The 72,089-nt window shown below is 40.1% G+C and overlaps 1 protein-coding gene across 1 annotated transcript; it reads right to left on the minus strand.

Annotated features, from left to right (window-relative positions):
* Positions 1-22,134: 22,134 nt before the first annotated feature.
* SLC30A8 (solute carrier family 30 member 8) lies at positions 22,135-53,433 on the minus strand. The gene is made up of 8 exons (XM_010988446.3): positions 53,363-53,433; positions 44,260-44,459; positions 35,894-36,040; positions 32,720-32,873; positions 28,762-28,912; positions 27,018-27,123; positions 24,014-24,148; positions 22,135-22,695 (listed from the first exon to the last, which is right to left on the minus strand). The coding sequence occupies exons 1-8, from the start codon at positions 53,431-53,433 to the stop codon at positions 22,550-22,552; spliced, it is 1,110 nt and encodes a 369-aa protein (XP_010986748.3). The 3' UTR covers positions 22,135-22,549.
* Between the last annotated feature and the right edge of the window lie 18,656 nt (positions 53,434-72,089).

Below are 72,089 nucleotides of genomic sequence, written 5' to 3' on the forward strand. Positions count from 1 at the left end.
ACGCCACGTTCAGAGCACTCAAGTAGCCTGTTCTAATGTGGAGAAGGCAGCCATTTTGAATTGCTGAGGGGACGGGTTAGGCAGCCAGTCCATTTCTAACGTCTGAGTCATTTTTAAGGATTAAAGACCCTGGTCAAGAGTTTCTTATAAAAATCGTATCAAGAGAGGGTCTCCTTAAACAAGATTTATATACAGATCAGGTTTTGACTGCAACTTAGAAAGCATGCTTAGAAACCACTAACCTGAATCCAGAGAGGGTCCTCTCTCTGAGGAGAATGACTCTCTTATCTCTGAGGCGAAAATGCTTAGTCAGTATTTTAAGAACTGGAATTTCCCATTTATACCAGGTCAGCAGAATGAAGTTAATTTGGCATAAATGAAGATGAACTCACTCAAGGGGAACTACAAACATTCTGGTTTCTGGCCTTTTTGAGAGGATTAAATGGAAAAGCTGGCCTTTGTGGGTATTGGGGTGCTAATGTCAGTCACCCCCAGCTGCTGTGTGGCAGTGACAAACAAATCAATTAGCTTGGTGCAGAGCACGACCTCCATGCCCTGAAATAGAGAGAGTCTTCTAAGAATGGCCAGCTGAGCCTCCTATGAGAAGCAGTGTTCCTGGAAAGAGAAACGGTGTTACAGCCAGGCAGACATGGGTTTGAATTGTGACTCTGACACATTCAGTCATGCTGTGACTGCAGGAAATGGCTGTTCTCTAGAGCTGCTGGGAATATCAAACAAAGTGAAATACTCAATTTAGACAACTTCTGTTTATTTGGTGCCTGCTACGCACCTGTTATGTTATATATTTTGTGCTGGGGACCCAGTGATGAACAACAGAAAAATTTTAAAACACCCTTGTGAAGGTTTCATTTCAATTTCAATCCGATATCATGCAAGAAAGCAAATAATTATGATGGTAGCTAGAGCCATGAATAAGATTTCCTATTGGTAGAAGTGTAAATTGGTACAGCCACTTTGGAAAAGAGTATAGAGGGCCTCAAAAAATCCAGCAATGCTACTCCTGGATATATATCCAAAAGGGCTGAAAGCAGGATATTGAAGAGATATCTGCACTCCCATGTTCATTGCAGCATTAGTCACAATAGCCAAGACGTGAAAGCAACCTAAGTGTTCATCAACAGATGAATGGATAAAGAAAATGTGGTGTGTACATACAAGGGATTTTATTTAAACTTAAAAAAGAAGCAAATACCATCATTTGTGACAACATGGATGACCCTGGAAGACATTATGCTAAGCAAAACAAGCCAGACACCGAAAGATGACTACTGCATGATCCCACTTGTACAAGGACTCTAAAATAGTCAGACCCATAGAAGCAGAGAATAGGATGAGGGCGGGAGGAGGTTAGAAATGGGGAGTTGTTTACAGTTATACAAGATAGAAAATTCTAGAAATCTGCTATACAATAACATAGTGCCCATGGTAACAGCATTGTGCACTTAAAAACTTGCTGAAGGTAAATTTCACGTTAAGAGCTCTTGTCACACACACACAAACACAAAAATGAAAAAGTGAAAGATCAAAAGGAGTTTTTTGGACATGATGGATATTTTATTGCCTTGATTTTAGTAATGTTATCATGGGTGTATGCTTATTTCCAAACACATCCAAACGTATATATTAAATATATGCAATTTTTGATATATTAAGCATATGCCAATAAAGCTGAAAAAAAAAATGAAATTAAAAATTCAAAATAAATAAAACAACCAATTACATTTAATAGCTCATTTTAGGTTTCTGATAAAAGATGAATGCTACTATTAAGTTGGTAGTGTATGTATATTTTATACCAGTTTAGAAAAAAATAAAGCAAAAAGCAAAAATAAAAATCTTAGATCAGCTTTTCATGCTACAACAAATACTTTTTTTTCCCCTCCAAACTGTTCTGCATTCTCCTTTCCAAAGCAAAAATCTCGGAAAATTACCCATAATGTACGCTGGGTCGACACTGGTGTATCATGCTACATTAGGTGCCAGTGTGTAAACTGACACCATCTGGACTGAAACACATTGTCTTCGCCTGACGTCAAAAGAGCAAAGACAGCAGAAGTCATTTTCAGTGCGCTGGAAACTTCTAAGTGTCAATCCACAGAAGGCTTCTGAGGTGGAAAAAGCAGAATCCTAATAGTCATAAGTAGCTGAGAATCCTGGAATCGACCATAGCCTTGCTGAAAGATGTGGAGAGAGAACACAGCTTGCGGTCTTAGGCCACATCACTTGCCTACCCTGCAGGTGAGAAGTGGGAAAGCTGCATGTGTCCTCCCCCCATGACACAGATGGCCTCCGTATGCGGTTGGTGAGACGTGGGGCTGAGTGGAGACCTGAATCTCCATGGTTACGATGTGAGGTCTCTGGAACCCGCTTTGGGATGACTGTCAGGCCCAACAGCTCCAGGCTCCCGTGGCCTTTGTTCAGTGTGTTGCAGCTTCTGTTTCCCCATCTTGGGTTGTTGAAATGGTTTTAATGTTTTATTGAATTTGCAATAAGTAAATAACTTCCTCTGGTGTTTATTTTATAAGTGCAGAGTGTTCCACTATATAAGAAATCTCTGACTTGCATGGAAGTAACTTAAGTCAGCAGAATCATGTATCACTCTGAGCAGTTTGTCAAACATGCATTGACTTCCCCATGAGACTAATGTCCCATGCTCTTGCCTGAACACTTCTGACGGTGTCTGAGTTTTGTACAGCGGGTGGGTACGTACACCAAAATGTAGACAGTTCTCAGAATATCAGGATGGAGCACACATAAGACACTGCTTCTCCAAGTAGCCCATTTTTATCTTATTTATTTCGGCAGCTAGTAAAAATTTACTAATTACATTATATATTTTTATATCATTAGGAGCACAATATATGTGCAGTTTCATGTCATTATTTCCATTTTTCTTAGTATTATAACATATTTTCCTATGTAATTTTTTAAACCGAAGTATAGTTGATTTACAATATTATGTTAGTTTCAGGTGTACAACAGAGTTATTCAATATTTTTTAGATTACACTTCATTTTAAGTTACCAAAAAAAATTTGGCTATATTCCCTGTGTTGTACAGTCTGTCCTCGAGGCTTATTTATTTACTTATTTATTTTTAGTGAAGTATAGTTGATGCACAATGTTATATAAGTTACAGGTATACAATATAGTAATTCACAATTTTTAAAGGTTATACTCCATTTATAGTTATTTTAAAATATTGGCTATATTCCCTGTGTTGTACAATATCTCCTTGTAGCTTATTTTATACCTAATAGTTTGTACCTCAGTCCCCTACCCCTATATTGCCCCTTTCCCCTTGTCTCTCCCCACTGGTAACCACTAGTTTGTTCTCTATTATCTGTGAGTCTGCTTCATTTTTATTATGTGCACTAGTTTGTTGTTATTTGTAGCTTATTTACTTTACGCATGGTAGTTTGCACCTCTTAATCTCATACCCCTATCATGCCCCTCCCCACTGATATCCACTAGTTTATTCTCTGTATCTGTGAATCTGTTTCTGTTTTATTCATTCGTTTCATTTTTAGATTCCACATATAAGTGATGACATGAAGTATTTGTCTTTCTCTGTCTGACTTATTTCACTAAGCATAACACACTCCAGGTCCATCTGTGTTGTTGCAAATGGAAAAATTTCATTCTTTTCATGACTGAATAGTATTCCATTATATACATATACCACAGCTTCTTTGTCTGGTCATCTGTTGATGGACGTTTAGGTTGCGTCCATGTCTTGGTGATTATAAACAGTGCTTTTATGAACATTGGGCTGCATGTATCTTTTAGAATTAGTGTTTTCATTTTCTTTGGATATATACCCAGGAATGGAATTGCTAGATCATATTCTAAGTAGCCCGTTTTTGAAAGTGGTAGGACTGAAAAGTAATTTTAGCTATTGGTACCCACATTACTCTCTTGTTTTACATTCAACACAGTAGAAAACTCCAGTTTTGATGATTAGCTACCCCACTGACAATTATATGTTCTATCTTGTTTATAGCTTCTTCTCCAAATTTCAGTACACTTGTATATATCAACATTGCCACAACAATGCCATGTGAAAACCATTCCAAAACCTAGTGCCTCAAAGCAAGCACTACTATCCCTCACAAGCATGTGGATCATCTGGGATTGTTGTCTCTGGGCTTGGCTGATGGTGGTTGGCCTCACCCCTGAGTCTGCAGTTAGCTGGGGACCTCTGATCTCGAATGGCCTCTCCAGCATGACCAGTGCTTCACTGAGGTCACTAGATTGGCTCTTCTGCTCCATGTGTCTCATTCTCTAGAAGACTAGCCTGGGAAAAGGAAGAAGAAAGGGAGCAGAAATCCACAAGACCTTTTAAGGCCTAAACTTGGAACTAGCATTTCTTTATTCTACTACATTCTGTTGACTAAAACAAGTCACGGCGTCAGTCCAATTTCAAGGATTGGGGAAAAGACTCCACCTCTTCATAGAGGATGTGGAACAGATTCATTGCAAAGGGCATGGTTGCCATAAACCACTGACTTGTGCTACAGTTGGTAAAGCCAACTGTATACTGGAAACCTTTACACCCTTTGTATACTGGAAACCTTTACAGTTGTCTTTTATTTAGAGATTGAAAACATTTCTCATTACCTAACTTCTGGCTTATTTTGACTTTCAGGGTGACTTTCAAGAATAAGACATACAAATCCCTGAGGCTCACACTTTGTTAGACCCCAGAGTTGAGCATCCTGACCACGCTAAGCAAAAATCATATTAAGCACAATGAATCAGACTTCCAGGGCCCTTAGGAGAGAGAACTTCTAAACCAAACCAATGGCTTCTAGCTTCCAACTCCTGATGTGTTTGAGCAAGAGTACTCTTAATGATTTAAAGAAATAGTATAACCTGACTTAAAAGTTCTCTGTGAGATTAAGTAAAAATCAGCAAGGCAGTGGGTCTCTTGTCCAGAGAAAGTAAGCAGGGAAGTCCTACAGGTAGATGAGGCCAATCTGACCCTAACCTGAGTCTATTCAAGACTTGGGCCAATCACTTGATCATTATGCTCATACCAGTTGAGTGGTTTGAAACTTCAAACAAGCTGTCTGAGATGAAGAATTCTGTATGTGCCCCTCTATCTTGAAATTCTACAAGAAACACCCTTATTATTGACTTATCTGCCTATAAGAGCCTGAAGTACTGCTTGGACCTGCCTCATTACCAGCAGGAAGGGTCTCCATTTGAAAGCTCCAAGTCCAGAGCTTCCAGGAGGGCAGGGATGACAGCCATCTCTAAAGCCTACCACGCTCCTATCCCTGTTCTGTGCTGGCCCCAGTAGCCCTGGACAAAGCTGTCTAGTGCTAACAAATGATAATTTTAAAAATCAAAACCCCCACACAGGAGCCTATATATTTGTACAGAAGGAGAAATCGTATCTGTGTTTATATACTTTATGAGATGGATTATTATGAAAATGCAGTATACATAATAAAATCCCCCAATTCTTGCTTCCTGCTGACTTGCTAGTTGGCAAAGCTAGCTTTTCAGAAACTTAAAAAGCAAACTAATTTGCAGAATAGATAGGAAGGGCTCTGTGTGATTCTCAAGTATAACTTGCAATTCACAAGTCTTTCATCTGTCCTCACTTTTTATCTGCCCTTCTTCCCTTGAATATTATTTGAACCGCAGCATTTCCATCAGCATGAAGATTGTGAAGAATTGCCTGAAGGCTTCCCTAAGGAGTACAGAACCATCTATACAGATATTCTAAGGTCCTTTTAATTATAGGACAGTGTCTCTGGACATTTGCCATATGTCATATCGCTTGGTGAAATCCAGTCAGCTCAGGATTAACCTGAATAATAATCATCATAGTACGTTACACAGTAGTAGTAGTGGTGGTGGTGGTAGTGGTGGTGGTGGGAATAGTAGCAGTGGTGATAACCGTAGGAATAGTAGTAATACTAACCACCATCTTGATCACTTTATACACGTTGTCTCACTAATTACCCTGGACAAGCTGTAAGATAGCTCTTTTAAAAGCTGAGGAAACTGGCTCCAATTTCTCGAAACTATACAGCTAACCCAGGTTCATCTCATGCTCTTAGCTGCTTTTCTGTGTTGTTCCTAGAAAGACTAAGATCTTGCTAATTTGCCTGTTGCACAAGTCCTAGGCCAAAGCCAGTGGACCAAGATTACTGGCGGCTTTACGTAGAGATGCTCCAGCCGCAGCTGGCAGGGAACTGACATACCCAGGGCAGACTGAAACACGTTTGAGGGACAACCATGCACCCGACGTGAAGCAGCATAATGGAGCTTAGATCCCACCTGGGCAGAAAGACGCATCAGAGTGTGTGGGGTCTTGAGATAGGCTGACTCCAAGCAGCAAGCATTTGACAGCTACTAGGACAAAGGAGCAGAACAAAGTGACAGGTGCCATGCAGCAGGAGGCCCAGCTGCTTACTGAGCACGTGGCGCAGGGAGGTCAGGCGCCAGTCTCACAGCCTTGGGCACTATCAGCACTCAGGTAATTATAAGTACTGGCGCCCTAAAGCGTCAGCTCCTAATTGAGTTCATACATGTCATCCACGCGTTCGTAGCAGGGATTGTTGTTCACTAGACCAGGTGGCTGTGTAAAACACAGAATAACCAATGTTTTTATTATTTTTAATTAAGTAATTTCTGTATACTTTAGGTTAGATTCAATATATTTCAGCCGCTGGCTTCTGTCTTTAAAGACTGTAGAATCTAGTGGGGAGTTAGGGAACAAACAGCTCCTGGGATTTATTTTAAAAATCAGAAGTATTGTAGTTGATTTTTTTAAAAGAAACACTTCCTTGAGTTATGACTGACATACAGACAGCTGGACATTTGTAATGGGTGCAACCTGACAGAATACGTGTACACCTGTGAAACTATCACCACAATTTATGCAATAAACCTATCTGTCGTCTCAAAAAGGTTCTCTGAAGATTTGTAATAACAGGCCCATACTGATAAACTGAGAACTTTGTTTATTATTGTGTAACACAAGGGACCAACCCTAGCCAAAGCTTGCATTTATTCATTCATTTATTCAGCCAGTACGCATTTCTTGAGCCTCCATTACATGTCAGATACTGTGTTCATCACTGGCAGGTACTTACAGTCAACATAGGGTGGCAGGGAAAAGTCATTTGAAAAGTCTGTGTTTAATTATAGAAGTGATTAGTGCTACAGAGAAGTTCAGGATGCTATGGGGGTGAAATACAGGGTATCTACCCCTGGCCTAATTTTGTGTCATTTAAATCAAGACTTGAATGAGAATGTAGCCTATACTCCGTTAGAGAAGGTCAGAATCTTCCAGGCAGAGGAACAGAATATGCAAGGTTCCTGAAGGAGATAGTTGGGATTTCTGATGAATGGAAATATGGCTGGAAGAGGAACAGAGGGAGGGAAAGAAAAGAAGTACCAGAAGAGGCTAGAGAGATGAACCATGGAGGACATTGTCAACCATAGATTATTCTGTAGTTGACACAGGACTTGATTCTGATGGCACTGAGAAGTCACATGAGGGATTTTAAGCTGGGCTGTGACAAGCCAGGAATTCTTGTAAGCACTTATATGTATGTTAACTCTTCAACTCTTCAACCCTACCCTTATATGTATGTTAACTCTTCAACCCTACCCTAGAAATTTGATCATCCCTCTTTCACAGATGGGGAAGCCTAGACTTAGAAAATTTCAGTAACTGATGTCAGGCAACCAGCAAAAAGCTAAACTTGGATTCACAGCTAGGTGGTCGGGCTCCAGAGCCCAGCTCAACTGCCTCTGATACTGAAGGCAGATTCCTATGCCCAACACACCATGTGGCCAAACCAACTGAAACATCGAAGTTTGGAGCAGAGAAAGGTTTATAGCAGGGCCAAGCAAGGAAGATGGGGTGGAGCATGCCCAAGAAAACCTCGAAGTCCACAAAAGGTTTCAGCAAAGCATATTTAAAGGCCAAGTAAGGGAGGGGGTCACAGTTATGTGATCAGCTCGTGCACAGTTCTCTGCTTCATTGATGCGGAGGGAACAGGGCGTCAACATGATCAACCCCTAGGTGCCAGAAGGTCTGGGGGCCATGTGCTCACAATCATCAAGTAGTTCATCTCTTCCCTTAGGTGGTGGTTTTTAGCATCTGAAAAACTCAGGAAATACATATGAGATACTATTATCTGGGTACTTCAGAGAGGAGCTACAGCAGAGGATGGGGAGAGGAGTCTGTACCGGGAAGATCCCATAGGGTCCTGCTCAGTTACACCTCTAATGATGAGCTTTGTGCTTCAGAGGAGAGTGAGTTGTTGAGTTTGTTACATATATGTCATATCAGTGGGTTATGTGAGTGAACAAGAATAGACTAAGATCTCAAGAAGAAATCACTGGTCTGCCTTGGGTACATACGGCTGGCGGGGGCCTTTTGACAAACATGACCATCACTGGCAGAAGTACCTTCTGTGCTCATAAGACATTCTGCACTTAAGAGGTTCTGCAAAGATGGGAGGTAGTCTGTATTTCAGCAGCTTCCATTAAGCTGTCATATACCTTCCCTGCATTTCCTGCCTTATAGCAAACCTTGGATTAATAAGACCTTCTTTACTTGGTGGGAGTTTTTCCCTCTCACCTGCCCAACCATCCTGTGTTCTGCTCCTGCTGTCACAGTCTAATAATTGTAATGTGAGCTGCACAAGGTCAAACCCAGATCTTGGGCCCTTGAGTGATTGGGAATCATGTAGCTATTACAGCCAACTTTTAATGATGACTAGAAAGTATTGAAAGTTTTGAGCCTTTCTTTTCCCCAAATGACCTGTGCAATAGAGCAGTGATAATCACTCTCATAGGTAAATGTGCCTTTTCTGAAATTCTAGGTAAAACTCCACCCCCTGCAATCCGAGTATGAAAAATAAGATGGCTGTAGTAGAAAAGGCTTATCATTTAACTTTGTTTTGTGTATTTTTATATATGAAAAATTGAGAGATCTTCTCTATAGATGTAAGTATATATATTTTTTAATTGAAGTACAGTCAGTTACAATGTATCAGTTTCTGGTGTACAGCATAATGTCCCAGTCATGCATATATGTACATATATTCATTTTCATCTTCTTTTGCATTAAAGGTTATTACAAAATATTGAATATAGTTCCCTGTGCTATACGGAAGAAATTTTTTTATCTATTTTTATATATAGTGGTTATCATGTGCAAATCTTAAACTCCCAAATGTATACTTCCTGCCCCTTTTCCCCCAGTAACCATGAGATTGTTTATCATGTCTGTGAGTCTGTTTCTGTTTTAATTAAGGACTTCAGGTTATTGAGATTGACTGGTTTTCAAAATTTATTTTTTAAATAAGTAATACATTCACACAAACACAATTTTCCACCCATATCACTGCAACATTATATACATATCTATATAGAAATATATATATGTATATAGATATGTACATAGACAAACTTCTAGTCCCTCATTCTTTAAGTAGAAAAATTGAGGCATAATCAAGACCAGCAAGTTTCTTAGGACAGTCAGTGTCTTCAGGACCTGGCACGTGTGGGTGGCATTCCTGATTCTATAGCTAATGAACCTTGATGATGCTTTGAGTTTTATTCAGCAGCTGAAAAAAATTTTCTCTGAAGCTATGTGCTCATCATCATCACCATTATGATTCATATAACTGCCTTTCTCAAATGAGGCAAAGTTCACTACCCCTCAGGGTAGTGGGTCCAGGAGACAGAATGCTAAAAAAAAAAAAAAAAAAAAGGCGTTGCTTTACTTTCTTCGCTTCTAGGCTGCTCACTCCAGCCCCCATCTCGTCACCTCACTGAGAAATTTTGCTCCTTAGTACCAAGTGAGGGGCTTAAAGGCCCCTTCTTGACCCTCAAGTCATTTTCCATGTTATCCATGTCTCCTTAATGAGCAGAAAGCATGTGCTTTGGGCTGTCACAAACCTGGGTTTGAATCTTAGTTCCATGACATGTTAGCTTCGGGAAGGTGACTTATCCTCTCTGAGCTGTGTTCCATCTGTAACGTGGGGATTACCATACCTACATCAGGAAGTTCAGTTGAGAGTCAAATAAGAAAATGCATTTAATTTCTCAACCCAGTACTTGACACCTTGCCAGGCACTGTTAATGTTATTATAATGTTACGTCAACAATATTTCACTCTTATGAGTATCCTTTATAATTCGGAAAAGGCTAGACCCTATTTTCTCACTCCAGCATTCACTCCTGTCCCTTGTCCAAGACTTCAGATGGGATATGCCGAGTTCAGGCCATTACTGCTATTTTGATTATTTAACATTCACTGAACACTGAGATGGCGCGGCATTTGCGGGGCACGGAAGGAGGTGGGGCAGCCTCTCCCGCTCTGAGTTGGGCTGGGAGCGCGAAGCTGGCTGGGTGTGTGGCTGAAGTAGCACAGCCAAGAAAGACCATCTGGACCAGTGCAGTCAGGGATCCCAGGAGCCCTGTGGGGCCTCGGACTAAACCAAGTTATTTGGCTTCTAATCAACTTAATATTAAAATTCTCCAAGCCCTCCTGTCTAAGATGCTAATTTCTTCTAAAGAGGTGTGTGATGTCGAGAATCCCACATCAGTCAGGCTGCTGATTTTTTTTCTGCCTCACCCCCCTCCTGTCAGCTGGATTGATCCACTGGAAAACAGAGACTTTTCCTTTATAGTAAAGCAAAGCCCTAATTTAAATAATCATCACTGCCAGACCCTTACCTTGAGAGGCCTGAACACATTTGGGGGTTTACGGCTCTGTCACTCCACTAATACTTCTGGGACAGGTGCCAGCTTCCCTGTCTTGTGAGGAAAGTGGGCAGGCTTTTTTGAACCCACCTCACCTCCTAGAACCACCTAGCCCTTGACTTTCAACCCTTCTAAAAATCGTCTGAAGGCCAAGGGTGTCCTGAATTCCAACACAGCATTAGTACACAAGCTGTCTCTTCCAACATATCAGTTAGTGATAGGATTCTTTTCTAAGTCATAAAATGCATCCTGTGATCACTTTCCTTATTTCATTACCTGCTTCAGCCAGGTCAGTGGCATTCGGAGAAGTCTGTATCAACATTCCCATGACAGGTTAAGTAAGATTTTCCTATTAAATCCCTGTGTTATGAAGCTAGCCTATGGTGCTAGTGGTGGGGGAGGGTGGGGGTTGTGATCAGACGCTCTGCCTCATTTTCCATTGAATTACCTTGAGTTCCCCAGAAACACAGTGCTGCTCAGTCAGTGTTTGCTGAAATGAGAACAACAGTTATTACCAGAAGAATTATTCCTCAGCCTCCATGGATTTATCTCTGCAGCCTCACGGTCAAGTAGTCTTACAGGAAGACCTCAATAAGCAATTCTCGATAATTCAGACAAGCAAATAGTCAGTGTGTACGTGCGTGTGTGTGTTTTAGGTATGTTGAAGGTTGGAGAGGGGAAGCAGCTATACACCTGCAGAAAGAGGTAAATCTGTTGTACGACTTCTGCAGTATGAGGCGTGCAGTAACCACTGCAGTTAGTAGTGCTAATAATGACGATGATGATACCTGCTGATTATGTGATGGTGTACAGCTCACGGAGTGCTTTCATCTGTGACATCCCATTTGGTCTCCGTAACAGTTGAAGGGAGTAGGAAGGGTCAGGATACTTATTCCCATTTTACTTGTGGGGAGACAGCTCCAGAGTCAGCCGTGAACAGTTTACAGTGACAGAACTGGCCCTGGTGACACCAGTCCTGTCACACTTCCTACCTCCATTCCATCTGCTCCCTATGCTCCACTCCCTTAAGGCCTGATCAGAGATCATGAGCATTCCTATGTTTTAGAAGTTGATACATTTTGCAATTTTTCATTAGACAAGTTATCCCACGATTGCCTAGATGCAAGGCACAAGGATGGTTTCTGGGGGAAGACAAAAAGCTAAATAAGACAAAGAGCATGGCTTTTGACTCAGAATCTATTCATGAAAGTCAAAACTGTAAATACTTTTTTGTGAAATGTGGTAAGTGCCTACAAAGTGTCGAATAAGCAAGGGAGATGGAGGAACTGACTCTTGAGGGAGGAAGGCAGAGAAACTTCAGAGGTGATCTCTGGCAAGACTTTAGAGGATGACTAGGAGTTTTGTTTTGGTTTGCTTCCAGTTTTATTGAAATATAATTGACATGTTGTTTTATAAGGTGTATAACATAATGGTTTGATTTATGTATTTGCTGCACAGTAAGTGTAGTTAACATCAATCACCTTACAAAGTCACATTTTTTTTCTTGTAATGAGAATTTTTAAGATTTACTCTCTTAGCAGCTTTCAAATATACAATACAGTGTTGTTAACCAGTCACCCTGCTGTACGTTACATCCTCAGAACTTATTTGTCTTGTAACTGGAAATCTGTAGAATGTGAGTTATTTTTAAAGAGGAGAAGGGAAGTGAGGGCATCCCAGGTAGGGGCAGTGAGCCAAAGCACGGAGCCATGGACCGTGACGGCCTGCTTGTGAGCAGGTGAGCAGCTCAGCGTGTTACAAGTATAGGATAACGTGTGAAAAGTGGTTATAGATGAAACTGGAAGATGAAATCAGGCCAGATGACGCCAACTGAGAAGTCTCGTTTTTAACCCTGTGTATGATGTATATGTTCAGAATGTAGCTGTTAAAAAGGCAACACAGTTTGTAAGTAATACAACTTTAAAATTCCTTCTCTGGAGAAAGGCCAGGATTGGCCCAGATCAGGTGTGGGAGGGATACAGGCCTGGAAGTCAGCGGTGGGGATTGTCTGGGTACCATGACTTTTCCTTGGTGGCTGCATGAAGGAAAGGGACAGCTTTCACAGACCCAGAGGAGGAAATTAGGCCTTAAAAGCAAAAAAAAAAAAAAAAAAAAAAAGAGAGAGAGAGTGAGAGAGAACCAAGTCTGGGTTTATTTTATTATAATCTTGTTTAAATGTTGGTGATGGCAGGCAGGAGAAAAGCTCCAAAGGAAAGCTGCTTCTTGGGAGCGTGGAGACTGACTCCCATCTAGTCATCCAGCCTCCCGCCTCTAACAGCTGATTCTCCTAACACTGATCATGGGGTCTGTTTCCCTGAGTGCAGTGTTTTGCTTCCTCCCTCTCCCTCCCTCCCTCTCCCCCCCCACCCCCCCTCTGTGTTTAAAAATAAAGCATTTCCTTACAGGAGAGTTTTGAGTACTTGGTAGATCTTTGATGAATTTGAGAATGTATTTTGCAAAAACAACAGAGAGCTACGGAATTGCTGCAGGCCAAGTTTCTGCTGTAGCGCCCCCTTCCATCCAGTGGAGAGCTTTGCATTTGCTAAAATTCCAGCTTTTCCCCATGGCCTGCAGGGCTTCCACCCAGTCCAGCTTATGTCCCTCCTCCCCTGGCCTTGCTCAGATGCTCAGGCACATAGACTTCTTTTCTTTTCCTCAGATACCAAGTTCCTCCCGCCTGGGCCTTCACACACACTGCCCTCCCTCTTCTGTCACCACTTTTCATGGCTGGTTCCTTCTTAATATTCGGGCTCAGCCCAAATGTCATCTTCTCATAAAGGACCTATGTCATCACCCTGTACAGATAACTGCTGGATCCCCATGTCTTCCACAGAACCTGGCACATATTAACCACGAAAATCTTATTAAATAAACAAGTGGATGAAACAAGCAAGGCAGTTTAGGGTGACTTAAACTCTGCCCTCCAATGGCATGTGTATTTAAAGAGCCCCAATTTCTGTTTGACTTTGCTAAGTGTGGAGGGAGACGGCTGTCTGTTATTACACTTGCATCACATTATCTCCATGTCCTCCATCCAGGATACACATGGCTTATGAGTCAGTTTTACTCTGTTATCCCCTACGTCTTACCTTCTCTCTCCTGCATGCCATTCTCCACCCGTCTCCACGTTCCCAGTTTATTGTATTTCTGTGCACAATAAGAAAGGAATTTACACTTATTATCTGGGATAATGTCCTAGCATACCAGACACTGTGCTAAGCATTTTATATGCATTATCTCAATGCAACTGGCTATAAATACTTTCCAAATATTGTCCGGTCCTACAAATTTACATTATAACTGCCTTTGGGGTTATATCCAAAAAAATTATTACCAAACCAATGTCAACCTTTTTTCCTATTTTTTTTTCTTCAAATAGTTTTACAGTTTCTGGTCTTATCTCAAACTCTTTAATCCATTTTGAGTTGGTTTTTGTATATATTGTGAGATAAAGGTCCAATTTCTTTTTTCTGCATGTGGATCTCCAGTTTTCTCAACACCATCGTTTGAAGAGACTGTCCTCTCCCAATTGTGTGTTCTTGGCACCTTACCAAAGCTCAGTTGACCATCAATGCATATATTTATTTGGGGGATTTCTATTCTGTTGTGGTGGGCTGTATGTATGTTTTTATGCCAATACCATACTATTGATTACTGGACCTTTGTGACACATTTTGAAATCAGAAAGTGTGATGCCTACAGCTTTGTTCTTGCTCAAGATTAGTTTGACTTTTCAGGGTCTTTTGTGGCTCATGAATTTTAGCATTGTTTTTTTTTTTTTTTTTCTATTCCTGTGATAAATGTCAATGGAAATTTGATGGAAATTTGATAGAAATTACACTGAATCTGTAGATAACTTAGGATAATATAGGGATTTTAACAGTATTGAGTCTTCCAATCTATGAACACATGATATCTTTCCATTTATTAGTGGCTTCTTCAGTTTCTTTCATCAGTGTCTTATGGTTTTCAAGGTAGAGGTTTTTTTACCTCCTTGGTTAAATTTATTCCTAAGTGTTTCATTCTTTTATATTCCAGCACTCACATTCCAAGCTCATCTGACCCTCAAGTCATTGTCCAGTAATTGCTATTGTACAGTGAGAAGCACTGATATCTCAGTAACTGGAGAAAAAAGTGAAGTGAAATACTTCACCAAGTTCTAGAACCATCAGTAAAATTTCATTAGGAAATGTGACTAATCTCATGATTTGACTGCACCTGAGCAATACCATCATAAAATACATTTTTAAAGGGAGAGCAATGCAGGTGTGTTTACTTCTCAGAGTTGATACCTAGCATGTGAGTATTAGGATTTTTTCAGGACCTCCAGGGTTTAGATATTCGGTCATTTCTTAATCCATAATATAAATAAAAGTCTTCTTGACTAATATAAATGTATCTACATCAGTATCACACTCCCTTACATGTGTCTGATGTGTGCCTTACTTGATCAATAAGTATTAGTAAAATCAGTTGGAAAAAATGAATTACACTAGTTAATGAATTAATGAAAGTTTCAAGATGGGGAATTAGAAGTTTTCTTTAAAATCTCTATATTGAAGTATATATTATGCAAATGTTTATAGCCAGATAGAACACTCTCCATAGTTGAGGTATAAGTGGTAGAGTCTAGGGTGTTTAAAAGCTATCAAAATAATATAAATTATGACAATAATAAGAAGAAAACTAATGTCCTCATGAGCTGTGCTTGATCACAGTGCTTCCCTCAGAATTTTCTCTTTGGTCAACATTAAAGATAGTCTCATCTAAGATCCTGAAAAATCTTCTCCATGGTTTATAAAGGATTGGAGATTGAATGGAAAGAGAATTTGCTTCTTGTTTATGAATCCAGGACTTACTGAGCCAGAGAAAGCTGAACTGTCCTTCCCCCATCCAAATTCATACAAGGTGCCGAACTCTACGAGAAAGTAGAAACCAGAAAAGGAGGCTTCATCTTTCTGGGCTATTAATTATTCATAGAATGTATTGCTTTAATGAAATGTCCACACAGGGTACTCATTTTTCTGGACTTCTGCCATGTCAGAGACAAATTTGGAGGGGAGAACGGGACAGTAACAGAAATTTTTGTTAATAAATCCCATGCACCTGTCAAGTAAAATCCCCTATTCATCTCTGTAAAAAATAGGAGAGGAGATGGAAAAGAAACAGGGCATTAGTTTATTAAGTTCCCACTGAATCCCATTTGAAGAATGCAGTTCAACTTCAAACAAGACCCCAAAGTCACATCTGATGCTGATCCTATTGTGTAGGCTAACTCACTATAGTTTACGATATCTCAGCACAGCTGGCACCCCTTCCTCCTCTGTAGTACCCCAAACACTCCTCAACTCTACAGATCTAGGGAAATAGCATTTGACGGTACCATTGGACTGTGTACAACAACCACATGGTTTTAATGGCTGCAAATAGGACAATTATGCTTTCAGCAAACTGGTACCTCTTTGAAGAAAGGAAATACAGGGCAATTATATTGATACATTGTCTCCTGGGGCTTGCTTGACACACCTGGAAGGAGTGCAATTCAGCCTGACATCTCTGGTCACTTCCTGGCCTTTATGGTTAAAGAAGCACAAGTGTGTTTGATTTTTTTACGACTGTCGAGGGCGACCACTGCCTCTGACCACCATCCTCTTCCCCTGCTGGGGTTTCACTGCAATGACTGGGATGATGTCAAAAGGGTCTCTGATGCTTAGATCACCTTTGATCTCTCTTAGACCGATCTGCTCCCCAAATGGGTTCTTCCCTCCAATAAAAGACTGTGAGTGGACGTGTGTATCCTCATCTCAGTCCTGACTGGCGTCGTGAGAAACATTTTCTCTCCTGATTTTGGTGATCAAAAGACAATGCCTTAACCCAAGCTCCTTTTCCTGATTTTGTTTTCAACATACATTAACATTTCAAAATAGAATTTAAACAGGTGCCCAGTAACAGAATGACAAATGTTAAGTGTGAAATCTGAAAGTGAGGGAACTGAATCACATATGGTCACCTTTTTTTTTTTCCTTCTTAACATCCACCTGCGCTGGACTATTAAGTGCTTTCCTCACTGTCACGCGGCGCAGGACTTGTAAAACTGGGGATGTGGGTATTCAAAGACATTTGCTTGGTGCCTTTAATGATTTTTGTAAATAGTCATTTAAGCAGACTGCCCTGCTATCCAAACGAGGAGATGAGCTGAGAAAATCATTTCCTGAAGGTACTTGAAAGCTAACTGCAGAAAGTGAGGTTTGTCTCCTTGCGGGGTTTTCTGGCTCCTGTTTCACTAGGTGGGGATGGAGCTGGAGAGCAGCATTCTCCAAGAATCTATAAAATGTGTATGCCCAGGGGCACTTTTTTTTTTGGATACCAGAGTGCTCAAGGCCTTTGTTGGCTTACAAAATTTAACAGATAAGTGAATTATCCGAATATGCCAATGACAATTTAGAGACCAGCAGGAAAAAAAAAAAAAAAAGGACCTGGTTAGAGCAAGTTGCAGCTACATGAGAGAAAGAGAAGCCAGGAAACCAAGGAAGCAATATTTCACAGGAACAGGGTCAGAGGTCTGGGAGGTCTGTGACTCTGCCTTCATTGAAATGGACAGTTAGACTTTGCAAATAAAGGCACCGTGAGTGACTCATTCAGCTTTTACTTCAAAGGTAAAAATAGAAGTTTTGAGAGCATGTCAGAAAGGGACTTATTTTAATGAATCCGGGATTCACTTACTAGGTAAAGCTCTCTCTGATAAATATCTTTATCTCAGCAAGTCCCAGTTGTCCCATGTGAGAGGAAGGGCCCTTTAATTCTCACCAATAATTTTGCCACTCTCTTGGGGGAGTGTGTGGATGACTCTAAACCTTTTCAAAGTTGGCAAGATACAAATCTCCGTGCACACACATGTACATGCTCACTTTGTGCATAACAAGAAATTGCCGTTAATATTTACTGAGTGCTAACTTCATGCTCTGCACAGGTACAACCTCTTTAAATTTCTTCATGTATTAAATTCTCTGACATCTGAGTAGGGAGGTTTTACTCATCAGGAAACAGGGACACAGCATTTAAGTAACTAGCTCGAGGTCACAGAGCTAATAAAGGGGAGAACTAAGGCTCATACTCAGGCAGTCAGCAGAACTGATGTTCAGAGTGTAAGCATTCCTCCTGCCCTGCCCTTCAACATTCCCATTTCCCATCTGTAACCAAACATACGGAGCACATAAATTTCTTCTATGGGCCCTAACATCACCATAGAGCCCTAGATAAATCTTGACCGCGTGCTGGATGACAGAGAAGCATGTTAAGGATGAAGCACGATAGCAGAGTTGGCCTGATTTTAGTATTCTGAAGAATAAAGCGTGTGGCTTTGAAAGGGATGAAACAGCATTAATGTTTCAATAGCCAGAGAAGTAATGTTTCAAATGCCACAAAGTGAAGAATTCTACTACACTATTCCAGTAACTTCAGTGGCCTGGAGTTCTTTCTGACCGTGCCAAGGAGGGGGCAGAAGAGAAGCAGGCCTTCCACACTGATGCCTGGTGCGTGAAGCCTCGTGGCGGCAGCTGCTCTTTGATCTCGGATCCTGAAAACCCCCTTTCAGATTGTATTGACTTTTACACAAAAACACCTACCATCCCGACTTTTCCACCTAGTTGACTAAAGAAGCAGAATTTCAGTGAAACATCAGAAAGGACCGGGAGCCCTGCGGCAGTCCCTTTGGTTGACATACAAATCCCTCTGCCTAACGATGACCCAGCCTTCAATGTGTTTCTGACATAAAATCAAAGATTAATGTGATTTCAAAAACAAAACAGAGCAGACAGTGACGCTGGAACTTGTGTTTGCCAGGTCATCTGGTCTGAAGAGCTCTGTCCTGCACAAAATACAGAAAAGCGGAACCATTCAGTGGCCCTTGAGACAGGAGAAATGAGTTGGCGTGAACTAGCCCTTCCATTTTGAGAGCCAGCTGAGGCAAGAGACACTAGGAGCCTGAGTGGCTCTAATTCTGGTCGCTAAACGTGCCTTCTGAGGTAGGGGACATGTCTGTGTGTCTCCACCAGGCAGGGCGAGCCGCCCGCAGAATACTGAGTAGCTGTATCAGCGGTGCCGGCTCATTTGCAGAGATGGCACAGATGTGACCTCCTCGGTCAAAGTCAATGTTTTCTTGGCCCTCGAAATTTCAGAAAAATACAAATGTGAATGAAAAATGATGGTAAGGCCCACATATGGCCCCAGAGTCATTGCCTCAGCAATTATTAATGCCTGCTGGGTTTCCAGCACCCTCCTGGATGCTGACAATGACATAAAAATCATCCAGGATAGAGCTCCTGTTCCCCCTGATACTCATAATGATCAAGTAGCAAAAATCACATCGTTTTAAACATCATGGAGTTGAACATTTTCTTTGCCACCTATACTCTGCTTTTCAAATTACAAACCAGCAGATAAAAACCAGCACGACTTACATGCAGTCTTCCCTCTGCCTGGGCTGCCCTTCCGTTCATCTGCCTGGAGAACCTCCACAGGTAACTCCGCGTCCAGCCTGGCGGTCAGCTCAATGACATGAAGCCTCAATGGCCACGCCCACACTGTGGTCCTCATCTTTCTCTGTGCTCCCTTCATACCCCATCCCCATGGTTACCGTTTAAGACATAATTGTAGATACCTGGGGGTCTGAAACTCCCACTTAGTGACCGCCTTTGATGGAGGTTCTTCTAGACTCTGGCTGCTCTTTAGAATCATCTCTCGGTGTGTTAAGAAATACAGAAGTTCAGGTTCCAAACCAGACCCACTAAAGCCTTCATACCTTTAATTTACTTCATTTTCCACAGATGAGAGACATACAAAAAGTAATAGCAGAATTCAAGTCAAAAATACCACATCCTTAATATCTGAGTCAGGATCCAATAACCCAGTGAAACGTTTCCTGGTTTAGAACACACTGTTTTTGCTGAAGGCTGAAGTGAGCCTTCCATTTCCTTTCTACTATTTAAACATAAATCTTGAGACCGGTACGTTCAATTCTCCCTGTGTAAAGTGGGAGTGGGAGGGAGAGACGGATGACTGGATCCGCATGGAAGACCTTGGCCTAACTTATTCACTCAGTTCTCTGCTCAGGGGACTTGGAAAAGAGAAGGAAAGAACCGTGCCTGGCCTGGATCAAGGAGACACACTCTTGCCCAGGTTTATTTACCAAGGAGGCAAGAAGAGAAAAAATGAGATCATGTGTCCCTGGCTATAAGACACAGTGACCTTGCCTAGGAGTAAACCACAGTCCAAAGAAGGTTCTAGTCTCAGACAAACCATATTAAATACTCCTGCCCCCTTGTTGGAGGATTTGGAAAGTGAACAGAAGTGGATCTGGCATCGTGACCTCAAGTTATTTCCTCTTATCCCATTGGCTTCTTGTCCAAAGACAGCCATCTTGAGTGCCAAGACTTCCATGCTCCAGTCATCTGCCATTTTCCCCATTTAACCTATAAGTGTGTGTGTGTGTGTGTGTGTGTGTTTGTGTGTGTGTGTGTATTACAACTGGGAGTGGAGAGTGCTAATGGGAGCTGGTGGGTAGAGCCCAGGGCTGGGCCAGCCTGGAGTTAACATCCTATGATACACCGGAACAACGTTCTGTTATTGTGTTGGAATAATTCCTCCACCACAAAGAGTCATCCAGCCCAAAGTATCAGTAATGCCGAGGTTCAGAAACCCTGGATTGGAAAGTATATCTATTGAGCACTCACTTTTTACCACACAAAAACCTTGTCATTTACATTTGTTATCCCATGTAATTCCAACAGAAACCCTCTGATGAAAATATAATCCCTGTTTGCAGATGAGGAATCTAAAGCTCAGAGAAATTGAGGACCAGATAGAGGTCACAGATCTGAAAGGGAGCAGAATGGGACGGACAGCATGGTTTCTGATTCCTGCTCACGGCCATTCCTCTACTGCAGAGTCCCCTCTTTCCACCCTGTCACACTCATCTCCCTTTCAGATCCCCATTGTCACTGGCATAGCGCAGGGTCTCTGGGGGCACAGTCTTTTGGTAGGTCAGCCCACAACCACTTCAGTTAGTTTAGGTTTCCTCCTTCTTTAGCCAGACTCCTGTGTAGACGGTACAAGGCCAGGGCCACCTTAGACAGGTGCCACTACTGAAGCACGGTCAGTCCTTTACTTCTAAACTCAGCAAGTTATTCATCCCAGTCTTTTGAGGAACGTAGACCTGTTTTGGTTGCATGCACTTCTGAAATAATGGCTGATTGTCAATGCCGATTATTTGGTCAAAAAGAAAGAGCCAAAAAAAAAAAAAAAAAAAACACCAAACTGTTCAAACAGAGAGCATAGATGGGATTTTGGACAAAATAGTTCTGGGTTTCAGCTACTTTCTAACTTGGATTTGCCGGTTTCTCCTGCTTCATGTCCTGCATATTCCTTAACTCCCCCTTCAGTTCGTACCCTCCAGCTCCAAGGACCTTCCTCAGTTCCTCAGACGCACCCAGTTCTTTCCTCAAGGCGTCCATTCATTCTCTTGCTTCTTCTAGAATGTGCTTCCTTCCACAGTGTGTTTGGCTACCACCTACCGTTTTGTTCAGGTCTCAACTTGGATGCCATTTCTTCAGAGAGACTCTCTATTGACCTCCCCCAATCTAAATCAGCCCCTCTTCCTTCTGCTGCTATTTGCAGTACATTCGTGGCAGTGTTTACTAGTATAGTGCCCGTCTCCCACCAAAGGGAAAGAGCTCCATGAAGGCAAAGGCCATGTCACCTTGGTTTACCAATGCTCAGCCCATAGCCTGCATTGAAAAGTATTTCTAAATGAATGAATGAATGACATTAGTTAAGGTGCTTAACCTCCATCAGCCTTATGCCCTTATCTATTCTATGATGATATTAATTCCAACCTTTCAAAGTTATCATTAGAATGAAATGAGGGGACATATCTAAATAGCCCAGTGTAATACTTGAACAAGCGTTGGTGCTCCATAAGCATTCAAGACCTGGGAGCTCTTCTCTTAATTCTTGGACTAAATTATTTTCCATGTAACTGGGGGTAAATACTCTGCCTCTCTGTGCCTCTTTGTTTTCTTGTATTATTAGGCTGCACCATATGAAAACACTCAAATAGCAGCAGCTTTATAATTTTTCATTTGTACAGGCCTTTTATAGAGAGAAGTAAAATGTAATTCAGTCATTTCAGACGTATCACAACATAATGTACAAGCAAGATGAGGAGAGGGACTTCTCTCCCATTTAGTGACTAGTGATGTTGACAGGGAGTCGAAAGATACTACCCCAAATTGTGACAGCATCGTGGGAAGGTCACGTTGTAATGGAGTATTAAGCCCCAAATTCCCTTTTACCCCTGTCTTGACTCTCCTTTTTTTTTTTTTTTTTTTTTTTTTGCTTTTTGTGGTCTAGAAAGAATTTTATGACTCTTTCCTTGCCACTGATTCCTGGTAAGACTTTCCTGAGTTCCCCTTTGCCCGCTCATCCCGGAGATGTGTTATTGAGGTTTTATTACCTGCAGTTACAAACAGCTGATATTTCAGCCCCAGTCAAGAATCATCTGTGTACACATTTCTGTTACTGAGCACAGCTACTGATGGGTTGATAATCCAATTGACTGATGAATCTGAGTGCATTTTCATTCATAGTGGATGGAGCTAAATAAAGAAGGATAAAATGTGCATTGTACTGCATCATGAATTTCTCAGGCTTCTCCCTTTGGTTTCTTAGACACTGCGGAGCAGCACGGAGTCACCTGTTGAAATTGGGGAGCTGACGGTGTGACTGAGCTAGTCCCGGGGGTCTTCACAGAAAGGGCAGTCTGGGTCCTGGTCGGCTGGAGATTCCATCTGAATGGTGAGTGAGTGCACAGGGAAGCTACCGCTGAGGGCTTGAGCAATTTCTCTCCGAACAACCTGGCCATCCCGGCTGGCTGCTGTTGATAAAGAACCAGAGTGAGATGGGCACTGATTGCACACACTTACAGGGGCGACTGCTGATCTCAGCTTCAAGTACTTTGTCTTTGACCTGGTGGGCTGGGGCACAGGTTGAGCACTCAGAAGGAGCCACACGGGCTCTGACAACCATTCACACAGACAAGGCAGGGGACATTCTAGTGCAGGGGAGCATTGCATCACCATGGGAACTCCTGCCCACAGTCCTCTCTGGGGCCCAGCACTCCTAGGAGCTGAGGATGGAAGGTAAGATAAGCCATGGAAAAAGCTGTGACAGAATAATGATTTCTCATGCAGCCCTGCTCACCAGTTGCCAGGGTTCTCCGGGTGGCCACCCTTATATCTAACCAGGATTTATATCAAGGCTAGTGACAGGAACTAGGAAGCAATTAGAGCTCCCACAGACCTTTCTGAGAGCAGCAACCCTCACTACCGTCTTTTCTCTTGCCCCAAAAGGTATCAGGAGGCTGGAAACTTGCCTCCATAGCAACCTGACTGTTTACTAGGCTCTTCCACTTGCGGTGAAATATTGGTGTAGCGGATGCTGTAAATTCCCTGCAGCCAGATCCAAGCCTCCCAGCAAAGATCAGCATGTCTGAGAAAGCACAGTCCTGAAATGGCCCTTCTTGTACCTGGCCTCTGAGTAACTCAGTGGTTTCTGAGCAGCCTCATGTATCACCCTTGGCCTGAGCTGTCTCCGGAGGCAGTGCTCATTTTCTTGGCCCAAGGATGCATCATGAACAAAATCACCTTCTCCTTGAAAAAGTAGTTTTTAGAATAAATCCCAAATTCTAGGAGTTATCTCACATAGTTACAGAATTTCTAACCATCCAGTAAAGGAATCACCATTAATTCCAACTAGTACATGTTTTAACTTTTTAGAACCTTAAGGATGGGACCTGTGTCTCCTTCATCTTTCTCTCTTTGATAAGAGGCAGAGCATCTTACACACCAAAGATCCTCAATGAAGATTTCTTGTGAACCTCATTCCTATTATTTAAACGATAGGACACCCAGTCAAACAGAGTTTAAGGCCTTGAAGTTTGGGTGGCATGAGCCTTTTGTTCTACTCTCTAACCCTCTGCAGTCAGCCTCCTCAAGGGCTGGCATCCCTATCACTGTTGCCATGACGACATTGATGGGGAGGAAGGTTTTCAAAGGCCCTTGGTAACACAAGACACTTTACAGTTGTTCCGACAGGCAACAGACACTAAGGACTGCTCTACAAAAACGAAGGAAACTACTGACTCCACAGGACAAGGACTGAATTTTGTCCAGGGTGTTTAGGAACTCACTGACCGGCAGCAACGTGAGCTGAGAGAATCACTTGGTTCATTGTTAGCGCCCAGACATGCAAGCTGTGCACAGACACCACCCCATCCACCGCTAGGATGAGCTCCTTCACACCACTGTAGTGCAGGTTCCTAGGCGCACCTGCCAAGAGGAAAGAGCGGGAGGCTGTTGTTATTCCACCAGATCCAGCTCACTGCCTTGGCTAATTGGGGTTGCAGTGTCCCAACTAAAATGTTAACTTGCCCTCTCCACTTATGGCTTCTTATTTCAAATGTTTATGAAGCAGATTCACATGACTATTTCAGTGGTCTTAATGTCAATCAAAGGTTCACAAAGAATATTCACAGATTTTCTGTGCAATCATCAGCAACATTAACCATTCTTCATTTTCAGGGTGTGTTAATAAGCCAATAGTGCTTTTTCCAATTACCTTCGCAATCATCTATCAAGCAAAATGAAATGACGTGAGATTTCGTATCAGATTATCCCAGGTTAGCATTCTGACTACAACTATTGAGAATTTCCCCAGCTCTTGGAATGTCTCTGATCCTCAGCACATTTGTAGTAAAATAGGGATGATAACATCATGTAGTCAACAGCGTCCTTGGGTGAGCAAGCGAGAAAACCTCTGTCCTTTGTAAACTGTAATGCTGTACAAGTGTTAGCTGTGCAGCAGGTCACCTGGTGGACTGTGTTCATGGGGGATCCTAACATCATAATGCCATCTCATTACGCAGTCTGTAGAATCTCTATTATTTTAGGTACATTAGCCGGGGTTTAATATCTGGGCCGCAGAATGTAATAGTTTCACTGTCATCCTTGTTTCTAAAGGAATAGTGAGGAGTCTGGCAGCCAGTCAGCTGGTCCTTGGGGCTAAAGGAACTGGGGTGTGTCTAGCCCGGAGAAGAGAAGGCTAAGGGAGGCAGGATCACTGTTTTCACACATTGCAAGGATTTTCATATGGAAGATGAAGGGATATGAAAATGGAAGGGCACTTGCTTTGGCTAGCTACAGAGAAGCCAACTCAGTGGTTGGTTAGAATCATAAAAGGTAACAGTTTGATTAAAAATTCTCAAAAGATCAACTCAGCCAGCACAACTCAGGTGAAGCCATTCAATGCAATAGGTAAATCCTTGCCAACTCAAGATGATCCAAAGAGGATGCTGTAGAAGAGATCTCTAAGGATGACCACTTTTTAGCTTCCACTTCAACCATATATATGCAAACACCTGCTGTGTTTGTTAAAAATAAATATGCCTGGGCTCCGTTAAAATTCCCCTGAGGAAAATTTCTGTGGCTGTGGCTCTGAGATATACATGCTTTCAGAGTGGCTGTCAACCTTGGATGCACATTAGTGTCATCAGAGGAGACGTTAGACGTCCTGCTGACCAGGTTACACCCAAGACCAGTTAAAGCAGATTCTTGGAGCTAAGACCCAGCGTCAGTATTTTCATCGCTCACTTGGCGGCTCTAGCACAGCCGAGGCTGAGAACCATTGCACTGAGATTTACCAGCTACTGGGCAGCTCTGTCGTCTCAAGCTATGCTGCATGTTTTAAAAAAAAAAAAAAAAAAGAACCGTCAGCGCCAGCTCCTGTTAAATCAGAGTCTGCGTCAAGAGCCTGGGCGTAAGTGTGTTTAAAAATGCTATTAATGAGCAGCTAGTCGAGAACTACCTACTTAAAGGGAGGAGGGAATCCTTAACCCTTCTTTTCAGGATTTAAGAACCTTGCTCATGGGGGCTTCCTCCTTGGGGCTAACTGAAAGTTCACTACAGTTTGAGCTCAGTTGAGTCCCACTTCGTGTTCTTTCATAGAACAAAGAGCTGGTCAACATAATTTTTTACTCTATGAGCTGCACAGAGCTCAGGGTACTAGAAACAAATTAAAGGAGTTCTTTTCTCATGTTAGCCATAGAATGTGCATGGAGTCATGGGCAAAAATGTTAAATGATTAATAATAATAATAATAATAATAATAATAATAATAATAATAATAATAATGAGGAGGAGGAGGAGAAGCATCAGCTGCAGCTCAGCACTTGGCCCTCAAGAAGGGAAATGGATGCCTCTGTGACGTGACAAGCCAAGCATTGTCCCCGTCTGAGCGAGGAAGTTCACTGGTTACTCAGTGGCGTTTGACTCCACTTGCTGTTTCACTGTGATCAGCGCTATCACCTTCTAAGAGTTAGAGGGCCCCTGGGAACAACACCCTGAAGTGTGTGCTGGGCAGTGCATGCCAAGCGAAGGAAGGGCGAGCGGCCGTGAAGGCAGGTGCCCTCCGAGGCTGTCTACCTTTTGTCCTCTGTGTTGTGTAGAAAAGAGACGCTCAGCCAGTGCCTGGATTGTTCTGCTCATCTGAAGGTTTGATACGATGCAAACCTCTAGTTGTGACTGAATTTTCCAAGTGCTGCTTCCAGTGTCCTCACGTAGGGACCCCTTAGGCGGTATGAAAAAGTGGGTCTCAAAGAACAGTCCTCGGCCCAGCAGCGTCAACATCTTGTTAAAAATTCAAAATCTGGGGGCCCTGCCTTACTGTCTGAGGACCTGTGGGGTGGCCCTAGCAATCTGTGTTTTAACAGACCCTCCAAGTAGTTCTAATACCACTAATGTTTGAGAACTCCTGACCGAGCCTGAGGAGCAGTTTATATATTATAATGCTGCCCATGGGTAGATTTATGCAGCCTTTCTAAGGTCTTTTCCATCTATTTGGGATTAAATTTTTAGTTTTGTTCTATCTCCCTCACTGTCTGTCTCGGGTGTTTGTATGTATTGTTTTTACACTCTGCCGTAGCATTTAACAGTTGCTTGGAGAAAGAAACAGAAGCCAGTTCTTTTTATTTATTCCCATGTGAATAAAAATGACAATGTCTGTTTTCACAAAAATTCCTTATAAGTTTACATTTTCTCTGTTATACAAACTAACAGTGAGCCTCCCTTGAGGCCACTCCCTTCTGTGATGCTGGGGAAGAGGAAACGTTGGGGCTGAGAATAATAATTAAATCACCCCTACCTTCCATGAGTAAGATGGAGAAGTCCTTTAAGATAGTGACGGTGCTGGCCAGAACCAGGACAGAAAAGACAAATGTGCAGATTGGATCGGCCATCTTATAGTCTGGCTAGAAAATACAGGGACCTCGGTTAATTGAATTCAGGCCTCTCATGTAAAAAGTCTGATTGATAAACAAAGTAAACATCCAAGCTTCCTTCACCCAGTCACCCTCCTGACACTTAATAGCCAACTCAGGGGCAAGAGTTCCTTCTTCTAAGTGCTCATCTCTCAGTGCCTGAAGAAAGGGAGACTCTAGGCCATGTAATTTCCCCCTAAGTGAAGAAGTAAAGGGAAAAATATCCTTGCGTGTTCTCCCAAGAGGCCTGATTTAACTTCTCTCAAATTAATAGAAGTCCAGAGTATGTGGTGAAAACACACACACACTTGTACAATATTCAGTGACTTCTCAGCCTTAATTATGACAAGGAGACAGAGCGTCATCTGCTCGGAGGTCGCCTGGGACCAAGGTGCAGCTGGAGCGTGGTCTTGGCAGACTGGGTTAGTTTCTTTCTTTCGCTCCTAAGTATGACACACACTCGAGGCAAGCATCTTTAATACAGTCCAAAGGGTACGTACTGAGGCCTCATTCTCTTCCTCTCACCGCTGGAGCCCTTGGCCTCAGGGTGAATCACCTGCTATTCTGCCCTTGATGAGGTTTTGTGCCACTAAAGTTTGTGCCTCAGTATTTCTAGGAGGCTCAGTAAGAGTAACCTTGGTAGGAACACTCTCAAACTCCAGCAACCCATACAATTTTGAACTATTTTGCCTTAAACTTAAAGCTTTCAGTAAGTATTTGCTCCACTGAATTCAGACACGCCATTGTAATTTTTATGCACGTGTTTTCATTTTTTAGTAAAAATAACAGAGTCCCTGCTGACTGACAATCATGATGCTAAACACTCCTCTCCTCCATATCCCCCTGCCTCCATGCTCACCCACCGCTGGTAGTTCTTGGTATTACCAAATAGGGATCTGTAGTGAATATTTGTTTAGGGTCAGAGGCCCACCCAGGATCTATTCTAACTTTCCATTAACACCCTGACTTTTTGGGAAGAAGTTACCTCTGCCCCATGGCAGGTGATACTGGTAGGGCCATCAGTCAGGTCCTCTACCATCCCCAGCCAGGCAACAGATATAAGACCCAACTTAGTCTATTGGACTCCCTTTCCCAGAAGTATAAATCTTCAGCAGAGTGACAAGAACAGGGAAAAAAAGATTAGTTGAATCACATTCATCTTAGCATGGTGCCTGGAACAGAAGTTGGATAGTTTCTGAAATGTAGGTCCCAAAAGTTGCCCTTACTTCTCCCTTGATTTCTGTACAGGAGTAGATCGTACATCCAATAAATTTCAGCCCAGTAAATCTATTTTTTGCTTAAGTCAGCTAGAGATCTTTTCTGTTGAGTGCAACCCAAGAACCCTAAGTTATTCGTGGTTCCATTGCTGTCCATCTTAACCACGTGACAAAAGGAACTACTTTCTTGAAAGACTGACAGCCCTACAGTAAAAGATGTAGCTTAGGAATTTGGAAAATCTAAGATTTCAGGCTTTGAGTGTTTGTTTATTTAAACCTTGAAAAGTGATTTGTGTATGTAAACAAGCTGCCCACTCTCTTTTAAGTTAATATTGGAGGGTCAGTTTCTGTACCACCTAATCTGCTTAATCTCCAAAGTTACTTGGATAGTAAGTAACTCAAACATACTCACCTTAAAGTAGATAATAAGTGCACTGGTTAATACGCTGATGCTCTGAAATAGATCTCCAAGGGCGTGTACAAAGGCAGCTCTGACGCTGGCATTAGCTTGCACTTCTTTGTGATTGTGGCTGGGGCGTCTCTGGTGCAAAATCACACTTAGTCTGGAAGAGAGGACAATGTTCTCAGCACACATGAGCTTAACCCTTAAAAGCCTATGCAGCATTAATGGAGAAGTTGATGACAGCCTGCATTATCTAAAAAGGCAGAGAGTTGAAGCATCAATGCTTTATAATGGGCTATTTTGGACTAATTTTGAAAACAAGAGTAGCATAGAATTTAAAATTTTTCATACACGGACAGACGGTGAAGATTCACCTCAGTTTTCTCTTCCATCTACTTATGCTACTCTGTTTCACATTAAAACTGGAAAGCATCACCTCTTAGATAAAAGCCAAGTATTTGACAATGAGGAGGGGAAATATCATTTGCTGAGTGTCTACTGAATGTCAGGCACTGAGCTAGGCTTAAAGCTGAGCTTTGGTGAGAGCTTAACTAATTGTATTGGTTTCAAATGCAAAAAGCAGCAAAAAGGAATGAAACAAAATAAGTGGTGAATTTCGTCAAGGTTAAATTTTTAATCTTTAATTTTGTTCATTTCTATGAGAATTTGAAATTGAAATAATTTCCTAATGGCCAATGATGAGAGTACCATGCTTATGTATAAGTAGCTATTTATCAACAGACTGAAATATATAAAGGCATTATAATATATACAAATGTTATATGTGTATATAATACGTTGCAAAATTTAACATTTCCAGTTTGAGTCAATGAGATTAGTAGTAGGCCCTATAAATTATGTACCCAATTCTATTTATCTACAACTTCAGGAATAATACCTCTTATGTTTTGCCTTGAAATGCTTTCTGTACATTTTGGAACAAAGATTTTTAAAAATTACTGTTTAGTAGCATGAATCCCAGTCTATTTGCAGGTAAAGTGTCTGTTACATCTCAGGTAATCATCACAAAGTGGAGTGACTGCTGGCCACCAAAATTTGGCCATTACATAATCTATACTTTTTAGAGTGTCAGTGTTTGGGCAGAATTTCACCCTCAATTAGGAATTACCATTCAAACTTCTTCAGACAGCCTAACATGCCTGGCAGTTAATAGGCTTTCTTTCTAGGTCTGCCATGCATCCTCATCATATTGTCATTTATTCTTTTATTCATTTTAAATTTAAAAAAAAACAACTTACTTAGAGACTTTGTATGCCAAGGACTGTTAAATGTTTGGGACATAAAGGTACAAAGAGACGTGGCCCCTACCTACTGTAGCTCTGAGTACAATGGAGAGGGCAGAGATTTTAAAAAGACAAACTTGAATGGAAAATTCCAATTATGCTAAGTCTGTTAAGACCTGGTGCTACCGATAGTGTGCAGAGGAGCCTGATTTAGTTAGAGAGACAAAGCAGTGCGCTGGACTTGAAAGGTTATATTTAAATGGGCTAAGAGAGGAGGTAATGTTTCAGGCAGAGAAAACTTAGCATGCAGTACCCTGAAGGCTCTGTCAATAATCTTCATCCTAGAATCCCTTAGCAACTTCTATTAGAACTTTCTGTCCTGCTTTTGGTTTCCTAAGGAACAGATTTATTCCCAAATTACAGTTCTGATATCTCTGAAGTCAGACAATACAGCATCTAGCAGCACTTGAAACCTGCAATCCCAGTTCTGGGAGAAAACATTTGTCACTTAGTATCCTTATCCATAAATAACTACCTATTTGCACAGGGAAATCAGCGCTTTTCAATTCCCTTGTCTAAGTATGAAAAGCACTTGCAATATTAAGGCTAAAGTTCAAAAGCAGTTGCAGTAAAAAGATTTGGATGGTATCTATTTAGAAAGTCACACTTTCATCAAGGTCCCAGATTTACGTGGTAGTTAGCTGGGAGCATCCTTCATCTTCATGTAGCATCGACACAACCTGTGTGACTCAGGAAATTATTCATGTGTGTATTGTTCCTGCTGCCCTGCGGACATGTTGCTCTCCTTATGCAAAGATGACGGTATTGACCCGCAGTCAGCAGGACCGTGCTCTGGCTTATTTGTCTCCTGTAGTGATAGATTTGCATTGATCTTCCCATACTTTTTCACCCAGTGCCAGTGTGAAACACATTTTTCAGGTCAACTGGGTGGAAATTGGGATCTAGCCAGCGACAGCAGATCAAATACCACTCTTCTAATTGTTTGGCTCAAAGATTCTGAGCAACAGTTTGCAAACTGAGAGGTGAGGAACTGAGGCAGGCACAAGGCAAGGGCATGAGAGTGATTGCAGAAACGTATTCCGTGCTCAGACTGTTCTCTAATTACAAATATTTCTTTGTGCCCTCTCTTAAAAAAAAACACACTTTAAAATGCCATTCTTCTGTCACTGTCTTCTCCACTTTTATGCGTAAACCTGCCTCATCGCACACATCACACTGCATTGCAAGATACAGACAGATGATACGTAGTATGTGGCTTTCGTATTGGTTCCGTAACAAATCATCAACAAATCCTGTTGAACGATGTAAATTTATTATCTTACAATTCTGGAGGTCGGAGGTCTAAAATGGGTGTGTAGGACTATATTCCTTCTGGAGGTTCTAGGGGAGAATTCATTTTCTTATCTTTTCCAGCTTCTAGAGGTCACTTACATTCCTTGGCTCCAAGCCCATTCCTCTACCTTCAAAGTCAGTATTGCAGCATCTTTTCTCCCCTCTGATCTCATGCCTCCTTCTTATAAGGACTTTTGTGGTTACATTGGGCCAATCTGGATTATCCAGGATAATGTCCCTATCTCGAGATCCATCCTTAACTTAATCATATTTGCAAAGTTCCTTTTACCATGTAGCTTAACAGACTCAGAACTTCCAATGTTTGGGATGTGGAAATTCTTGAGGAGCCGTTATTCTGTCTACCACAGATGATAGATGATTGACAGATAGATACACAGATACGTAGATAGATACATTGATAGATAGATAGATAGACAGACAGACAGATAAGTAGAGTTGCCCCAAATCAGATTATCAAATAGGAAAGAGCAAATCAACCAAAAAGGATCAAAACCCCATTGTCATGAGCAAGCAAGTAATTTATTTGGGAAGACCAGGCTGATATGGCAATGATCACATGTCCAGTAGGACATGATCACATGTCCCATAAGAATGATTTAAGACTGCCCAGATAAGAGAAGGGACCAACAGATGGAACCTAAGGAGAGAGTTTGTCTAACACAGGTTAAGGAAGAATTTTCATGCAGTCATAATGATGCAAAGTTCAGATAGACGGCTTATGAGAGAAATAAATTCCCTGTCAATCTGTTAAAATATATGAAACTAATGACCATTTTATGGGGATGTTGCAAAAAGAGAATTCAAAAGTAAAAAGGGAACTAAAGTAAATAAAATTTAAAGTCCCTTCCAACCCAGTTCTCTGGGAACCCATAATGTGTTCAACAAAAACAGAGTAGGATTAAGTCACATCTCACATGGAATCATTAATTTGCATGAAAGAGTAGAATGGCCAGAAACTTAATTCTGGGTCTGGTGGATCTAGATTCAAATCCTGCTCTGTGCTACCTCGTAGGCAGTTTATTTAACCTCACTGAGCTTCAGTTTCCTAATGTGTGAAGTATGAGTGTTGTGAACATCGAGCCTGATAATGTAGATCAAAAGATCTTAATGCAGTCTCTGATGCACGGGAAGCTTTCAAAACGGTAGCCATTAGAAACCAATATTAAAACACACTATAACTTAAACTAGCACAACCAGCCTTATTTTCAGTCTTAGAGCCATTTGAACATTCTATCAGGTCTCTACCACTGTCACAAGTGGAAGGATTAAAAACAAATGATAACAATAACAACAAAAACCCATAAATCTATGTCTAGACAAGCTTCATGGGCAGTATGTGAGTGACTTACATAATGTTGGCTGCCACTGCGCAGCTTGAAATGATGATCATCATGGTTGCCTGGATCTGGTAATTGGGGTACAGCAAGCGTTCATACGCCAGGTACACCAACACACCAGTCAGCACCCAGATGCATAGGATGGACAGCAGGGCACCAAGGATCTCTAGGGATTCAAGCACAGAGACACCCATACACAGAGTTTGTAAATCACCTTAACCTCCCCAAGAGTCATAAGACATTACTGCTCTCCCCTCTCCCCCAATTGAAAAAAAGCTTCACACTAGTTCACTCAGTGATTCACAAAGCAAAAGTTTGGATGGATTTTAGCACTAAGATGAGACGCTTTAATGTTGCATTCATAAAACGCCAGCATGCGAGTTCATTATGCTCCATATTACTAAGTAATTTTCAGCAAATTTTTAAAGCATAGTAACTGCTGCCTGCCCTTGCTGTTTTCCTGAGGTATTTTAATTTAAACAGGTGCTAAAATGATTGAAACTTATTAGGGATGAAATAATGAAACCCAAAAATGAAATGTGTTTAGAAACTCTTAATTTTGCCATAAAACATTTACAACCTACCCATTATCGGTGCCTTCTGTAGAATAAAACAGTAAAAAGGGAGGACTTCAGAGGCTTAATGAAAATGAGTTTCATTTGCCAACGCAACGTATTATAAACACAGAGGCAAACTCAATGGTATATTAACACTCTAACTGCATTTTACAAGCCAGCGTAAGGAAAAGAAGTATCAAAATGGAGGCATTTACATGAATATTTAAAGATGAGATAGTGTTCAATCTGCTGGCAGTGTCAAGTACGTTTGCTCACTTAGGAATTCTTACACCTCACCTTGATCTTTTACTCAACGTTGTGGATAGGTTCTAAAAGCCTACAACGGTCTAGAAACATTCTGTGAACCAGTGGTCAGCCCATTCACAATTTTGACCCTCCTCCTTTTAAAGCAAAACAACATAACATATTATTTCCTAGACTTCATGATTTTTACCGTATCCACATGCCACCTGTTTTATGAGCCACTTAACATTCTCCTTATTTTTTAACTGAGGGGTGGTTGATATACAATGTTACATGTTTTGGGTGTACAAGATAGTGATTCACAATTTTTAAAGGTTATGTTCCATTTGTAGTTATTATAAAATATTGGCTATGTTCCCTGTGTTATACGATATATCCTTGTAGACTATTTATTTTATATGTGATAGTTTGCACCTCTTAATCCCCTACTTTGCCCCTCCCCCCTTCCCTCTCCTCACTGGTACTCGCTAGTTTGTTTTCTACTTCTATGAGTCTATTTCTATTTTGTTATATTTACTAGCTTGTTATATTTTTTAGATTCCATATGTAAGTGATATCATACAGTATTTGTCTTTGTCTGACTTATTTCATTTAGCCTAATACCCTTCAAGTCCATTGATGTTGCAAATGGCAAAATTTTGTTCTTTTTCATGGCTGAGTAGTATTCCACCGTGTGTGTGTGTGTGTGTGTGTGTGTGTGTGTGTATCACATCTTTATCTAGTCATCTGTTGATGGACGCTTAGCTTGCTTCCATATCTCAGCTATTGTAAATAATGCTGCTATGAATATTGGGGTGCATGAATTAACATTCTCTTTAAATAAACTCATTTTTATACTTAGCTTCTTCCTAAACATAGTTATCCATGAAATTACATGTTTGTTGTGCTCTTTGATCTTCACCTATATGTCTGTAGAGGTGCTGCCTAGTACGGTAGCCGTCAATCACACGTGGCTATTTAAGTTTAAAGTAAGTAATATTAAAAATCCAGTTCTTCAGTAGCACTGGCCACATTTTACTATCCATTCTACAACGTTTCCCTTGAAGCAGAGAGTTCTATTGAACAGCACTGGTCTTCTGGTTTGTCAATGCTCATGGACTTTTGTGGCCAGGGTGAGAATGTTCAGATAGTATTTTACATTCTATGTTTACAAAATGGCTTTGACCCATGGTATCAGAAAGGGTAAAGTACATGTGAAAATTTGTGCAGATAAATAACAAGTGCTCAGCCAGAGGTATATGTCTTCCAAGTGTAGCACCTTTCTGGGGACTAAAAAGCATCTTCAGATCACATTGTCACCAGCTCTTTATATTGATGTTGACTGCCTTCTGTCTCTCTCTCTCTGAATGTAAAGGAAAGGCATTTCAAAGCACCCACTTTGATAAATTGTTTGGTATGAAATTAGAATTTCCTATTATTCTAAGCTTGAAAAACTACAGTCTGCAGTTGTCAGTCTTCAAACCATGGTCTGTGTTGAGCAGCACCTTTCAGTGAAGGCTGGAGTGTTAGCATGTTGGCCAGAGCTCTACCCTCAGACCTCCTTCACATTGATTTTTCTCAACCAGGATGAAAACATGGAATTGTAATTCTTTGTTCACATGATTTGCACATTCAGCCAGAAGCTCCTCCAGCTGATATGAGGAATAATACAGAGGAGGAGAAGTGGACTGGCGGTATGTGTGTTGGAATGAGGAGTGGATCGTAAAAATAAGCCAAAGTAAAAATTTCCCAGAGAGTAAACCCTCATCATACTTGGGGCCCTTCCTACAAAGAGTAAGTAGTCACTCTGTGAAAGAACCAGATCGAAGAAGAGAGGAAAAGTCAACTTTCATTCCCTCCTCTTCCCATTCCTCCTCCTTTTCTTGTTGTTGATGGCTGATTGAACACGGTATCCAGCCAAGCCATTCACTGAATGGCCTAATGCTGTATGAGCAGTGAGATCCAAATTCTACTCCCCTCTCCCTGATCAGAAGCTCTTCAATCTCTCCAACTCTCTTGGGCTCTCTGTGCCTTACTTTGCAAAATGGCAGAAGCTTTACCCTGCCCTCTCTCTCAGATGCAGAGTAATTTCATGAATAATATCATGGCTGTTACCATATACTGAGATTCTCGAGCTGGGATGATTGGTAAAATGCTGTGTGTGTTCCTGTTGTCCCGTTGGAGTAGAGGTAATGCCATTAATCTGCTGTTAGCTGAATTAGCATTGAGAACCCACATTCCCACGTTCACATCTATTTTACTCTGTGCATCAGAGATGTGCCTCTAAGGGATTTTCATACAGGGCTTTGTTTTGTCCCTTCCATTTTTATCCTTGGTTTGACTCTGCAGCACTACTCCATGCTAATGCTCAGTTGATGTACTGTACCTGCTCGGTGCCATCCAAATGTTAGCCGCTTGGAGGGGGGCTTCGACGACAGCCACAAGGAGAAGAGACTGAGCAGGAAACCAGTCAGGTCAATTGAGAGATGGGCAGCGTCTGTGAGGACAGCGAGACTCCCAGCAATGCGCCCACCTAGGGGGTGCAGAGTGGTAACAGGATTAAGGCCCCAGAGTGCAACTTGATTCACGTGCGTACTCACCAGGGTTGGTAGACATGCCACAGACTCACAGAACTGAAGACGAGAAAGGGTCTTAACGTTGATTTAACCCACCTCTCTTCCCCAAGTTGACAAATACAGAAACAGACACAGAGAGTGGGTAGGATTTGAACATGTAGAAATGAATTGCACAAGAGAGGCTCTTCCAAGGAGAACTAAGGGACAGAGATTAGGAAGTGTGGGGGCACATTTGAAGAACATCCCAGTTAGACTGAGGCATAAGGATTCAAAAAGGGGAATACAGAAAGATGAGGCTGGAGAGGTAAAAGCCAGGATGGAAAGGCTCTCCAGGCTGAGGACGCAGGATTTGCCCGTAAACCAGGTGGCACAGTCTGGCCCACTGATGTACTTTTATTTGACTTGTAATTTTACCATAGTCTTTACCACTTCCTTCTGCTCCACTAACTTATGTTGTCCACCTGGGTCTGAGATCCCTGTTACGAATAGGGGGCAGCAGTAAGAAGGGCAGGCACCTTCCAGTGAGATTCTTGAATGCAGCGACAATCCAATAAAGCATAGGAAGAGAACCCAAGCCATGGGAGACCTGCCATGTTTTTCTCTCCATTTGCCGTGTTCCCTCTACTTCTGTCTTATTTCTCCTTTGAGAAAAGACCTCCAACCTCCAAAATAGAAGTTAAAGGACAACCTTGTCTTTTCCTTCTCGAGCAGGGCTTGCTGTCTGGGAGCAGTGACAGTTACTGCTCTTACTCCGTCTTCCCGGCAGAGAGCCTCTGCTGACTGATGCGTCCTCCCCAGAGCTGTTTATTGCCTTGTGTGCTGCACAGCGATGGGGACTGTCAGTCGTCAGCCCCCCGTCGTCAGGCTCACCTTGTCTCAACTAATGATTAAAAAGAATTACATACAAGGTCCATAATTGCAATAACGCCCGCAGATCGCTGGCTGTCGCTGTAGTTAATAACTGGTTTGTCGAAGTTTAATGGTCTGAAGCAAAGCAGTCTTCAAGCTTGTTACTGAGCTGTCAGTGCAAACACTGAAATGATTCATTAGCCAAAAAGCAACATTTTGCTAACCTTCCAATTATCCTCTAATGTTGCTCTATCTGCCAAACTCGGGCCTGAGAATAAAGCTGTGTTAATAATGCATTATTTCTTGCCCGGAAAATGACTCCATGCAGATAAGCAGCATGCTGCCATCTTAGCAATGAAGGATGGCGAGGATTCTGTGGGCTGGGCTAAAACTGTGCTCAAGTCAAGGAATTGAAGTCCTATAAGGGTCCTTCAACAGGCTCAGCCGAGTCAGGAGGTGACTGAGAAAGAAAAAGGGCTTGCTTTGGAAAAAGCATGTCTGTATGGAGACCCGGGGGCTGAGAACCGTTTTGCAACCGTCCGAGCTACTTATGAGAACAATCTAGAAAACCATGGGCAATCACGCTGAATCCTACGGAGCAAATGGTTTTTAAGAGGTAGTTTGCGAGTGAACTTGCATTTACTTCTGAAAGCATGGGGTATTATTGACAATTAATCCCATCATCCAGCTGGGATTTATTGAGCCCTCACTGTGCACGGTGCAGGGATGGGTATGCAAAGATAAACAAAGTTAAACAAACCGCAGTCCCTCTCTTCAGTGATCTCATTGTCTAGCACTCCCCGTACGGAAGACATGCGGAATGGGCCAGGGGATCAGAAAGCCACTCTTGCTGGGAGCATGGGAGAGGAGTAAGAGTTAGCTAGAAAAGGAGGATTTCTCAGGAAGAAATAAGAGCAGGAACAAAACCACAGAGAAATGAAAGAACATGGCACCTTTGGGGGAAAGTAGGAGGTGTGGAGTTTTGGAGAAATAATAGGAAACGAGACTGGAAAGGTAGCTTGGGGACCCTCGTGTAGGGTGTCAGACATCATGCAAAAGGATTTGAACATTATCCTAGAGGATAGAGGAATCTATTTAAGACTCTGAGGCAAGGTCATGACATGTTCTGATTTGTATTTAAGGGAGAGATCTTTGCCAGCTATAGGGAGGATGATTCTGAGCAAGGAGAAGCTGGAGGGTAAGGCACTGGGAACAGCCAAAGGAAACTGCGAATAAAGCCATGAAATAAGACAGTAACAGTCACAGTTCTCGTTACTTGGGAAAGCGTGGAGAGGGATGCACTTACAGCAAGGTAGGAGAGGCACTAAGGACTAAGTCCTGGAAACAGACTCTTCTCGGGGCCTGTGGGGTGAAGATGACAGCAGGAAGGGGGCCCCTTGGACCTGGGGCTCATGTTCACCTCAGCTTTGGAGAGCTGGTGTTAAGTACATGGGACGTTTTCTGTGGAGAACAGACACATGCTGCCAGGATTGAGAGAAGTAGGTGTTCCTCTGCCAGCAGTGTCTTGTGTCCCATTACTGGACAACCCCAGGGTATGCTATTAATTTGCTTTTTAAAAATTCCAGAGTTGTTTCATGAATAACATTTCTATATCCTATAACGTGCCATGTCAAAAACTCATGGAGTGGTTTGTCAACAATCATTTAAAACACCACAGTTTGCATTGGTATGTTTTGACCTTCTTCCATTTTTAGTACCAGGAACCTCAAAAAATAGAAGTAGCCTAAGCCACTGAGACACCCTGGCTTTAGTGCAAAATATATACCCTTATAGTAAAGCTTGTGGTTATCCCACTGCCCAGCTAATAGCTTTCTCTGACTCAGAGAAAATTAGTTTTACTCTGAGATACTTAGCATCTTCCCAGCCTGCCCCCAGCCCTGTTTTCCCACTTAGCAACCTGGCACTTCCTCCATCCTTGCTTAGCTCTGAATAGTCCTGCTTCAGAATGTCTTCCACTGACCACTCTCATTTTCTTCCACAAATGGCCATACTTGAGCTTATTTTGTGAGTTCTCAGTGTCCGTATGTCTGTCCTCTTAAAGAGGGATGCATATTTACATATGCAGTGTAGCTCCTCTTTAGGGCCTTTCTACAATTAGGAATTTGCACAAGCAATCAGAAAATGTCCCAACCCAGTAGGTTCAAAGGCCCATTAACAGTGGACACGTTGAGGCTTACAGCCTTCTCTAATTCCTTCCTCCTGTCTGCTCTGCACCCTGTGGAGAATTTTCTCTCTAAACACAGCTCTCTGACCTGGTTCTTTCCTATTATATATGTCAGTTACTCCCCAAGGCCTACAGAATAAATCCGGATTCCCCAGCCACGCCTCACAGTCCTTCTAGAACCCTCAGCCACCATTCTAGTTTTATTCTCCATTAACCGTGTTTTACCCCACACCACTGCCTTAGGTTCTTTCAGCTGTAAGTCATAAATGCCCAACAAAAACTAGCTTAAATGGCAGGAAAATGATAATTTATTGGCTCAAATAACAGAGCAAATCTGGGTAGGTACAGCCTAATCCTAAGGTTTAAAAGATGTTGCTGGAGCTCTGCTCTGTCTCCAACTATTGCTATTAATTTTCCTTCTGAAGACAGACTTCCTCCTCCTCTTTAAGAAAGGCCTCTGGAAGCTCTGGATTTAAATCATTGCAGCATAGTATTTTAAAGAAAAGAGGGAGTATTTTTTCCCCCAGCCTCCCTATATAAAGATCCAGGCTGGTAATCCAGTTTGGCATCTCACACCAGGCCATGCTAATGACCATAAGGCATGTGGGCCAGGAGGATCAGAACTGCGACCCGCATAATGAGGATGAGAAAGCCTGCTCAACAGGCAATACCCATCCACTCCAAACAGTGGCACCCAGATGTGGCTACACATCAGAATTACTTGAATTGCTTTCAGATTTCCTGTCCTGTTGCAGACCTAGCCACTCAAATTCTTTCCAGGCAAGGCTGATTTTCACTACCTCCTGGACCACATTTAAGCCCCTCCATCTGAAAGGCCCTTCTCATCTCCCTCTTAGCAACCTCTCAATTCCTACTCATCCTTCAAGGCTTTGCCCAAATCCCATGTTCTGCAGGAGGACCTCTCAGATTCCCCAAAGTGATCTGAGAATAATAATTGCTTGCATGGTCAAAAATGGCTTTAGGGAGGACTTGAGCTATGGGTTGGGGTCTTGAATGATGGTCAGGGCTTTGATGAGTATGGGGAATGGGAGGGTGTTTGCATATAAATCAAAAGGCATAAGCAAAAGCGACAGAGGCCATAAGGTGCAATGATTATTTTGCATTGAATGAATAAATAGTTGAAACAGAATTTGAGTCATGTAGGGAAGTAGTAAAAGGAAAAGGTTGATAGTTGGTTTGGCAGCCAGATGGTGGAATAACTTGAAAGCCAAAGTAAGAATTTTTCATTTTGTCCAGGACAGCAGAGCTTTCCAATATATTGATCTCTTTTCACTTGGGGCAGCCTAGCACAGAGAAGTGGGGCCTAGCACAGAGAAGGTCCCTGGACCAGCCTCTTTCTGCTACCAGCATACTTGTCAGCTTACCCCTGCGCCCAGTAAAATTTCCTATGCTGGCTACAATGGGGAAGAGGTTGTGAAGCACTGAGCTAGGCAAAGGTGAACTGCTGAGGAATTCTGAAGACACAGTGAACATGATGACAGCAATGTTTTAGGGAGATTAGCTCAATATCAATACAGCTCCATTTCCAAATGATTTTCTGTCAGTATCTGTTTAATTCCTTTCCTGACAACATCGCTTTCTTCTGACTCTTAAAGTCAGTTTATATATGTATTTAAAGACTCCATTGCTGGAATAAACCAATTAATTTTGATTGCTTGCTATTATAGTGCAAAAGTATAGCTTAGCAGATTCTCCTTCAATCTCAGATTATTATTAATCTGTCACTCTTTTGGGGTAATAAAAAGAAAATGAAGCCAAAATATTGGTAACAGAGTATAGCAAGTAATAGTGGCAAGAGTGGTGCTATATGCCCAGGAGCTTACAATGTTCTTTTTTATTTTTTTGGTTAAAATCAGTTACAACTAAGATAACACTGAATAACAAATCCTTTAGATTAAATTCATAGTTGTACATAGTTTTATCTGTAGTAAAAAGAAAGGGTACAAATATATTAAATAAAGATGTAATTGAAGATATTGAAGTATGTGTTATCACTACAGCTCTAACAAAAGAAAGCTGGAGGAAGTAAAAACATTTCTTAAAGCCAAAATTATGAATTAGAAAACAAGAAAAATTTAAATAATGCTATATTCCAGAAAATGTACAATATAATATATGAATAAAATAAATAAGTATCTACCAAGTTAAATCAAGGAAAAGATGCAAAAACATATAAACAATATTAAAATGAGAAAGGAGCCAGAATAAATAAGAGGAGACTACCTGTCTGAGACTATCACGTTCCATTGTATGATAATAAATTTGACAATTTCAGTGAGATGAATGACTTTGGAAATTTATAAATAACCAAAATTTACTCAAAAGATAGAAATTTTGAGTATGTCCATGAATGAAGAAGCTAAAATATATCAAAAGATTATATCCAAGAATGTCTCTGAAGCCAGACAATTTACCAAGGAGTTCTTAAAAAGAAAGAATAATTACAATATTGTATGAACTGTTTTAGTTTTTTTAAGAAAAAGGAAATTGCAAAAACTAAACATTTCATTTTAATATGCATAACTCTGATTCAAAAACCTAGAAAAATCACTCCAAAACAGAAAACTCTAGTTAAATTTCAGTGATCAAAAAAGCTATAGAAATCCTAACAAAAATATTAGTGACTCAAATTAAGCAATGCATTTGAACGACTGGCCGAACACAGCCAAGCTGGGAGGCACCACAGTGAGAACCTAAGACCAGCTCTGGAAATCAGACCGCCTGCCCACTTACAGGGATGTAACTGAAGCAGAGCGCTTTACTTTTTATGCCTCAGGTTTCTGGTCTATAAAGTGCAATTCATAATGGGACCTACCTCTCAGGAATTTCATCAGAACGAAGTAAAGTGATACATGGAAGCCACTCATCACAGTTCCCGGCACATAATAAGCATTAAATAAATATTAGCTGTTGTCACATAACGTCAGAAATGCATCATAATCTCTTAATATACATATCAACCATGGGTCAAAAAGTTTTAAAATAGAATGAATTTAAAAGGTTTTTGATAAAAATCAACAGTCATCCTTGATTGTTTGTTAACCACTAAAAAACTAGGACAAGGAGAATACTTCATTAGCATAATAAATATATTTAACCCCTCAGGACAACTAAATAATTGAACATATGATTTGATTTAGCATCTTATTTAAGATGATAAAAATATGAAAAATACGAGATATAACTATTGAAAGCAAGAAGAAATGTAGATTTTTGGTATAAGAGAGAGTTATCTTCTGGCATGGGGAGGGGGGATGAGAGAGGAACAAGGAAAATTAACTGAGCTGCACTTGCAGTGACAATAGTTCACATATAATGTTGAGTACCAAATGAATATACAAAATGGAAACTTTCCAAAATACAAAAAGTAACCATCTAGAAAACAAGACATGAGAAAAGAAAGACCCCACTCACCTCTGGAAAGAATAAGACAAACACATGACATAACTATAAGTAACTCTAGCAAGAAATGGGTTGTCCCTGTGTTAAAACAAACAACCTAAAAGCACAAAACCTTGTTGACAGATGTACAGTATTTGGATAAATGGAGAAACATACCATATTCCTGGAAGGGAAAACTGAGTATTTTAAGGAGACTTGTGTTTCTAAATTAATTTATATACCAATAAAATGATAATTAGATTTTGGAGGAAACTGAGCAAAATGATTCTCATGTTTAATTAGAATAATAAACAGGAATGAACAGCCTTTACCTTCTTTTCTGTTAAGCTAAGCATAATGAGGAGAGAACAACAGATATTATAACATGTAAATATACATTAATTAAACATATTACTACTGACAGAGACCAGCAACACAGATCAATAAAAACACTTTAGAATCTAACCCTATTATTTATAAAAACTTGATAAATGATAAAACTAACATGGAGAAAAATCAATGGAGGAAATAATTAATTATTCCATAAATGATGCTGAAATCTTGTTAGCTATTTTGAAGGAGAATTTTCAGTCCTTAGAGCATATATAATTTAACATTGACTTAAAATTAATTGTAAAGAACTGAACAACAACAAAATGATAATTATCTTCTCAGTAGATAGAGAAGGCTTACTAAGCATTAAATAGTGAAAGAGTAGTAAAAGAAATCAACTCAAAATGAAATGTTTGATAGAATTACCTATGTAAAGTTTGAAACTTCTCTAAGTCAAACCAAAAATTGAACGAAAATTTTAAAATAAACAATAAACTAGAATAGTATTTATATACAAATTTAACAAAAGTTTAATATCCTAACTATATAAAGAGCTCCCAGTGATCAATATAGAGAATTACAAATTGTTTAAAAAAACAAGTGAGCAATAGATATTAAAAGGCAAATAGGAAACGTGTTAACAGAAATACAGATCTCTAATAAGCATGCAAGTAGTATTCTAACAGTAACAATTAAAGTAATGTGTATGAAAATAAAGCATATTCATCTTTACATTAACAAAGATTTTTAAAAGATGAAAATAAGTTTGGAGAGAGAATCACCCTCTTTGTGAAGCTGGCAGACATAGGAATTTTCAAGCTTTCTGGATAGCAGTTTGGCATGTGCGTAAAAAAGGAATAAAAATATTCATGTCCTTTAACCAATTATTTCCACTTATAAGAATCTCTTTGAAGAGATTAACCAGAAAAGCAGGCAGAGTTTTATTCAAGATTTTTCATTGCAGCATTGCCCATAAGCAGGAAAAACTCTCTGAATTTCTAACAATAGAAAGATGGTTATGTAAATCACAGTGGAGCGTATTATAGAATATTGTTCAGGCATAAAACTCTTTTTAAAGAGTATTTGATGGCCTGGCCAAAAGCGTTCAGTATGCTCTCAATTATGTTTAAAAAAAAAAAAAAAACCTTGTGAGCTATGAATAGAAAATATATTGTACAAAAATACTTCATAGTGTTATTGGAGATTATCACTCAAATGGAGGAATTGTGACAAATTTTATTTTGTTTCCTTCTATTTTCCAACTTATCTACAATGAGCATATTGTTACTATATATATACAGAAAATACTCAATCGTTTTTTAAAAAGAACTTAGGTAACCCTCCCATAACAATGCAAGGTTTTGTTGGTTTGCTTGTTTAATCAGAGAAGTCTTGAGAAATACTCACCCACAACCTCTGCAATCATGAAAAAGAAGCATATTCCTGAAGCAGCACAGAGTTTCCACTTGGCTTGGACTTGCTCCTTCGCCCTGTTCCCCGTGGCCTTGGAGTTGCTGTGGCAGTGATGGATGGCTCCTGATTCCCGCTCCTCTGGCTTCTCTCCAGGATGTTGATCTTTATTCAAGGGTTTCTGCTGGAGTTCCACGCTGTGGATGAGTTTGACAGAAGCAAGACGTGAACGCGGTTGCAAACCAGCATCCCACTGACAGCCCTTTCCATTCTCAGAACTGCGAGGATGGCATTTGCTGACTAGCTAGGACCCTACCAGACCCAGCTCCTTCTACAAGAATATTAAGTGTAAGGAGCAAGCAAGACGTTTCCTCCTGAATTCTCAACTACTAAAAAGTTTTGCTCCTACTTAGTCAAGCTCTTATTCAGTCCATACAACCAGTGATTAAGAGATGGCAAAGGAAAAGGAGAAAGGAGGCAGATACACTTTGGTGCATTTCCTTCCCCGTTACTTCACTTTGAAAAGATTCTGGACATTGTGCTACAAGTTAAAATGGGGGCAGTAATGAGGTTGTTATCATCAATGAGTAATGTGTGTATGAGCCAGCCTGGTGCTTCAGATACTCACTACTGGATGCCATCACTCTCCCTTTCTTCTCCACAGCAACACTGCTAATAGATCTTAGCACTTTTTCCCTGCTGAGTCCACATGGACCCTGAGAAACCTTCTTAACACAGCTTTGCGGAAATCTCAACCGATCTATCAGAGTTTTAATGAGAGTGAAACCTACTTATGCTTCCAAAAGCGGGCAGTGCATGTTAGTTCTGTTCAAATATAAAGCATTGTTAGAGCCATTTATAGAAATACAGAATTTCACAGATGGAAGGATTGTAGATAATATTTAGTCCAACCCCATGGTTTCCTACCTGAAGTAATTAAGGTTCAGAGAGGTGAAGTAATTGCCTGAGGTCAAATAGCCAAGAGATGGCAGAGCTGGGATTCCAGGCCTAGTGTTTTTCCACTGTGGCCACACTGCATCCCTACCTAAACGTCAGTATACCAAAAACCAGTTTTTACTGATGCAATGATCGTGAACATTTGTATTTTTAAATAAACGTGTTAGAAGACAGTAATATGATTCTTAGAATTAGCAATTTTGCATTCATGGCTTTAAAAGATACAAAAAGGAAACAAATTAGCCTCCACTTGAAGAGTTACATCATTTGTCTTAATCACCATCTAGAAAAAGAACTGATAGTTTTGGCTTAAATGATGATTATTATTACAACTCTAACTATGATAATATTGGTTTTTTTCCTGAATAAAATGACATATATTCATTATAGAAAATCGGGAATTACAGAGAAGCACAAAGCAGAGAGAACTCTTGAGAGACAACTGTCATTGATGGCTTGTTTAGCTTTGTAACATATAAACCTACTTTTTAAACTTAGAGTCCACATTAATTAGGATGTTTTTGATTGCAAGTACAGGAAACAAAGCTCGTGCTGAATAAATTAATAAATGGGAATTGATGGTTCTGCAAGTGAAAATATCTTGAGGTATCAGCTTCAGCCTGGTTTATCGAAGCTCCAAGGCCATTGCCCTGCAGTTCTCAACAGCTCTGCAGCCTTATGCTGGTTGTCCTTGTGCAGTGGAATGAAAATCAGAGCTACGTATTTGGTTTTTTCTGTACAAGAAGAGAGAGAGTGGTCATTCTCCCAAGTGGTAAACAAGAGTCCTGAGTTACATGTTGATTTGGCCAACCTCTCTAGCCAGGGGAATGTGGATGGGCGAATTGGCATAGACCTTGTTACAGTCAGAGATGGGCTAAACCCCACCACACTGATTCCTGGAGCTGAGAGTGGGGTAAGTGCTACCCACATCACATGGCTGCAACTCAGTGGGGATGGGCGGAATGGATTGTGGATGAAATGACAGTGTCACAATAGGATTCTACCAAAGACCCAGCTTTGGAATCTAATTTTTAGCTGTATGTGTTGTTAGCATTTCCTCAATTTATTAAATACTCTACATCATTATTTTAACAAATAGGGAGCATTATATTTAGTATAGATATGTCACACATTTAGTATAGATATTCAGTATTTTCTATTATTGAACCATTGACTTTTTTCTAGGTATTTGCTTATATAAACCACTGTGATTCATATCCTTAATCTTTGCTCAGTATCTTATTATTTACTTACAATGTAATCCTGAAAGAGAAATTACTTGGCTAAAGAGTGTCTATATTTTTAAGGATTTTTATGTATATTGCTAAGTTGGCCTCAGATTGTTTTTACCAGTGATGTTAATAGCACTCAGGATTTTGAGCAGTTCCAAACAATCTTCATATTAGAATAAGAACCATTTAGCAAGAAGCACATTGGGTACTTATATCTATAAATTTTCACCTTTGTCATGTGATATATTCCCTGATAATAAACAACCATATAATGCAGTGGTGTTGGTCACCAATGACCATCGACTCAGAGGAGCTGGAGATCTAATAAAGGATGGTGGTTTCCTTTTTTCTTGTGCCGGGAAGGACAGGGTCTCCAAGTGTTCTGGCGTTGTTCATATAACCAGCGGTTTACTGTGGTCACATGAAGCTTTACTCTGTTTTCTATTTTTCATGAATCTCATGGGCAGAGAAAACCAGGTAGTAAGCGACCAGGAGAGAGAACTCATCCTGGAGCAGTTTAGAAGGCAGACCAAGGCAGGAATCCCACCAGGGGCACAGCCTATAGGCAATGCCACAAGAGGAAAAGTGCAAGAAACCTGGCCAATTTTTATTTTTAAATACTGCTACCTTGTCCTAGACCTAAGAATAACCAACATGGATGCACTCTGAGCCAAGACTATTCCTTGAAGCACTCTTTGAGCCGAGATTTTTCCTTGAAGCACTAAGCGAGAAATCCAAAAGCAGGACTGAAATTGGATGCAGTGTGTTCATAGGTGAGTTTTAGGGGAAGAGGCAGGAGTCCCCCATCTTCACGGGGCTCCCCAAAGGGTCTGTGATTCAAAAAGAAGTTAAAAACCAAAGTTAAAATATATTCCTTGTCATCTCATAAGAGCAAAGTGGTCTAAGTGTCTCTAGATGCAGTATAGGCTCTTGATCTGAAAAGCGATGCAAATTCTAGGAAGAATTTTAAAAAGAAGATTCTGAAAAACAAATGCTAGATTGCTTCAAACATGAAATGTGATTTACTGTCAAAGAATAAATCACCAGATTCCCATGCATTCAAACACGGTCAGGGATTTGAAAAGCAGGAACAATAGGCCAGAGCAAAGAAACTTACTGCAGCATCAGCGAGAAAAAAAAGGGAGGGAGAAACAGAGAAGAAAAATAGGGAAATATTAGAAAATTTGATGTCAGTAGCCTAGAACTTTGAGTTCATCTCTTAAAATAGGAATTAGAAAATGGAGCTTTATTTTGTAATCTTGAAGAAGAATTTATTTTATTTTTAGTTTGCATCTTAGTTTTGTTTGGTGGTAGAAGTCAAAACCCTTTGTTTCTATGTCTGCTTTTTATTCCCAAATACTACTCCATTGTATGAATATACAACATTTGATGGACATTTAGGTTACTTACATTTTTCAGCTATTATGAATCATGCTGTTTGAAAATTTATATACAAGGTTTTGTGGAAGTATGTTTTCATTTCTATTGTTTTCCTATCTGTGAAATATCGATCTCATATACTGAGTTGAAGAATGCTCACTTTTCTTTTATGTTCTGGAAGAACTGATATTAATTCTAGTTTACGTATTTGGTAGAAATCAATAGTGAGACAGTTTGGCTTAGGATTTTCTTTGTGTGAAGTTTTTTATTTTTTAATTAAATCTCTTATTGTAGGTCTGCTCAGATTTTCAATATTTTCTCTTGAGTTAGTTTGGAAGTTGATATCTGTGAATTTTTCTATTTCATCTAAGATTATGGATTTTACTGTATGCAATTTATCTTTAAATCAGCTAAAGAAAAGAGAAGGGTAAACATGCTGTCTTTTATAATTACCTACATAGTTACCTTTACTGGTGCTATTTGGTTTTTGTGTATTGATTCAAGTTAATGTCTGTTGTCATTTGTTTTACGCCTGAAAATTTTCCTTTACTATTACTTGTAAGGTGAGTCTGCTAGCAAAAAGTTCTCTCAGTTTTTGACTATTAGGGAATTTCTTTATTTCACCTTCATTTTAGAAAAATAGTTCTGCTGGGTAAAAGTTGATTGGTTGGCAAGGTCGATTTGTTTCTTCCTTTAGCACCTTGAATATGTTATCCCATTGCCTTCCAGCCTCCTTTGTTTCTGATAGAAGTCAGTTCTTAATCTTACTGAGAAACTCTTGTTCATCATGGATCTTTTTTTTCTCTTACAGCTTTCAAGATTTTCTCTGTGTGTTTTGCTTTTAATATTTTGACCATGATCTGTCAGAGTGTAGATCTGTTTGCCTTGATTCTTGTTAGAGTTTGTTGACTATCATGGATGTATAAGTTAATAGTTTCACCAATTTTGGAAATTTTCAGCCATTGTTCCTTTGAATATTTTTCTGCTCCTTCTCCCCTTCCTGTCTTTCTGGTACTTCCATTATGTATATGTTAGGACATCTAATTATGTACCACATTTCTCTGAGGCTCTGTTAATTTTTATCCATTCCTTTTTCCCTCTGTTGTTTATGTTGCATGATATCCACTGATCTATCTTCACATTCATTGATTCTTCCTTCTGCCAGCTCATATCTACTGCAGAGTCCCTTTGTTTCACTTATTGTGCTTTTCAACTTCAGAATTTGGTTTTTTTAAAATACTTTCTATTTTTACTAATGCTCTCTCTTTAATGAGACATTGTCATTGTGCCTATCTTTAATTCTTTAAAGATGATTTTCTTTAATTCTTTGAACCTATTTATAATAGCTGCTTTAAAATCTTTGAATGCTAAGTCCAACATCTGAGCCCTCTCAAAGACAGTTTCCTATTACTTGCTCTTTTTACTGCTTGTTGATTTTTCTTTCCTGTTTCTTTGCATGTCTTGTCATATTTTGCTGGAAACTGGGTGTTTTAGATAATATATTGTAGCAGTTCTGGATGCTGATCCCCAAATGTTATTGTTGCTCCTTACTTGTTTGGTTTTTAATTTGTTTAGTGAATTGGCTTGTGTAGTTCAATGGAGTATTTCCTTTGACTTTCCCTGCTTCTGCAGCCTCTGTTGTCATTCCTCAGAGTACAGCCTTGGGCATGTGCATAATCATCCTTACTTCCCCCCCTACCCCCTTGCCCAGGGATGGTGATCATTTTAATCATGTTTGCTTTGACTGTCTCTTTCCATGGTATCACTCTTAAGCTCTGGCTGCTCTGCCTGTATTGGTATCACACCCAGCTGTTGTCCTCAATCACTTGTTGAATACACTAATATTTTCAGCAGTACCCTGAGGCATAAATTACTCTACAATTCGACCCAGTTAAAGTTGAACTCTGTATTAGTCTGCTTAAGCTTCTATAATACTACAGACTGAGTAGCTTTAACAACAGAAATGTATTTTTCCATAGTTCTGAAGGCTAGAAATTCATGATTAAGGTGCTGAAAAATTTGGTTTCCAGTGAGCTCTCTCTTCCTGGCTTGTAGATGGCTGTCCTCTTGTTACGTCCTCACATAGTACAGAGAGAGATCTCTGGCATCTCTTCCCTCTTTAATAAAGGTATCAGTTCTATCATATCAGAGCTCCACCCTAATTACAGCATTTAATCTTGATCACCTCTTTAAAGGCCCTGTCACTGATACAGTCACATGGGAATTAGAGCTTTAGCATATGAATTTACAGAGGTAATATTTTAGGCTAATCTTTTGGCTTGTGCCAACTCCAGGAGGGTTCTTTTTACCTCTGTCTTTCCCTGGCTGTCTCTGTTAAACTTCTAGCTGGTCTACCATTTAGACTGTTGCTCTGATGAAGCAACTAGTCTACTCTTGATTGCTTAACAGCAAAATCTTCATTGTTTTTGACAGTGCCTTTATGCTTGAAATACCCCATATTCTGCTCCAAATAAACTTTTCACTGATATATCATCAGTCTTCTAATGGAGAGATACTCTCTGTTCTTATAGCCTGCTTCTCCCGTGTGTAGAACCTCTGCATCACTGCACCAAAACTGAAAGAAGGAACAGCGACCCACTTATCCTGGAATGATCCCTCTGCTCTGTAAGTGGGTGCTGAAGAACCTCACCCTATGTGTGAGCTAGGGCAGGGATGTTCAGGACCTAACTGCTCCTAGACTATGACTAGGGATTGGGTGAAAAGGGGGACCATGTCTTCATTGGATAAAGGTTCTACAGTATGGAGCTGCGGCAATGAGAGATTTCAACAGCCCTTTTCTCTAGGGGTAAACGGTAGCCCTCAATTGGGAGCTGAGGGGAGAGTGAGTCCTGTTTTTTGGCCACATCTTCCCAGAGTAGAACTTCCATCCCAACAAGCTTGGAGGAGAAGGAGGTTAGTGGAGCAAGTGGCTCAAATTCCACAGACTCTCATTTCTTACTGAGATTTGGTAGATTTTCTTGAATAAACAGTTCTCAATTTGCTGTATGCCCTTAAGACAGTTTCCAGGGACTAAACTGTTAAGAGTTTTTTTTAAATATAATTTTTATCAGTAAAATGGTTGTTTCATTAGGGAAGGAAGTCCACTGAGCTCCTCACACCACCATTCCAGAAGTCCTGCCATTCTGCACACACACACACACACACACACACACACACACTCACACACACACACTCACACACACACACACACACACTCACACACTCACACACACTCACACACTCACACACACACTCACACACTCACACACACACTCACACACTTTGAGGCTTCACATTGAAAAGATTCCAGTCGTCTGTTCCTGCCATCTGGCCCTGCCCTCACATTCCCTGCACTGCTCTGACATATGACTTGGGAAAAAGAGAAGCTTATTCCCAGCACCAAGAAAACCCTACTGAGTGTGCAGGTCAGCTTTCTACAAAGCTTTCTACAAAGGTCAGGTTTATGCAGAGCCCCAAAGGTTAGGGCTCATAGTAGCAAATGGATATGGAAATTGAGGGGAAGAGATACATGAAAACAGTAGTGTTCATAGCACCCACAGGGTCCAATATAACTACTTCTTGTGGAAAAATATCTCTAAAGACAATGTTCAACAATTCCTGTCATGCTCTATGTATATGCCAGCAAGAGGATGAAGTTTTCTACGAAAGAGAACAAAATACATGAGAAAGGAGATTGGGAGAGGTGAGGAAAAGAGGTGAATTAGTGAGGGAATCAAGGTACGTACGACCTCAGGACAATAGATTAGGGACCCAGAAGGCCACTTGGTGAAAGCGTGTCTGCAGGAGAGGTGGTGGCTGGGGGTTGAGGGAACAGAATTCAGGAACAGAGGGCATAGGTCCACATCCCAACACTGCCGTAATTAGACATCCAACTTTATGAATGACATTCATTCTCTCTGGAATTCAGTTTCCTAACTGGTAAAATGAGGGATCAAGATAAATGATTTCATCAAGGTTCAATTGTTCTTATTTAGAAAAAAAAATAAAAATGAGTTCAACCGTTTTTATCATCACCATATCCTGAAAACCATACCCATTTATGACATGAATAAGACCCTGTGACCATAAACAGCTGTCTTTGTTTGCATAACAGCGTGCTAATGGTCTATTTTAATGAGAAGAGAAGTATGATTATTTTAATAATGTAGAGATACTCTATTAATAGTGTCCATAGTGTTATCAGTCTGTGGTTCAAAATTTCTGCCTAACCTAACATGAGGCTTTGCTTTTTATGATCTCAGTACATCACATCTCATATTATTTTCTAAGAAAAATAATTCTTACAACATGAGATAATAGATGTGCTAGACTCTTTGTCATATATATTTTTAAGCAGAGTTACAAATATCCTAAGGAAAAGTCTCTTTGCAGTTGCTGAAACATTTGATGCTATCAAACACAGTGTCACCACTCTTTGGAATATTGATTTGGTTTCAGGAAACAAAAACATTATGCATATTATTAATGGGTAAATATTGTCTTATTCTGCTCCTAACATGAATTTATTTCAGATTTTCATTCATTTAATCTATGCATACTAAGTTTGTTTTTCTTTGCATGCCACTCTGATTGAATTCCCCAAGTGCACCAAAATCTTATTCCTAAATGTTTCTTTCTTTACCAGGAACTTACTTAGTCAGGAAAACTTTTCCTAACCCTACTTCCTATGAAGGGTTTCCCTAACCTTACTCTAACTCCTTTTTAAAATTTTTCAGTTCTCAGCCTATCACTTCTGAAAGCTTTCTCTGACTCCCAAAGTCCAGCTAAGACCTAGGGTCCTTTGAGGGAACCTTCTTATTGTATGACCCCAGAATAACACACATGCTGTTTTGTGATTGCCTCTTTCTTTTATGCATTCCACATCACATTCAGAGTTTCAAGAGGACAGAGATCTGGGACTAGGAATGTTTCCATCTCCATTATATATCCAGGCATGTTCAATCAGTAATGGCTAAATAAGGGGGAAATGAGTGAATATGCACAGGGCACTGTGGGAGATAGTAAGAAGAACTAGGGCTATGTAGAACATAAAACTCAGCTATATTTATTACGGGTGTGTATGTTTGCTAATGGTGATATATAATTAAGAAAATAGCAGTTGACTTAAGATCCATGTAATCACAAATCTGCCACATAGTTGAAAAGTCTTAATTCTTTCTAAATATAATTTAATTTAATTTACTATCTATCTTAAAAGTGGGAATAATTGAGGAAAAGAAAAGTAAGCACATTAAATTATATATGTCAGTTTTTTAGAAGAAAATCTACAGGTGAAAAATATATTACTAAAATGTGTCCTTCACGGACTCAGGATATTTAAGGAATCAAATCAACTAAACAGAGGATTGCATTTTTCAGGATATGAATTATACAAGTCGGTCAACAGTTTATAAAATTTTACAAAATGCCCCCTAGTTGGAACAGCAGAAGTTTCTGAAGCAGTAGGATCTAGGGGCTTATTGAATATTCAAGACACAGAAACTTGTGAAGCAGAAACAGACGTCTGTTACCTGTCTAGTGTGAAGGCATACATCTTGGTGGCTTTGTCATTCACAAGATAAGTTCTTTCGAGAAACTCCATGGTGGCCGGGATAAGAGCTCTTGCTGTTGTGGTGGTGGTGGCTGCAGCTGCTGCTCTCTAACTCCCTGTCCAGTTTTGGACGCAAAGCAGCCTTACGATTATTCACACAGTTTCCAAAGAAAAAATAACAAGGCTTCCGGGATTACACTAACAAGCCTCCCACATCAGTGTTCTTGGTAGATGTGCTAAAATGATAGCCTCCGTGGACTATCACCTGGCCTCGTTCTCTCACCCACAGAAACTCCTTTCCTAGGGAGACTTGCACGTAGGATCATGTGAAGTGTGTGTGTGTGTGTGTGTGTCTCATGCTGTCTGATTCCATTGCGCTTTCTAAGAGGTAGAGGAGTTCAAGGGTTACCTGCTAATTGCTGATGTAGGCGTTTGTTCTTCAGAGCACACCTGGCTGAGCTGCAAACAGCTACCTTTCTGTCCACTATTATTTTTTCTCTCTTCTTTTCCTTTCCTGTTTTTTTTGTTTGTTTGTTTGTTTGTTTTTTTGGCAGGGGGTGGGGAGGTCTCTCAGCCTAAAAGCCTTTCTCCTGGGATTTAGTTCTAAAATGACCTCTAAGCAGCTATCAAGATTTACTTCTTTTCTCCTAGGACCATTTGGGGATTTCACTGCCGAAGAGAGGACATGGGTCATTAGTTACTGAAGTCTGTAATCTGAAACAGTTCCTGGTGCGGCAGCTTTGAAACCCTTTTTGACAGGCAGGAGAAGGGCAATCTCAGCTTCTAAATAAATAACAGCCCTCGTTCACACAAGAACTGGAATGATCTGTGTTCTTCCTGGCCAGGGCACCCTCTGCTGAGGACAGAAGGCTGGCCCCAGGAGTCCCTACCAGGTAAACCAATCACAACTCTTAGAAACAGAGTCTTCAGAGTTGATCCCGAAAGACCTTCAACCCCCACACTCTTATAGACAGACATTTTATTTCATTACAAAGGACTTTCCTTTCTGTATAAGACAAAGGACGGTAGCCCAAGGACAACATTGCCTGGTTACACTGCAGGCACTTACGTGGGGGCCAAAGAGCATCCCAGACCTATACAGATGCACGCAGGGAGGGCAAGTGCCGGGTGAAGAAGAGGGCATAGACCCTCTGCTGCTGCGTCCTCATTTCCTTCTCCCTTCTAATGAGAACACTCAGGAGTGTGGTCCTGGAGTATCCCAGTGGCCCAGCATCTTGGGAATTTGCCCACGCTGCTGAGCAGAGATCTCCCACGATGACCTAATAAAATAAATATTGTCCACTGGAAGGAGAGTGGGGGTCAATGGCAACTGAAGTCGGCAGTGAAGGGAGAAGTCACCTTTGGCTGAGAATGAGCATGTCTTGTCTCCTATCATATCTGCTGTGAAGCTGTGCCTCTTGTTTATTTTAAGATTTCAAACACTCTCATCTATAACGTAAATTCTTAGTTCTTTTCATATTGGCTCCATTGCCTCCCTGATTGTTAACATTGCTCTGACAGATGGAAACTGGAGAAATAGCTCTGGAAGGCCATTTTTCCTTGCAGGAGAAATTCTGGGTCTAGTGTTGAAGTATTTCCTTCTCTTGCATCTTTACTCTTAACTTTACAAAATGATAGGTTATTCTGTGGAGGCAAAAGTAGAAAACCAGAAAAGAATTACTAATCTATCATGTGATGTGTGACCATACTTGCCAGCTTGAATCATTTGTGAGTAGTTTCTAGCACATGTGAGAGAAATAGAAGTCAAGTGAATGTGTGTCAAAAAGTGAAGAAACTGCTTACAGCCAGGCTGAAATCATAAGTGCAAAGAAGAGAAGTGTTATTCAGATGCAGGAAAAAGAATATTTCAACAGGGAAAAAACAATCTGGAAGTCTGAGAACCCACACCACAAGCTTTGTCACTGTGCATATAGATGCACAGACAGATTTATACCTATTTATGATTCTCTGAGTATGAACGTACATACTAGGTTGTTGATGTGAATTATCTGTGAGGTGAGGATGGTGTGAGGATGTGTGAGAAAGGTAGGGTAGGACTGATGGAGACAGGGGAAGGGGAAGATGGGAAAAGAGGGGATGAGGACCCAAGCAAAAAAGGCCAAGAAAAAAATGTATTCTATGATCTCTCCTGTTTATAAGTTGAAGTATATAAAATTGCCATTTTTGTAGACCCAATATGGTCTAAAATCAGTAATTTCATATGATTCTACTTAAATATATATGCACACACATATATATTTATAAAATGTATACATGTACATGTGTGATACATTTAAAAATAAAAAATTGAATGTGCATACTTTAAAAGTATTGGGAAATTAGGTACTATTTTCATCAAAGGTTTGTGAATTTCTGAGTGCTACCTTTGAAGATAACTTTACTATAAATCAAAGTTTCTGGTATTAGCAAAAGAGCAGGGAATGGTAGCTTACAACAAATAAAACTTCTATATTAAAAAAGGAAGTTTTGCTGCTGCAAATTTAGATGTAGATAAATTTATGATCAAGAATTGCGTGCACGTTATGTTATGTAAAATATTCATCCATTGACAACGTTAGCTTATAAACCCCTTTTTAACTGCACCGTCATTCCCCTTCCCTCAATATTCTATCAGCACACAGTTTATGAAAAATTTCCCATCTGCCCCGACTAACCTTTGGCCCACTTCTACATATTCTGCCCACCAAGGGCTAATGGCCCAAATCAGACTCCACATGAGTCACAAAATATGTATTTGGAAAGCAACACAGATCACAAAAGAAAATCCACTATATTGTTGACAGTCGATTTTAGTAGGCATTTTGTTGCTCATCCCAGTTTCCTAGGCAACCGGCTTCCAAACCATCCTGAATTATAGGTTGTCCTCTCCTCCCACTCTCCATCACAAGCTTGTAGCAACTGAAGGGGCGAAATGCAATTTATAACAGTTACCTCTGGGAATAAATATTCTGTCAGCCAGGAAAACGTAACTGACACAACCAAAGGTCTGGTTCTGCTCCGCACAGGTAGCTGTTGTCGGCAACAATTTCTTAATAGGATTTTACAAGCAGTAACTAACGTATGTGCAAAAATAATTCACACAGGTATCTTACACATGGTTTGCTGTTTCACTTGCAGAAGGGATGTGTGCATTTATGTAAAACCATTGTGATCATCCCTACGCACTAAAGTACTGAGTTCTCACGATTTGTGTTCCCAAAATTTAAACTCCTATTTCAGGAATATGTCATGTTATCATTGTTTGTATGTAACAATCCTTTAAAAAGACGTATGCAGATGTGCTTGTTTTCAAATCATAAATGTGGGTTTTCATCCTGTTTGTATCTTTCTCGTTTGTGTGTAGAGGCAGTAGAGTGGAGTGGTTTAATGTATGGGATTTCAAATTGGACAGACTTAGTTTCACTTTCTAGTTTGATCACTTTCTTTCATGTGTGACCTTGAACAAGTTACCTGACCTCTGTGGTTTTCAATTTCTCATCTGTAAAATGGGGACATTAATAGGATCCATCTTATCGAGTTCTTGTGAAGAGTAAATGAGATAATGTGTATTAACTTCTCAGCATGGTATCTGCCATGTCACCAATTTTATGTAGATGTCAGTTGCTATGTACTTGGCCGTGTCTAAGTAAAATACCTTGGCTGTCCCTGAGAAATTGACCTCAGTAGAGGCTAAGAATTACTCAAGAAATGGAAGTAGAGGTTTTTGGAAAGAAGACCTGGGAACTTGAACCCACTATTAGCTGTATGATTTTAAGAAGATGCCTCGAACTCTTTGTGCTCAACTTTCTCAAATAATAGATTTGTGCCTGCCTTAGACTCCCCGCTTAGAGTGCCATTCAGAATAGTGTCCTCAATAAAGAGCACACAACAGGAGAGGAAATGCAGACTCAATCAGTATAATCACCTTCTAAAGATTCTGGATGTATTTATTCCCACACAGACTATAAAGGTATTATTTCCAAGTTAGGTAGCATTTTCTTAGCAGGGTGGCTTTATGGCTATTACTATAGTGTGAGTTTTTCAAAAGTTCCATCCAGGAACTTGTAAACAGAGACATTGGAGATGTAATTGGATTGTATTTTAAAGAATGTTATGAAAATTTCATTTTAATCTAAAGTGAACATGTATAAAACACAAACCATCTCCTGATATGTCATACTTGAAAACGGACTGAAAGCCATCTGAATTTTATTTTCTGATGAGATCTCTTTTTTTGGAGGGGGGGACATTTTTATTTTTTTATTGTTAAAGAGATTGAGCTGTAGAAATGTTCCAGCGCAAATGCAACTTGTATCTGTTGAGGAGAGAAAGACCTGAGAAAATATTGATTCTAAAACAATAAAAGAAATATTTTCTTAAGGCTGATAGATGCAAATAAATAAGACAAAATTAAACGGGCAGTGTTTTAGGGAAAAGTATTGGGGTAGGTGATTAAAATATTTGCAAAGTGTGTATTTTATTGCTCAGTCTCCATGTCTCATGCTTTCTTTTCCAAGCATTTTGCAACTTAAGCTAATTAAACCTTAAATGCACCTTCTGAGTTAGATATAGTTGACTGTGTCTTGCAAACTCCAAAGCAGTTTTCTGCTGGCTTCATAGTCTCACTGCGGTATATGTCTCTCTTCTTTATTTATTTATATTGGCAAGCAAGAGAAGGTTCCAAGGACCTAAGCCATGATTTTAAAGCATTAGAATAAAAAAGGCAGACAAAAACATACTTCCTAATATTCCAGCTTCTTGATCCATAAATACGCAGAGCATCACTGAAAACCAAAGCACTGAATTCCTGAATTTAAAAAAAAGAGAGCCCTCTTGGCATCATCTGGAATGCCACCATTTAATTTTCATGAGTAGGGTTTACTTCCCCTTAGTGAAAGTCTTGAGGGGCTGATAATTCGTCTTAGGAGAAGGATTTTCATAGCAAGCCCCCAGATAAATGCCAGGAGAGCAAACGCACAGCTCATCTTCTCCTGCGAATCTCGAAGCCTGGATTTATTTGACTGGAGGCTGACAAGCCTGCCTCTCAGGAGATAGTCCAGGAGACAAGACAAAAGCCGCCTCGAAGCTTTGCCCTGAAAGACTGAGCCATCGCTTTTTACGTCAAAGCCAAAGTGCATCAGGGGACGGCAGCTGGCTTTTCTGCTTGGAAGCACAACCACAAGGCATTGCAACTAATTCATCTCTTCTTTTAGTATTAGTGAATTTGCATCTAGTGAGTCCACATTTTTAAGTGCTGCTAATCCAATTGTAGCAAATCTCACCACCACTGTCAGGGGATGAGTTCTTTGAAGTTGCATCCAGCAAGACAAATGAAGTATCATATTACCTTTTGCACCTCTAGACTCTACTTAATCACCCACATACTGGTCAGTGAGAAGATAGTGGGAACTTGTATTTCCTTCACTGTTAGCTAACTCTGAAAGAAAAGAAAAATATTTAACAAGCTAACACATAACACATCAATAATAATATTATCTTTGGCAACAGATTGTTTTTAGGTGCCTAAGATAATACTCCCCTAGAATCTAAAAGATTTTTTTCTGTCTTCACCAGAATTGTGATACTTCATCATTGACTGAATAAACATTTCATTTTAAACGCTATAAATGTTCAGATTAAACTGCTACAAAAAATAATAACTAAGACACAGACAATGACAACCAGTGTCTTCCTATATTTTAAGGATTACTTATGCAACAAAAATCCATGTGGAGAAACAGTACACACAGTTTTTGATAGAAGTTGGTTAGAATAGGATTTGTCATAACCTGCATTTCCTAGTCACAAGTTAGTTTCCAAGAAACCTGGTAAAAATTAAACTCAGATGCTCCTTGGCCATTTTCTATTGAAGGAAACAGAAGGAGAAATCAGTTCTATAACATAAGGTCCCAGTGAGCGTTATTTCTGCATCACTTCTTAGAATCATCACTATTGTGGATGCTGCTGTCAGCAAACGGGGAATAGCTCTTTTTCTAATTTATTTTTTATTGCGGTAACATTGGTTTACAACATTATACAAGCTTCACATGTCCAATGTTGTATTTTTATTTCTGTAAACCCCATAATGTGTTCCCCACCAAAAATTTCGTCTTTATTCATCACCATATAGTTGACTTCCCTTTATCCGTTTCACACCCCCACCCCATCTCCCTTTCCCTCTGGTAACTAATACTCTGTTCTCTGTATTTATGTGTTTGATTTTGTTTGGTTTGTTCACTTGTTTTGTTTGCTAGCTTGTTTTTTATACTCCACATATAAGTGAAATCATATGGTATTTGCCTTTCTCCATCTGACTTATTTTACTTATTTCCATCCATGTTGTTGCAGATGGCAAGATTTCATCTTTTTATGCCTGAGTAGTATTCCACTGTGTATATGTACCACATCTTCTTTATCCATTTATCCATTGATAAGCACTTAGGTTGTTTCCATATCCTGGCTATTGTAAATAATGCTGTGATAAGACCTGAAGCCATAAAACCCCTAGAAGAAAATCTAGGCAGTATACTCTTTGACATCAGTCTTAGTAATATCTTTCTAGATATATTTCCTCAGGCAAGGGAAACAAAAGCAAAAGCAAACAAATGGGCTTGCATCAAAGGAAAAAGTCTTCCGCATAGCAAAGGGAACCATCAACAAAATGAAAAGCAACCTCCCTAATAAGAGAAGGCATTTGCAAATAATATGTCCAATAAGGGGTTACTAACCAAAATATATAAGGAACCGTTCTCTTTAATCTACTTTATACTGCATAGTCATTTCTCCTTGCTAATAAAGATTAAGCCCCTAACTACAAGGAGGTGTACTGGTTTGTCCTAAGATTTGAACACACTGGATTCATTGTCTGCTCAAATACACCCTTTCCACTGTTGCCTGGCCAGATTATAAGCCTTGGGCATTCCACTCTAATCGACATCATCATTTTCTATTAATTCAAATTCTTTGCTAGGAAGATGCAATTATTTAATTTCTGCCTAATGACTCAGACAATATACTTCCCTGCGTAAACTCTGCTCTGAGGATATTGCTCCTCAGGACTAGCTTATTTGACACCTGAATCCAGCCCAACCACCCATTTTAACGTTTTAACTGATCCTGCTGCCACATCGACCATGCTATCATGCTGATTGGATCCAGTCTGTAAATGTGGGGCTTTAAGTTCTAATTCTGTCCTTTTTGCAAAATTTCAGTGCATCAGTGAATAACTTTGCTTCTTTCTGCCCAATCTCCTAACCAGATGTTGAATGACAGTGTTGAGTCACTTCAAAAGTCTCTTAATGACAAATGCTGGAGAGGCTGTGGAGAAAGGGGAACCCTCCTACACTGCTGGTGGGAATGCAGTTTGGTGCAGCCATTATGGAAAACAGTGTGGAGATTCCTCGAAAGACTAGGAATAGACTTACCATATGACCCAGGAATCCCACTCCTGGGCTTGTATCCAGAAGGAAATCTACTTCAGGATGACACCTGCACCCCAATGTTCATAGCAGCACTATTTACAATAGCCAAAACATGGAAACAGCCTAAATGTCCATCAACAGGTGACTGGATAAAGAAGAAGTGGTATATTTATACAATGGAATACTACTCAGCCATAAAAACCGACAACATAATGCCATTTGCAGCAACATGGATGCTCCTGGAGAATGTCATTCTAAGTGAAGTAAGCCAGAAAGAGAAAGAAAAATACCATATGAGATCGCTCATATGTGGAATCTAAAAAACAAAAACAAAAACAAACAAACAAACAAAACAAAGCATAAATAAAGGACAGAAATACACTCACAGACAGAGAATACAGACTTGTGGTTACCAGGGGGGTGGAGGGTGGGAAGGGATAGACTGGGATTTCAAAATTGTAGAATAGACTACACTGTATAGCACAGGGAAATATACACAAAATGTTATGATAACTCACAGAGAAAAAAATGTGACAATGAGTGTGTATATGTCCATGAATAACTGAAAAATTGTGCTGAACACTGGAATTTGACACAACATTGTAAAATGATTATAAATCAATAAAAAATGTTAAAAAAAAAAAAAGTCTCTTGTGAGTGAAAATAATCCCCTTCCTCCTTCAGAGGTAACAAAACACTTCCCAAGTATTTAATGTTTTAGAAACTCACATTAAATATTGAGAAGTCATTTATGGATAAAATAAATAAGATATACCATAAGGTAAATTCTACCTAAGTAAAAATTTTAACATATTTTAAATTTTAAAAGTAACATATATACACAGCAAAATATCTTTAAAATTCAGTAAGATCGACAGTGGACAGTAAGTCCTCCTACGTGAAATCATAGGCTAAGATCCAGGGAATAAGTCAATTTCAAGAACATCCTGCATATTTTCATGGAATTCTTTGGGCATTTATGGGCACACATACACATACGACCCCTTTATTTTGCAGTCCAACTTAATGTGTATTTTAGGAATGACTTATATGTCTGTCAACAGTTATTTACATGTCATTTCTTAATTATTAATAGACTATTGTTTACAACTGTTTAAGATTCTCAGAAAAATTGAGTGGAAGTTACAGGTTTCTCATATTCTCCTGCCCCAATACATGCACAGCCTCCCCCATTATCAACACCCCCCACCAGAATGATACATTTGTTACAATTAATGAACTTATATTGACACAGCATTACCCCCAAAGTCCATAGTACATCAGAGTTCATTCCTGGTGTGGTAAATTTTATGGGTCTGGACAAATGCATAATGACATGTGTCCACCATTATAGTAACATATACAGTAGTTTCATCGATCTAAAAATTTTTTCACACACACCTTTATTAAACCAAATATGCCTGATTTTCACAAGGCTGCTATCTAGGGAATCCTAAGGTAGCATCAATAATAAAGCTATTGTCTTTCCTTTTGCTCTTGCTGGGAGACTGCCAGGCCCGTCCTCTACCTATTGGACCAAGAAGATGTGATGGTTGCGGTTGCTGTCTCGTAACCCCCACGAGTAAGCACGTACAGGTCCGTGTCCCACCTCACATCTTGTTTACCAGCAAATTGAACAGGCTGAAGTTTACAGAAGCTGCTTTTCACTGAGAGAAAACTAAAAGAAGGAAGCAAGAAGCCCTTGGAGACAATCCAGCTCTTTGCTCAACTCTACAGTTGGCACATCCACCTCCTCCTCCTCTTCCTCCCAAGCCTTGGTGAGATTCCTGCTGCTGATGGCTAAACTCTAAGCTCATGCTAAGCACCAGTGAATTAGACAGACAAAGTTCCTGCTCTCTGAGCATTTATCATCTAGGGGAGAATGGATCCATTCGGTACCGGGTGACATACCATGGTCATCACAAACTAGCAAACATGTCCCAGTACTGCCAGTGTATTTATACTTGAAGTATATACCGTTCATTCCCCAAACCTGAGCAGAGTGAATACCAGAGCGAGTATCCCCAGCTCCAGTCACCTTCCACGCCAACATTAAAAATTAAAAACTCCTGTCTTAGCTTCTTGGATTATTAGGTCTGGCTCTGTCAATCAAAAGCAACATCACACATCACATATTATCTTCTAGTTGCTCACAGCTTTAAAAGGAAAATACTACTCTCTAGAGCCTGAAATTACAGACCCTGAAGCTTATAACACTGTTGTGAAGAGCAGGACAACTTAAAATGAAACATTTATTTTGTCAATATGAATCCAAATATTTTCCTGTCTTTCAGGGAAATGTCACAAGAAGGTGAGTCGTTTCAGACTTAGCCTAATTGTGCAAGCAATGACAGTGCACGAGAAATAACCTCTCTTCCAACACCCTCAGGGCAAAATTACCCTTGTCGCTCTATGTCGTAACCCTCTTTTATGGAGAAGAGAATTTCAGTTATTACTCTTCAGCAGAGTGTTTACAAACACCTAGCAACTTATTCTTCAGTAGATGAGACGAAATGGGAAGAAAACCACGAAAAAAAAAAGTAATTTAACTAAGACATTAAGTAATGTGGAAAGACTAATTAGAAGTGTGACTTGCCTATTATTCTCTCCTAAGAACTTCCACGTGAGACTTCTTTCTCCTAGGTTTTAAAAATAAACGTGGTCCATGTAATAAACAGATTTGAGAGTTATCTAAAATGAACACCTGAAGATGTAATAGTGGCCTTAACACAATCAACAAAAACCAGAGGACACGTCCAGTGGCCTTTCTTCTAGAGAGCAGCATGGTGTAGAATTGGCTGTGGCTAATTTCCACTGAACTAGTTGCCTGTTTTTTTTGTTTTTTTTTTTTTTAATTGGCACTCGAAAGAGAAAGCTTCCATTACCTGGAACAGGCTGTCTTAGACACTTCCCAGACACTGCGCCCTCTTCTTGGAATACTCCTTCTCACTATGTGCATGGATGCCACTTTCTTATCTTGAAGGTCTCAGCTGAGGTATCCCCCCCCCTCAGAGAGCCTTTCTCAGCTCCCCCCATGAAAAGCAGTGGGATCTCAGCCACACCCAGTTCCTCTCCTTTGCAGTGTACTCTTCATTCCTTTCAGAGCCTTTATCACTATCCGTGGTACCCTCTTTGTGTCTGGTCTCATCTATGCCTACGCGAATGTAAGCTCATGGGGGGCAGGGGCTTTGCTGTTTCACACTGTTGTATCCTCAGTTCCATGTACACAGTGTCTGGTATATCATGACTGGACAATATAATTTTTAGAAATCAATGAACAAAGGAATGAATGACTGAATGAGTGATGGATAGATGGATGGATGGAAGATACTAAAGAAAAGTATTCCATAGTGAATCAGAGTAAACCTTTTGAACTCATGTAGACTTTTATATCTCTCTACTCAACAGCTGGGTTATCATAACCTTTCTGAACCTGTTTTCTGATCTGTAAAATGGGGATAATTAGATTTTTCTCAAAGGACTGTTATAAATATTAAATACAATAATTTATATAAAATGAATTCCACATATAAAGCTAATAGTAATTGCTCAGCAAATGAAGGCTATCCATATTAATACTTCATATATAAAACCAATGTGTAATCAGGTAGGCAATTGTCCCTGAGCAAATATGAAAAAAAATCAGAAAGTACTTTCATATCTAGTTGTCAAGGGTCCAGTAAGATGGAGGAAAAGCTGTAAGAGACTAGACTTTTCTACTGTTAAAAAAAATTGGAGCTGGCAGGGGTATTAAGCCTGAAATTACACTGCTAACTGGCATGTCCTAGCAATACCCTTTGATTGGGGGCGAGGAGAGACAGCCAGAGAGAAGAAAAGATCATGCAAGCCAACACATTATGGAAACAAAAAAATACAGCTCTGACATTTACTAGTTAAATTATTATACACTAGATCCTATTTTAATTATTTTTTCCTCTTAAAATTCAAAAGACATTATTTCCTTTACTAAAACTTACAAAATATACCTTATTCCACTGCTATTTAAATTTCTAAGTACATTTGGACAGTATATATGCATTTAAAAAATATATGTGGAGAGAGCCAATTTTATTATAAGACATGAGGAGTTCTGCAGTATTTCTCATTGGTGCAAAACTAATTGGCTTTTCCCATTCATTGCACAAATATTTGTTTTTCCATTTTCTTATCCTTATAATTGCAGCTGAAATTAAAAGAAGGCACAAACAACTACCTGGCAAAATCTGGAGCAGGAAGCCTTGCATTTCCAAGCATCCTAACCACACTGGCTTTCCAAGCCTCAACAGCCATTGCTGATAGAAGTCATAGTTATTCTCCATAACGCCACCCCATCGATGGCACCAGTTTTCTATGTGCACCTCCATTCACAACAGGATTTGTTGAAGTTTTTTTTGAGCTGAAAAGAAATTTCTAAAATACACATGTTATCTAACATTCCAGAAGTAGAAATAAAAATTGGTGGCGTAAAGTCCTGGTTCCTTCATTGACCACATTAGAGTCATGCAAAACTGGGCTGGTGCCTCTTCATGTGAAATGGAGAAGAAATAATGAAAAGTATAAGAGAATGGAAAAATTAAAAAGGAAAAGAACCAAAACTCATAAGGCAAAGTTACATTTCCAAATTTGGGGACTAGATTCAAGAATCTCAATAAATGCAACAAAAAACTTTCTTAAACACCCACATTTTTTATTCTGATAAAATCCTGGGTATATGCTGATGTAACCAATTAGTGGGGGGGGGGGGGTCCTGGCTTCTTGAGAGACTTGGCTTTAACCTCAAATTCCATGGTCTATGGAAATCCAAAGACTTTTCTGTATTTTGGCAACTTTCTTGGGAAACAGAAAGGGCATAAGGAGTAGAAGGGCGTCTGCCTTCAGGTTCTACTTCTAGGTAGCAGTGTATTAATCCAGAAAAGAAATTCACCTTCATTTTTTCACAGCAGAAAAATCTATGTACACAGTGCATTGGTGAATGTAGCTGACTTACTGAAGACTGAGGTCAAAGATAGCACTATTTACAATAGCCAAACATGGAAGCAACCTAAATATCCATTGACAGATGATTGTATAAACAAGTTGTGGCAAATATATATATATATAGGAATACTACTCAGGAATTAAAAAAGAATAAAATAATGCCATTTGCAGCAACATAGATGGACCTGGAGTTTGTCATACTAAGTGAAGTAAATCGGAAAGAGAAAGAAAAATACCATAGGATATCACTTATATGTGGAATCTAAAAAAATTGACACTAAGGAACTTCTTTACAAAACAGAAACAGACTCACAGACACAATGCAAACTTACAGTTACCAGGAGGGAAGGGAGGGGTAGAGGGATAAATTGGGAGTTTGGGGTTTGCAGATACTAACTACTATATATAAAATAAGTAAAGAACAAGGACCTACTGTGTAGCACAGGGAACTTATTCAATACCTTCTAATAGCCTATAATGAAAACATATGAAAAGGAATATATATATATACACATACATATGTATAACTGAATCACTGTTCTGTACACCAGCAAGTAACACAATATTATAAACTGCCTATTGTTCAATAAAAAAATTAATTAGTTAAAAACTAAAAGATGAAGGGCAAAGATGAAATTGCAGCCATGTGACAAATCTAAACTGGATCTGTAGTCACCATTGTTCTGGACAGATACTTCAGTCATCTTACTAATAGGCTTAAAGGTATCCCATTGTCTTTTACTCACCTTGTCTCAATCTCTCCATCTTACTAACATTTCTTTATTCTTTTTCTACTCTTCCCGTCCTCTTGTAATCATAGGAAATTCATAAATTTATCACATTCAGAGTAATTCAGGGATAATCTATTGCCTGGTTCTTCACCTATCAACCCTCACACTAAAAAGCTTATCAAGATATTTTCCCAAATGAGAAGAGTTCTCTTGCTAAATATAATTCTGATGCTAGAATTTTAGTAGCACAGTCTTGTCCCCCTCATTTCATTAAATAGTGCTGCATATGTGGCAATCTTTACTGCCATTCACTGATTTTCAGTTCTCCCCTTTTTGGACACAAGGGAGGACTTCTCTGCCCTCTTGAGATTGGATGTGGTCATGTCACTAATTCAGGCCAAGGGGCTGAGGGTGAAAGTCAGATGAATCACTTTCTGGTTGAAGTATTTAAGTGCTGGTGTAAGATCCACCAGTACCGACTTTGCCTTGCTGTGACTACCGCAAAAACGCGTGTAGAAGTTGAGTCAGCCTTAACAACAACAGTGAATCAGCAGAGCCTCTCTACTGACCTGCACTGGACTTATAACAGGAGGAGTAACAAATCTTTGCTGCGATGAGCATCTAGCTTGTTTGTTTTTGCAGCATAATCTAGCCTCTTCTGACTTGTTCAGTATTCTTATCACAAAGACTTGGCACAGCCCTTTCTCGCCTCTCCCTGTGGTAGAAGACTGCATCCCCTTAAACCAGATTTTACTCTCAGGGGAATGAGCACTTAAAACACTTTCTACCCTTTGACAACATTCTCCCTGAGTCTCAAGGCCTGAAAAGGCATAATTTTGGGAGAATTTGCTCATGAGAATTAGTGGATCTTTCTACCCATCCACTCCCCTGCCCAGTTTTGCCTCTGCTTTGGACATCGCCTATCAAGAGCCTATCAAGTTGCTACTAACCAGGCCCTTGCTTCTCAAGGGAAAACAGAAGAAAGATTTCCCCACAGCAAGTCAATACAGATTTACTGGCCAATACCCAATGTGGGTTCTTTGTTCATTTTCTTCAACAATAGCTCCTAATGTTTTCGGTCTCCTTTTTGTGGTCTGTACCATCACATCTGAAAGTGATTGAGAAATTAAAATAAGCAATTATCTTATCTGTGAAATATATCAAGATGGACATGTTATGTTCTAGATTAGACAGCAACAGTATTGCAATCTGTGTAAATGTACTAAAAAGCCTTGAAGTGTACACATAAAACAAATGGTAAATCATACCTCAAAAAATCTGTTAAAAATGACAAAGTGAAACATAGGATTGCTTTAAATAAAGTAAAATTTTAAAAATCAAGTGTTGCTGTATGTTATAAAATCTTCATAGTACTCTGTGCACAGAAGATACCATAAACTTTCATTTCAGTATTTCAAGAAGTATGATCATGTCCCCAAGGCATTAATGGTTAATAATGAAATTAGTTCAGATTTCTAATTCATTTACATTTAAAGATTCCATCATGTTATTTTAATATTGATGGCCTATTTATGTAAATGTCATCATTAGTCTCGCTCTAATGTCTGTTTATTCATTGCATAAAACCAGGTAGGTCACATTTTTAAAACATGAAGGCTTCTGGTCAGGGGAATAGACCTTTAGTCTCTGTGTCATCTGAGTAAATGGGAAAGCTTAAGTGTTGGCACCTTCTGTCTATTGTCATGTATTAAAACTTAGGCCCAGGAGAGGGTGGTTAATTTCTCAGTGGCAAAGAGCAAATAGTGAAAGGGGAGGGGGTGGAGGCTGGCCTGAGGCCTGCCCTCTAAGATGAGACAGAAGATGCAGAGGCTTCCTTTTCATTCATTCAACAAATGTCTGTTGCGTGCCTACTCCGTGCCAAGCAGTGTGCTCACTGCTGATGCTGCAGTGGTGCCCAAACCCGGCAGGTCCCTCTCCTGCGGTGTGCGTCTCCCAGTGGTAGAGAGGAATGCCCAGGACAGTGTCAAAATACATGGCCAGCTCATTCGTGATTTGGGGAGCAGCTGGATTCTAGGATTCCCATACAGAGGAGCAGAGGCCCATGGAGGGGAGTGGAGGCTGAGATCCTCTGTGGAGTAAAGGCAGAGTGTGGTCTCCAACAAGGACACGGGGCTCTGTGGCCCTCACTTGTCAGAAAGGAGACTTAGTCTTCAGTATGGGATCAGGAAGCTCAGAGATCGTCAGTAGAACACGTGGTGTGGAACCTAATACCAAGTCCTACTAAATGAGAGCATGAGAATCTTTAAAGCTGCCTGCCTCAACGGTGGGTTCATCGGGGCCCTCAGTGGATACCAGACCTCAGATGAAGAGTCCGTTTAGATGGTGAGCCCAGCTACTGGGAGCTGTGATGATACAGACGAGGACGGGCTGTGCAGCGGCGGTGAAGGCTATGAGCCCTGGGAGCAGACAAACCTGGGTTTGAATCCCAGTTCTGCCATGCATGCATGACCTAGGGCAGCTGGTATAGTCAGTATCTGTAACTGTAAGAGGTCCGTGATTATTGTAGCATCTAGTTTACTGGGTTGTTGTGATTATTAAGTGAGCTTTTGTATGAACAGTGCTCCAAAGATTGCCTAATCCTCCACAGACCCTCAAGATATGTTACCTATTATTAAAGATGCCAGGGCCTAACCTTTATAGCTGCAAAAAAGTCTCTTGATCTCATTTCCCGACATTAAGATCCTACCATAAAGCAATTAGAGAGTCTACAGGCCATACAAAAGCCAGTCTTACCACTGCTTCCAAGCCTTAGTTACTAAGTAATAAGCTTGGGTATAAACACCCAGTAAAGCAGCGTCTCATGTAAATGACCACTCTGATAGCCTGCTTTCCATTTCAGCAAAAGTCCACATACCATAGATGCTACTGCAAGAACACCTTACATTCTGTGTTGATACAACACTCTTCTTTCCCAGGACGGTAGCTTCTACCTCCTCTCAAGACACCAGGTCCCCTGAGAGCATCTTAAGGATGGGATGTTATGTGATATTAGCCATGCAGAATGAAACCAAGCTTAATGACCACACTTATGACCAGATGAGGTGCTGTAAGAATTGGGGGAAGGCAGGGAGGTTTGTAGTGCAGAGGAAGGCTGAATGGGTGGTCAGGTTAAGATGGTAGAATCATTCTTAAGGGAATGTATTCCTCTCACATTTCCCTTAGCTTCCTCTTTAACTAAAGTGAATGTTGCAAATGAAGAGGGTTACTTCTGTAGCCAGGAGTTGCTGTTTCTTTCTTGTTTGCAAACTCAGTCTAAATTATGTAGATGGAAAAGAGGGAACATGGACTGACTCCCAAAGAATTCTAGCTCAGACTTGGTCTCAAATGTTTCTGTAACATAAAGTGAATGAACTCATATGTTTAGAGACAATATCTAATGCTGTGAATTGCTTTGTGAATACGGTGGAACACTGAGATTATTGTTTAGAAAACGTTCTCAGTCACTAATCTCACAGTTTATCAGCACCACATTCAAGTTTCTTTTAGCCTTTATAAGTAGAGCCTGGCTGGAACATTTTCCAGAATACTTTTACTGATAAAGGTAATCAAAACTTGGATCTGTCTTTTGCAAATTAAGGCTTCACTCTTACTCACTATTGGAAGCCCATCAGAAGGGGACCACCATACTTGACTTCTACCAACTCTGGCTCCCCGTGGGCTCTGGGCCTGTCTCAGAGGCTCAGAGGTATTTGCCTGATTTCCAGACTTTGAGTGAGTTTCAACTTTAACTGAATTGTTTCCACTATTTTCTCTCTATAAATTCACCAAAATTTTACCATTACCTAATAGCAGCGAAAAGATGAATGACTCATATTGTTATTCAGGTAGTAAAAGACCAGGCTGATGGGTAGTTTCACACATCAAAAGAAAATGATGATGTCTTTCAAGTGAGGAGATATGCTTAGATAATGAACAGGATATTGTTAGAGACATCTACACGTGGGATGGGAGGATGTGCTGTAAAATACTACTCCAAATCTAGATTAGTTTTGGGTTGCTGTGGACTTTCAGGTTCTGAAAATATGACTTATCCAGTCTGGTAATGCATTGAGAATGCTCTGTGGTTTTTTAAAAAAAAAAAATAAGCTATTGATCCCAGAAGATTTTAATTTAGATTAGTTCACTTAAAAGTGTAATAAATGGCAGGGCTCACATGTTGAATCACTAAGGCAGCAATTATTTTAAGAGTATCAGTCATCTGTGCTTTGAATTTAATCAGATCTCTTTATAGCATTTTTAGACGGTGTTTGAAATAACCATATAACCTGTGAAGAGGTGTTTTGAGTTGTATGTCAAAAGTTGAAGAGAAATTAAAAAGACAGCTTATAGTTTTAAAAGACCAATAATGACAGATGGGCAGTTGCTTTTATTTTATTTGTGAGCAACTGTTGTTTTGAAAGGCTCTTTTTTCTTTTCTTTTTGGTTTTTTTTTTTTTTTTTTTTTTTTGAGAGAGAGAGAAAGAAGAGGGGAGGAGGTACATTATCTGGACCTAGAATGTTTCTGAGTTAAATTTGCAAGACCTAAAGTTCTTTACAAAATTAGGATAAAAGCAATTACATAGTTTTGGTGACCTCTAGGAAATGAATTATTGGTCATGTTTGTAAGGAAAAGACAAATATAATAAAAAGAGAAAAAATGAGACAGACCTTGCTGTTAGCCTTAACTTCCCATTTTATCTTAGAAGCCAAATATTTAGTCTGAAAGACCTTTTACCTCTGGCCTTTTCAGGTTTCGATGAAGATTTCATCATCTTGGTTCTTGAGATGCTAGTGTCTCCCTGGTGAGATAAAGCCAGAGGGGCTGAGACCTCTAGCTCCCCCTTAGTCCTATAAAATTCATTCAGAGCCATCTCTCCTGACATCCGTACATAAAGCAGTGTAAAACATTGCAATATAAATTACATCTGAGGGATTCATCTGAAATTCTATTCCACTGTTTAATAATTAAAAGTTGAAAACCTCTCTGTAGCTTTATAGCACTCTCTAACGAGAATCCATTTTCTTGATAAGGCATCCTCCTCCCAAACAGTGGAAGCCATCGGCATCTTCTGCAGAAATGAGTTTGGTGATTAATAAGCCCTGTCCTCCGGGATGTGACTTCATGATTGAAGCTCTTATTGCGGTGATATTACATATTCAGAGTCCCCAGATTGTCCACCCATCTACAAGTGTTTGAATTTAGCAAAAATGCCTCCTTTTTTTCCATTCCAGCCATGAAATAGGGATGGGCAGTCGTACCCACTACACAGGGTTGTGCACGTATTAAATGAGTCAATATGAATGACGTGCTCAGACTAGCACCTGGCATACAGAACACCCAGCCTCTTGTTAGCATCATTATTGTTTCTGTGTTATTCAGAAGAAGCTTTTCACTTCACACAAATTGAGAAATTCTTCAAAGGAGAAACACACCTAGGAGGACAAAAATGATGGTAGCTAAAATACTGTTTTTCATTACTTTATGAATCATAAGCATTTCTAGAATGACACCATAGTAATCTTCAAGAGCCTAAACCCTGCAAAGTAGTAGGGAGAGGGAACAGTGTTCTAAGATGTC

Source organism: Camelus dromedarius, chromosome 20, assembly GCF_036321535.1.
Source record: "Camelus dromedarius isolate mCamDro1 chromosome 20, mCamDro1.pat, whole genome shotgun sequence".
Classification (NCBI taxonomy): Eukaryota; Metazoa; Chordata; class Mammalia; order Artiodactyla; family Camelidae; genus Camelus; species Camelus dromedarius.

Coding starts and splice junctions, on each gene's coding strand:
- SLC30A8 (XM_010988446.3), bottom strand. CDS start 53,433: ATGGAGTTTCTCGAAAGAACTTATCTTGTGAATGACAAAGCCACCAAG. Junction 44,460..53,362: donor TATGCCTTCACACTAGACAG/GTAACAGACGTC, acceptor ACTCATCCACAG/CGTGGAACTCCAGCAGAAAC. Junction 28,913..32,719: donor GCAGTGGCAGCCAACATTAT/GTAAGTCACTCA, acceptor CCTCTCTTCCAG/ACTAAGTGTGATTTTGCACC.